The 72,089-nt window shown below is 34.3% G+C and overlaps 2 protein-coding genes and 5 pseudogenes across 7 annotated transcripts; 1 reads left to right on the forward strand and 6 right to left on the reverse strand.

The window, feature by feature from the left end:
• Positions 1-1,992: 1,992 nt before the first annotated feature.
• LOC111279193 (S-adenosylmethionine synthase 2) lies at positions 1,993-4,011 on the reverse strand. Of its 3 annotated transcripts, none has more exons than XM_022866113.2 (2): positions 3,923-4,011; positions 1,993-3,578 (listed from the first exon to the last, which is right to left on the reverse strand). In XM_022866113.2, the coding sequence occupies exon 2, from the start codon at positions 3,566-3,568 to the stop codon at positions 2,387-2,389; it is 1,182 nt and encodes a 393-aa protein (XP_022721848.1). In that variant the 5' UTR covers positions 3,569-3,578; positions 3,923-4,011; the 3' UTR covers positions 1,993-2,386. The 3 variants fall into 3 exon arrangements, with proteins under 3 accessions (XP_022721848.1, XP_089612631.1, XP_022721849.1); XM_089756505.1 differs by having other exon boundaries at positions 3,744-4,011; XM_022866114.2 differs by having other exon boundaries at positions 3,701-4,011.
• Positions 4,012-5,221: 1,210 nt separating this feature from the next.
• Positions 5,222-6,584, reverse strand: LOC111279195 (uncharacterized; annotated as a pseudogene). The gene is made up of 4 exons (XR_016334760.1): positions 6,138-6,584; positions 5,976-6,048; positions 5,826-5,892; positions 5,222-5,674 (listed from the first exon to the last, which is right to left on the reverse strand). The product of XR_016334760.1 is annotated as an uncharacterized LOC111279195 (transcript).
• Positions 6,585-17,821: 11,237 nt separating this feature from the next.
• LOC149510807 (uncharacterized) lies at positions 17,822-25,233 on the reverse strand (annotated as a pseudogene).
• A 1,180-nt stretch (positions 25,234-26,413) lies between these two features.
• Positions 26,414-28,455, reverse strand: LOC149510808 (uncharacterized; annotated as a pseudogene).
• Positions 28,456-30,526: 2,071 nt separating this feature from the next.
• Positions 30,527-37,764, reverse strand: LOC111279927 (S-adenosylmethionine synthase 2-like; annotated as a pseudogene). The gene is made up of 2 exons (XR_016334721.1): positions 37,539-37,764; positions 30,527-31,869 (listed from the first exon to the last, which is right to left on the reverse strand). The product of XR_016334721.1 is annotated as an S-adenosylmethionine synthase 2-like (transcript).
• A 23,847-nt stretch (positions 37,765-61,611) lies between these two features.
• LOC111279661 (uncharacterized) lies at positions 61,612-62,996 on the reverse strand. The gene is made up of 5 exons (XM_022866638.2): positions 62,664-62,996; positions 62,530-62,598; positions 62,365-62,440; positions 62,217-62,281; positions 61,612-62,066 (listed from the first exon to the last, which is right to left on the reverse strand). The coding sequence occupies exons 1-5, from the start codon at positions 62,820-62,822 to the stop codon at positions 61,971-61,973; spliced, it is 465 nt and encodes a 154-aa protein (XP_022722373.2). The 5' UTR covers positions 62,823-62,996; the 3' UTR covers positions 61,612-61,970.
• Positions 62,997-63,996: 1,000 nt separating this feature from the next.
• LOC111279736 (uncharacterized) lies at positions 63,997-65,535 on the forward strand (annotated as a pseudogene). Its single transcript, XR_016334759.1, has 7 exons — positions 63,997-64,066; positions 64,156-64,175; positions 64,265-64,317; positions 64,430-64,460; positions 64,654-64,732; positions 64,900-65,039; positions 65,226-65,535. The product of XR_016334759.1 is annotated as an uncharacterized LOC111279736 (transcript).
• Positions 65,536-72,089: the final 6,554 nt, after the last annotated feature.

The following is a 72,089-nucleotide window of genomic DNA, read 5'->3' on the forward strand; positions in this document are numbered from 1 at the left end:
TGGAAAAAAGATAGAAAAAAAAAAGGAGAAAAAGAAGTCCTCTACTTTGTTTTAAATAATATTTTGACAAGTCAAAAATTCAGTTTACTTAGAATAATAAATAAATGGAGCCTATTTGAAGCTTTATCAAAATTGTTTGATCTTCAACGAAAGTGGGGACACCATAAGATTAATAGGAGTATCCAACAAATGGTCCTTTTTGAACAATAAAAAAGCTTTAAGTTGTGGTAGTTGTTGAACTGAAGGGACATTCCATTAGATAATATCTTCTGCTCAAGAAACATTATCATATTATAATTTTCTGTCTATAAAAATTTATCAGCTGCTCAAGCTACATATATCTTCTGTGGATTTATTCTAGAGTTATAAGTAAAAGATATATCTGTTCTTACCCAAAAAAAAAAAACAAGATATATCTGTTACAACTTCTTTCTTCAATAGGCTCTAATTGAAGATGGAATTCAATTGGCTTGGAAACAGATTAACTAGAAGAAGATAAGATGAAGTACCCTTTATAGGCTTTTATAGTGCAAGAATTAAATGTGTTGACTTTAAAATGTGAACATATCCTTTTTCTTTTCCTTAAGTTTCCATAATATTTCTCTATGGAGAAAGAAACAGTTCGGCTTATTTTTTATTTTGTGATGTATCTGGGCCAAACCGCCCACTCAAAGTATTGTTTTTTTTATTGCTCTTACTGCTAATCAGGCCACGATATATTTAATAATTGGACCTCTTTTTGGTCCTGATTGGCCTAAGCTATTCACACTGACAGGGCGTTTTTCCAATTTGATACAATTGAACAAAATGGGGTAAGAATCGTCCAAATTATTTGTTTTGGACGGAGTCAACCAAGCAGAAAAGATAATGTAAGTCTTTTCTCTGATGATGCGACTCATGCTCCTTGCCAACCTCACTAACTAGAAGCACAAATGATATTTTGCGATGCAACACAAACGATGCAAGCAGCGTACGTAACAGGCACAATATGCAGCAACAAACACCCAATCACAATATTATTCGTAATAGATGGGCTGGATGGCGATAATGGAGAGTTTACCTTCAATAACTCCGTGTTTCTCGCTTCTTAGGAAGCACCATAACCAGAAAAAAATCTCTTAAATTTTACTGTGATTGAAATTTACCTGTTTCCACTCTTTGTGTGTAAAAGCACAACATACGGATTTGTTCTTACATAATACTAGTGAGTAAATAAAAAAAAAATTGATGTGCCTGGTAATTGGATGCTGCTGAAGTTAAATACTTGATGTTACTAATCATACAATACGATGCAAGCAACTGATTGGAAGTGAATATATATATATATATATATATGCATGTAAAGTATGTTTAATGTAAGTCTTTAGATATTTATTGGTCGTAATACCAATTATTCATATATATATATGAATAATTGGTATTACGACCAATAAATATCTAAAGACTTACATTAAACATACTTTACCAATTGACTGGCATGTCGTGTCTGTAGCATTAAGGAAAAAACTGCCTAATAAACTAGACAGATACAGGTCTAATAATTCAACTCATTATGTCTGTCGTAAGTGCCTTTCAATGCTTGCTTAGACTTGGTTCGGGTTTCATGAGGGCCGTATAAAAATCTTTGTGTAATTGCCCGTTTACTGGCCCAAAAATAGCCAGGACGTTTAAGTGCTGAAGTCCAAGTTTGAATTGCATGTCCATTTTTCTGAAATAAATAGCACTACATTGTGGGCCAAGTACAGGTAACAATGCATTCAAGCCACAGATTTAGGCTGGTTCAAAGTTGAACTTCCCAGCCCAGATCATCGACAGCACCCACTTAATTCACTAGAACAACTGGCAGCATTAATAATTGTCGCTGCTTCTACAATCCGTACAAGAGGAATATATGGGCCCATGGTCTTTTAAAATTCACTTTCAAGTGCTACCGACAATATGCTAAGCTTCACAACAAAACGCCCCGACTATTTCAAAATGCTACAACGAAGATAAGACAACAAACAATCTTGAGTTTCACTTGCAAGGCTAACAGGGTTGAACATTCCTGTAAATTGCAAATTCTGTGCTATTATGTGGAGGTTTGAACTTCCAACAAGTACAAAACGTTTTACAGCTCTGGCTATGGCTATCAATTAATTCACTTTTTATGTTATTCTCTTTGAAAAGCAATAACATACAACCGTGAGATTTCTAATTCCCATTGGTATTTCACTCATTATATCTCATATATATAAATAAATATAAATCTACTAAAATTTCAAGAGAACACATGAAAACAAACAAAAGTGAACGAAATTGTAAGCAAGAGCCCAATAAGCAGACTCGAATGGCAGAGAACACCAGCCAATAAATCAAGCGCGGAATTCATCTGAAGAAGGTCAAATTATGCCTGGACCTTGTCCCACTTGAGTGGCTTGACAACCTCCCAAGTGAAGTCTGGGTCATCCCGGCCAAAATGCCCATAGGCAGCAGTCTTCAAAAACCTGCCATTGCCCCCCCTCTTAAGATCAAGATTGATAGCAATCATTCCAGGTCTGAAATCAAAGTTCTCCTTCACAATCTTCAGAATTTCCTTGTCTGGGATCTTTCCAGTACCATATGTGTCCACAAATACAGATAAAGGCTCAGGCACACCAATGGCATATGATACCTGCACAATACACCTCCTAGCAAGTTCATTAGCAACAATGCTCTTTGCAGCCTGCCTGACAATGTAAGCACCGCTTCTATCCACCTTGGTAGGGTCCTTCCCAGAGAAAGCACCACCACCATGAGCGCCCCATCCTCCATAAGTGTCGATAATGATCTTGCGACCAGTGAGACCGGCATCGCCATGAGGACCTCCAATGACAAAACGGCCAGATGGGTTAAGGTGGAAAATGGTCTTCTCATCAAGGTACTTCTCAGGAATAACCGGCTTGATGACATGCTCCTTCAAATCAGCGGCAATCTCGTCATTAGTCACAGTCTCATCATGCTGAGTGGAGATGAGCACAGTGTGCACACGAACAGGCACCATGGCACCCTTATCGTTGTAATACTCAACCGTGACTTGAGTCTTGCCATCAGGCCTGAGCCAAGGGCAAGTTCCATTTTTGCGTACTTCAGTGAGGCGAGCACCAAGCTTGGTTGCCAAAACATGGCTCAGAGGCATCAATTCAGGAGTCTCGTCAGTGGCATAGCCAAACATATGGCCCTGATCACCAGCACCAATTTCCTCAGGGCGCTTAGTGAGATGGCCGTGAACACCTTGGGCAATATCAGGGCTTTGTTGCTCAATGTTAACTAGCACTTTGCAGTTGTCAGCATCGAGACCCACATCATCAGATGTGAAACCGATGCCACGGCAGGTGTCACGCACGATCTTCTCGTAGTCAACGTTGGCTTTGGTAGTGATCTCGCCAAAGACCATGACCATGTTGGTCTTGGTGCAGGTCTCACATGCTACCTTGCTTTCAGGGTCCTGTGCCAAGCAGGCATCGAGGACGGCGTCGGAGATCTGATCACAGAGCTTGTCAGGATGTCCCTCGTTCACAGACTCCGAGGTGAACAGGAAGGTCTCCATCACTTAATTTCTGCAAAACCAATTTGATATACTCTTTATTCAACTAAAAAAAATATATGCTAAATAATGTAACAAGAAATCTAATTTCCAAATTGAATGACTATATTCAAAACAAAAATAAAAACAGGCTACCAGATCTGTAACTCTAATGCATCAACTTCACAGCACTACTTACAGGCAGCATAGAGACACATGTGTAACAGAAAGAGTTAAAAAGCAAATCCGAAATAGCAAAGATGACTTAGTATTTCATAGGAAAAATATGAACTGGGAAGTGAATGACCCTCGTACACAATCAAATACAAATAGCATAACAAGTGAAGTGAAACAAAAGAGAAAGAAGAGAGTGGGTACCCTTGCTGCTGTAAGAGAAGGAATGGTAGGGATTTTGGTTATGCGGCCCTCGAAATTGAATGCAAGAGGAGAGAAGAAGAGTATTAGGCGAGTTCTAAACTTAGGGTAGAAAGAGAGTATATATAGGGCAATTTAAGAGAAGAGAAGGCAACTGCCCGGAAATAGATTCAATGGGGTGTGGTGGGTGAGATTTGAATCCGACGGTTATTGATAAACAAATGTGCTGAATGTGAGGCCGCGTATATCAAGCACGTGTCGGTGTGGTTTATCTATTTGGATTGTTGGAAAGGAGAAAGGAGGAGCAGCCGAGTCCGAGTCGGTTGGTGAGATTGATTATATTTTCTTTGGGAAATGCAAATCCCACCAGCTGTCTTAATTACTGCTGTATCAGAATTACCTGTCCCTGGACGTTTCTTATTACCATACCATTTCTGACCATTAACCCCACTTTCCATTCAAGGCCCTCTCACTACTCTCCTTTCTCATTTATTTTGACCTTTTTCTGTTGTATTTTGAGGTCATACGTAGTTGATTTTATGCACGAAAATATAATGTTATTTACATGAGATAATTAACTTAATAATTCTATTATATACGTGATGATAATGTTTTTTTGAATAAATTCGCAAAGTTTTATTTATCTTCTTTATTATTTCAGGCATTACCAACAAACATGCAATGCAATAGGTTTCATCCCCAAGAAACAAAGTTATAGGCAGTATTAGAAGCAAACATCTTCTGTATACTGTTGGACCAAAAATAAAATACTTGAAAGAACATGCAATTGCCTTTGGATTTTGGAGGTGGCCTGCGGATGATGGTTGGTGAGATAACGATGGGATGTTGCATCCTCAGTCCTCACCTCTTTGACGTTACCAACCTACCAACCAAAAACATAGTCAGATTCTAATACCTCCCTTCATCTTAAAGGGATTTTATAATCATCAAATCACTATCAATACCAAACTCACTAAACATGCTATGAATGGCATCTTTTATCATTGATAAGCATTATTTCTCCTTTTCCTGAGCTCATTTCCTAGCTTGGTAACAAACACTTGACTTCCAATCACACAACTTTCATCCAGGAGGTTAATTATCCGTTAGAAACATCATTAAACGTTCTAATTGGGATGAACTGATCAAATCACCATTGATGTTTCAATCTGTAAAAGCGCCTGCTGTATTTTTCCTTGGCATCTAGGCATTGCAATAAGAAAATTAATTTGAAAAATGTTGAGCATGGCATGATGATCATTGCTGAAATTTAGCTCTGACAATAAAAAATTGACATCCAAATTCGGGTCAAAACAGGGTTAAACTATCATTAAGCTCAGAAGTAAACTTAGACTCAACCACCCATACAAGCATGAGCAGAAAAGTAGCACTCCATCCCATAAAATTCGGGGAGAAAATCGAAGACAACCGTGCAATTGCAACTTTTATGTTTCTGCCATGAAGAAACAAAGCACATAACATAACAGAAAAGCTTACATCCACCGTCCGGGACTCGCAGCCAGACTCATTATATTTTGTTGGTTAAATTTCTAGATCAATAAAATGAGTTAAAAAGGATCCCGTAACAGATTCTACATTGCAGACTAGTACAATCTACTGGCTTGCTGCTACAATGCACATATGAATCACAGTTTTTAGCTATGAAGAACATAACGTTCGCCCTGCAGCTGGAGATTTCGACCTTGAGTAGCCCAGGGCAATTAGCTTCTCTACCAACTTCTTTTCAGCATTTTCCTGAAAAAACTCAGAAGAAAATGGGGAACAAAATGATGATATGAACACAAAGATCAACAATATATTATGTCAAAATGTCAATAGACTAGTGAAGTGAATTGAAAGAACATGCGTTGGCATAAAGAGAAAGAGGCAAAAAAAAAGGCAAAACCTCAAGCATGGGGCTATTTTTTGGGATATTGCAAGCCACAATTACATTGGGGCCAGTTTTAAGCACCGCAAAACAATCAATTTGCTTTGAATTCAACCCCGCTAATCATATATAGTAATAAAATGTTGGTAAAATTAAAGAAAATGATCCAATCGTCGAGCAATTCCAGAGACAGTGTTATCTGAAGCACCCCAAGTATGGAAGTCACGCTCACCGTATTACTCTGTTGATAGCCATAAATCTTGTTTTAGCTTTCAGCAACAAATCATAATGCTGATTAAAAGTAATGAATTAAAGAAAAACGAAACTTACAGGTCGTCTAGGAGCAGCAGCATACAAGTTTCCGAGTTTAGCAGAGTTACAGCCCATCCATGCGTATATCTATCAAATAAATAATTACTTGTAATCCCAAACTCATTAGTAGAAAAATAAAGAGGAATAGCATAACTGATTAGGAAGGCAAATGATCTGAAAGTGGAGGGGGTCACGTCATCCACGAGCTCTGTGAAGCTCGTCACTTGCACGTCGCCGAGGCCGATGTCGTCTTGCCCCACAGAAGCAACGCCTGCCGCTTCAGATTCCGACGCTTTACAAGAAGAAGAAGAAGAAGAAGACATCTTTCTCTTCCTTCACGTTTCCGTATACCGAATTAGCTCACTCACCGAGTCTAACTCTCAAAATTTTTTGGGTTTTCTACTTCTTGGCTGCTTTTGCTTCCTTTCTCTTCAGTCGATGATACCCAAAGACTAAAGCATTTTTCCCTTTTTGCCTCTTTCAACTCACGATTGGGCCTGGACAGCGGATTCCGAAAGCTCAAAGCCCTTTTTTACGGCTCTGCATTATTGGACTATAAAGGTTCAAAAGCTGAAGCCTAGTCATAGAAAAAAAAGGGTTCGAAGCCCGTATTAAGGGTCTTATTATTATTATTTATAATTAATGATAGGATCTCAGTCGTTTTCTCATGTCTATACTCTGTCTTCCTATGATTTTGGCCAACTTCCATATGTGGCATGTTGCCCACATGACTTATGGCTATGAGTTGGTTTAAGACATGAATGAGAGCTCTTAAGTTCTAACAGACAAAAGGAAATCAAGTGGATTAAAACAAATACACGAGTTCGAGATACATTGAACTTGATGTTGATGATAAACGTGGCCAATCCCAACAAAGCTCCAGGGTGTTCCAGACACAACCTGATCATTTCACCAACTCTGAAACTGCCAACATTTTGCAGCTCCAACTCCAAATCCAAGTACTATTTTCAACATCAAGTAGCTTAACAGACAGAGTTGCAGAAAGGATGACCTTGGGGACACCATCAACTCAAGCATACGGTAAGCCATGGTACTAGGACAACCGCTACGCCCACGAATCAGCTCCCTTTGATTGGTGCCAAAAATACCTTGCCTTAGCTCCCCTTATCCACCTTTATGTCCCCAACCGCCATCAACGCATTCTCGTTCTCGGCTGCGGCAACTCAGGTGCCAGCTCCTCAAAACCAATGCATACCCTTTACAGATCTCTCATTTTTATGTAACAAAAGTCCACATTTTGCTGTGTTTAATGAAGACATGGCGAACGATGGATACGAGGATGTTGTCAACGTCGATACATCCTCTATGGTCATCGAAGCTATGCAAACTAAGTACCCCAACCGTCAACAGCTAAAATGTATCCTTGTAGAATGGCTTTGTGTTGAAATTTTTTACAGTAAAATTAAAATACAAGGAAATGAAAAGTTTTTGACATGTTCTTCTTGTTATTTCTTAAATGAAATGAATTTGCAGATATTAAATTAGATGTACGAGACAAAGATTTAAATAACAGTCGGATAGCGGTGTAGCAGCCGCTATTTCACAGTCGCGTCATTATCCGTCATTGCTATTGGAGAAAAAACGAAAAAGAACTTGAATTTCATCTATAACGGACGAATCACAATCGCAAATTATGGTGTAATGGTGAATAGTAACAAATAGCGATCCACTATTGTTGCTATTCCTATTTTCATTAAAAAAAAATTCGCTTCAACGTTCTGGTGTAGGCAATTCGTTAATATTCACCGTTGGGAGGTGAGGTTTTTTTTTGACCTTTTGATGTGACTTCCAGTTCGAGAAATGATCGAGGCATTAAAATATGCACCTTGATCTTCTTGCTTATTGAATAGCCGGGTGAACGAACATCCACATGGCGGAGAGGAGTAGGGAAGAGCTTAGAATAAGAATAAGAAGATTACTATGAAGGCGCTGAAGATTCCATTGCTGTGGTCAATCAATGCTTAAAAGAATTTGCAACACACTGGCATCTAAGCCACAGAATGACGAGCTGCCTGTAGCATTTTCACACTAATGGGAAACAAAGTCGAGGATGCTAAATTTCTTCTGTTTAAAGACTTAAAATAAAAACAGCAAGAAAGAAAATAAACATCAATTTACAAATTCAGAAAAAAAAAATCACAAAACTTAAACTTTCAAAAGTATCAGTTCTCTCAAATTTAACTTCAATCAAAATCAAGTACATGTAATTTAAGGTAAGTAGTTAATTCAACACTTAAATTACCTTTTTTTTTTTAAATTTTCAAATTTACTGTGATTTTGTGTGTTTGAGATTAAATTGGACTATGATACATTGGTAGAAAGAGGCAAGAGTTATTGGGACTTAAAATGAGAGACAAGAGATGAGAGTGAGACTTGAGGTTGACAGAAGTAAGCAGATAGCACACACCAAATAAAAAGAGAACTGAAAGATGGGGATGAGGATGACGGTTTGGAGAAAAAAAATTATTGAATGTAAGGTGAAGAGATGAAAAGTTGTGTGGGTCTATACAATTTAGTCAAAAGGCAGAAGAAGTAGACTTGAGGCTATCATTGTTGAAAATTGCCCACAACATGGAGGCTGTCAAGTTTGATTTATTGTAAGTTCGTAAAAAATAATTCTCTTGACTCATAAATAATAATGCTCTTACTTAATTTATGAATATTTAATCACTTATTATATGATTCATGATAATATAGTTCAATAATAATTTGATGAGTACGATAATTAAATAATTAAATATATCATTCATTATGATTATTTATTTTTCACATGTTTATTTATCTCTTGTTATTTTTTAATTATCATATAAATAATTTTTTAAATATGAATATTTTACTATAAATATTTTTTTAAAATAAATAAAACACATGATATGATATAAATTACTTTAAAAATCATAAAATAAGAAGTTTTATGATTAATAATTAAAATTATTATATTTTATAGTAAGTTGAGCAAAATTTAAAAAAATTTACGATCGCGATAGCCGTAATAACTACAAAAGTCTCCGTTATATCCGCAACTGTGACAAATGTGACACAACCGAAAACATGACCGCTACCGCAATTTAAATCCTTGGTACGAGATATTAGTCCATTTCAAGCTGGTTCCTTTGATGCAGTTATTCATAAAAGTTCCATTTGGTTTTGTGATTGCAAGTTTTTTTTTTTTAAGCTAATTTCAAAGTCTATTTAGATGCCTACAATCAAATGATATAGAATATTTCAAACATAGTGAAGCGTAGATATTTCTTTTGGTACATAATATAAAAGCTATCCCCAATTATCTCGTTACTCCAATTTATTATACATGTATGTGATGTCTTCAAAAAAAAATTTGAGGGTAAATTTGGGCATAGATTTACAGCTTTTTTCTTGTAAGATTAAAGCTTCTGCATAAAGAAGCTTCTGGATTTTATGATTTCAAAAGCTTCTCCACAAACGGTAATGAAAAAAAGAGAAGGAAAAGGGAACAACGAGAAAGAGGGGAAGGCGACACAAGAGAGAAGAAATCACCAACCAACGAAAGTTGCAACCGGGGTTGAAGAACTAAATAGAGAAGCAATGAGCAACGGAGAGGTAGAGGGAGGGAGAATGATAGATGAACGGTAACACCAACGATTTTTATTGAAGAAAAGTAATGGTTGAGAAAGAAAAAAAAGAGAGAAGAAGCTAGGAAGGAGTAGTCGGTGGAAGCTTGAAAATTAGAGACTGTTAGAAGATGTCTCCTACCATTAGAATGTTGGTCTATTTGTTGGATCTGAATTTTTTTTTTTCATTTTCAAAACATTTGTAATAAGAAAAAAGGGAAAGAAGTGGAGATTGTGTCAATGATGGTGACAACAAAAGCATCAACTATTGTAGTGAGATGGTTTTAGTTTTGGTTTTGATTTGGTTTTTTCCACCTGCTTGAATTTTATTCTTTTTTTTAGTCTTGATTATATTTGGATTTGTTATTTTTTTAATTATATTTTGTCATTGATTTTCACTTTGGTTGTTGATATTATTTTAGGTGTAGCAAGGTTAAATTTGGATTTAAGTAATTTAGTAGCAGACTAACAATAATAGTTTAATAGTATTTTAATTGATTTTCTTTTATTAATAAAGCAAGCAACTTAAAAAAGTTAAGGCATTTATTAGAGTTACCAAAAGCTAAGACATGGTAGATTTTGTGGAAGGCAGATTTAGACGAAGATGGAAGCTTTGATGATCCAATTCAAGTTTGTAATGGTGTCTACCATGTTGCCACACCTATGGATTTTGAGTCTAATGATCTTGAGATATTAATATCATATAGAAAGTTATTGGTATACTAGCTTGAATTATATGAAACTATTCTAAGCTGAGTTTTTTGGCCTTTAATTTCTAATCTAAAGTTGAAGGTTAACATGAATTGTTGCTTAAAGTCAAAAATTAAAGTAGACCACAATCAACTTTTATTTTGCTTTTTTTTTTTTTACATTATGAAAAAATTTAAAAGAAAAAACAGCACCTAATTTTAATGAATTAAGCTATTAGTTTATATAAGGATATATTAATAAAACATAAAATTAATTATTTTTTTTATTTTCAAAATGAAGTTATAAAACCAATAATTCATGGAGTGATAAGTATAATGAAAGCATGCGCTAAAGCCAAAACTGTTAGAAGTTTAGTGTTCACTCATTTGCTACAAAATGTTATAGAACACCAAAAGCCTTCTTAGGATGAAAGCCATGAATTTATCCGGACTAAGAGAATGACTGGTTGGGTTAATAAATGCTACTAGCTTTCAAAATTCCTAATGAAAACACAATCAAAAGGAAAAAATTGCCATAATCTAATTAATTTTCATAAAATTTGATAAGAAAAGGGGGTAGTGGTCAATTTATAGGGGTTGCCTTCAAGACGACAATGAACTCTTTGTGAAAATCCTAAAGCCTTTTGAAGATGTATTGAAGGAGTTTATTTTAAAAATTAAGATTATTACTACTTATTTCCCCCTTAGGTTTTTGCTATGAAAATAACAATCTCCTCTTGATTTAAGATTTCTTATTAAGAAGAAGCCTTGAGGGGGTATGCTTTTCTTTTTATCTACTCTGCTTTTTGTTGAAATTTCTGCATTTGTATATCAACTTATTCACTTAGCTATGCAATTTTCTTTAATGACAAACAAGTTACTAAAGTTTAATGACAAACAATATATCTATTTCTATTTTTACGAATATATTTGTTACTCTTTCTATTAAGAACTTGAAGGTGTTTTGAATAATGAGCTATGTTTACTAACCACTTCAACAATATTGTGTAAATTACTGAATCAGTAATGAAACTTCCCAAAATTTAGAATGTAAAAGCTGGTTGGATCAACTCCATGAAAAGCTAAAAAATCAAGGAATTAGTTTACGAGAGAGGTTATTTAATGATTTCTTTTCGTGAATGCATAAATGATATTCTTTTATAGGAAGAAAATGCACCGCATCACAATTTTTCCCTTTTAAATGGTCTTACTGAAAAAAGAAATTGGTCAATCAATTTACAATCATTCATGCATTCAAATTCCAGCACCCCTATTTTGAAATGAGTTTTAAAATTCTTTCATTACTATAGTTAATAGTTCATCAGCAGGTTGCTTGCTTCTCTACTTTTATTCATTGTGACTTTAATAAATAAGTACAATATGTGGAGAATCTAATAATTGATGATGAACTTTAGTGTTTCTTCATCTTTTTCAAATTTCAGCATTCTCTGAGAGTTTCAATTGTAAATTTTTAAAGGTGGCATCCAACTTTGCTTTTTGAGGATTTATTTGAGCTTTTGGCATATACATATTCATTTTTGAATTGCTTGGTATTTTTTCTTGTAGCAAACCATGGCATAGTAGTATTTATACAGAATCAACGATGAAGATCTCTATAGATCTTATACAGCTACAAATGGTGACTTTCTAGTTTTGCTATCATCAATTAAAAAAACAATCAGATGGAGGGAGAAATATAGAATTCTTTCTTAAAAAGAGCTTGAAACATAAGCACACATGGTATTTTAATATGGATATGATGTCATGCGTTGACCTTGCCTTATAATATGGCTTGGGCTAGCATGGTCAAGCTTGCCATCTTATGATAGACCCTGTTTTGATAAGGTAGTTGGTATGTCTTTAGCCCTCGGTAATACTGTTTAGCTTTTCATTTTGCTACCATTTGTAATTTAATGAAACTTTCTCTGTTATTCATTTTAAATTTTTAGTTCCTTTGTTTAATATGAGTTGGAACTAGAGTTTCTGGCACAAGTTTCTTTTATAGAATTCTTTTCTATCCAAAATAGCCAGCTAGAGTATCCAACACAGACATCAATGAAATCTTCTGATTATCAGTGTCTTTGTCCCGTACCACTTACTCAAAATAGTTAAGTTATTTGTCCAAAACTAGATTACCACCTCCATTTAATGTCATTGTGTGTTATTCACATTTTGAAAGACATAGGTATAATTTGTTGTTAACTAAGTTTTTATGTTTGTGCTATATTCTATTTGTTTTGTGTGTGTGTGTGTTTGTGGCTTTTTAATTAGTAGTCTCTATAATGTGCAACAGAAGGATGATCGTAAAATTCTGAAACGTTGGTATTGGAGCTGTGTGCTAATGGATGAGGGCCATGCTTTAAAGGACAAGAATAGCTTTATGAGAAAAAAAATCTAATGTCAGTTGCTCGAAATACAAACCAGCGTCTTACGGTAACAGACACACCACTGCAAAATGATTTATCGATACTATTACCTTTTTCTCCATCCTAAAATAATTCTAGAATTGGAAACAATTTAAGTAAATAATGGTTGCTGAACACTGTGGTATTACGTTGCAATTTGTGAATCATATAGTTCACAGTTACTGGGGAAAATTTAAGTTTTATGTCGAAGCATGAAAAGTTATCAATTAAACACCAGTCTTAATGAACTCTATTTTGTCAGAGATAAATAGATTTTAGTAAAGGAAAAAAGAAAAGATTCTTATAAATGCAAAGTGTGCATTATGACAAATGTATTTCAACTTAATGGATCATGCATTAAATTTTTAATTTAGATAAAAAAAAAAGTCTTTTGTACCTTAATCTTTCATATATTCTTTCTGTTGTTAATTGAATCTCAATTTTTGTAAAAAAATGCATGTCTTGTTACCATAAAAGCTTTTGGTAAGTTTTTTTCTGTCACAATAAATAAAATGCTAGTGGTATCAAAAGCATTAGAAGATATTTTTGTTGAATATGCTTCTAAGTTTTCTACATGTTATATTATTGTTGTTGAGTGGATAGGATTTTGTTACAGGAGCTGTGGTCATTGCTAAAGTTGATGATACCTAAGCTTTTTGCCACTGAGGATGTAGACTTGAAGAAGCAACTAAATGCAGAAGATAGATAGTTAATTGATCGTATGAAGTCTATATTAGAATATGTTGTCAATAATTGTATATTTAGTTATGTGTAAATATGCTTGTACTCTTTTATGATATAAATATACATGCTATAACCCTAAATGGAATAGAGTACAATATTTGTTCTTTACAAATTCATTTTATGGTATCAAAGCAGTGGCTTTCCTTATTTCCTCATCTTCAATTCTAATCAAAATATTTATCTTCTTCTCGTATCTAAAAACAATTACTTTATATAATTCTACTCCAATAACTTTTTTTATAATATATTATTTCTTAAACCTTCTAATAACTTTTAACAATCAATCTTCTTTCATACTATCTTTTTCCTTCCCCAATATTTCTAGCCTTATCTCTATTAAGTTGAACTTAAAAAATTATTTACTTTCGGCATGATCAGATAGCACCTTTTTATTATGTAGTGATTTAATGGGGCTTGTTGATTGCACCAATGCACCTTCTCTTAAAATAATAATCAAAGGTAATGAAACCACATCTAATCTTGCATATATAGAGTGGGTAAAGAAAGATCAATTTGTTCTCTCCTGTCTGAAGGTAACATTGTCGCCAAGTGCACAAGCATAGATTCTGGGTTTGTCATCTTCTTACCAAGTTTGGATAACTCTAGAAATTGTTTTTCATCAATAATATCAAGCAAAGTTAGATTTGTTACGTGATGAGTTACAGAGTTTGTAATAAAAGAAATATGTCTGTTAAAAAATATCTTACCATGATCAAATCTATTTATGATAATTTAGCAACCATAAATCATCTTATCGCTAATTCAGAATTGATCACTCGTACTTTGAATGTATTATCAAATACCATTGAATATCAACCAGTTGTCTTTGCTATTGAAAATAAAGAGAATCCCATTTCTTTTAATGATTTGCAAGCACGGATATTAGTTCATGAGCAGTGCTTGAAAAGAATGTTGGTATTATCATCATAACCTATGAATGCCATTGTTAATTCTCATAAGACAACCATGGTAACTAATCCAAATAGTCGAGGTCAATTTTTCAATAATCTTTGCCGTGATTTTAGGCGTACTAGACATATTAATCAAAGGTATGACCATTGTAATTCTCAATCATTTCCTCTCAAAAATCATATGCCTCAACAAGACTTCTAATCAAATAACCAAGATAATAGGAACTTTTCACATTCTCAACATGCAAATCGTGCCATAAAGTGTCAGATTTGTCACCCATTCAATCATACTACTGTAACATATCAATACTACTACAATAAATTTGATCATAGTCTGAGAAATTTTTTTACTGGTCTTAATCTTTCTACTACTACTTCAAATGATACTCCACTTAATGCTCCAATAGACAATGACAATAATACCTACTAGCTGGCAAATTCAAGTACTACCTATCATATAACTTCTAATCCATCGTTGGTATACCATGCACTCCTTATGTTGGTAATGAAAGTACTTTTATTGGTGATGATAATTCTTTAAACATCACTCATATTGGTGATATTGGTAATTCTGCTATATGTCTTGGTTTTGCAAAATTGGCATTGAAAAATATTTTATTTGTTCCAGCATTAAAGGAAAATTTATTATCTATTGCTGAGCTAACTAGAGATAATAATTATGGTTTCTATTGTTTCCTTGGGGTTTTATTATTAAGGATCTTCGTGCAAAAAAGCTACTTCTGGATGAACCAGTTAAAGGAAACCTTTATGTGATTCCTACAAGAGATGTGGAGCGATTCATTAGTGTGAGGCAATGCGATCAACAAGCTTTATTCAATGGCAGTTCTTCTTCAGTTTTTAAAATAATTTGACATCGACGAATTCAACATCCAGCTAGTAAGATTATAACACAATTAAAATATAATAAGTATATTACTTCTAAAGATTTTTCCTTTTGTAACTTAACTTGTACAATTTATTAAGCAGGAAAAAGTAAACATTTGTCTTCTAGTTTATCTACTAGGATAACATCTAATGTTCTTGAATTAATTCATTGTGATATTATCGCCCACTGCTACTGTTATTAGTTTTTGCTATTATATTATTTTTGTGGATGATTTCAGTCGTTATACTTGATTTTATCCATTGAAGCGTCGTTTTGATAATATTACTTGTTTTGAGAATTTTAAAACTATGGTTAAAAATCAATTTGGCAATAAGATTAAATTTTTTTAGCGTGATAGAGTTAAAAAGCTTGTTAAAGGTGATTTTAAAAATCTTCTTAATCACCATGGTATTTCTCTTCAAATTTTTTGTCCACATATCCATAATAGAATGGTTTAGTAGAACAAAAACATAGACATATTGAGGAAATGGGCTTGACTCTGTTGTTTGAAGCTTCTTTACTACAATCTCTTTGGCTTGAGGTATTTTTTACATTTATTTATCTTATCGATCGGCTTCTTATATCAATTTTGGATAATTGTTCTCCTTTTGAAGTGTTATTTAACTCTTTGCCAGATGACAATCATTTAAGAGTTTTTTGATGTACTTGTTATCCTCATTTAATTCTTCATCAAAAATATAAGCTTTCTCCAAAATTCACTCATTGTGTCTTTTTGGGGTATATTCCAATCCACAATGGATATCGTTGTTTAAACCTCTCTATTGGTTAGATTTATACCTCATGGCATGTTTCTTTTTATGGAAATTGCTTTCCTTTTGTAGAACGTTCTAATTCTACAGCTTTTGAGATTCTTTCTCATCCCAATGACTCTTTTACATTTCCTGAGGTTAGTTCTGACATATCTCTACTCATTCCTCTGACTACAATTGTGTCAGAACCAGTACCAAATGCTTCAATCCCAAATATAACTATTTTTGAACTTAATATAATTGTGTTGGAACCCTCTGCTCAACCATGATTTGAGCCTTCCATTTCTTTTGGTTCTAGAACTATACATCCATGGTTACATGAAGTCGAGATGGTACTTAAAGGCCTAAAGTACCATAGTTTTTACATGCTACAAATTATCCATCTTTTGAACCAAGATCATTCAAAAAAGCATGTCAAGATGAAAAATGGGTTTTAGCTATGAATGATGAATATTTTGTTTTGATGCAAAATAATTCTTGATCTTTAGTTCCTCGTAATTTATCCATGAATGTTGTTGGTTGTCAATGGATTTATAAAATCAAAGAACGAGCTGATGGTACCATTGAATGGTATAAAACAAGATTAGTGGCTGTCATAACGTCTAGATCCGGGGATCTATCGCTAGATATTGACTTAAAGGAGTTGCCACCAATCTTTTTTATCTAGGTGCGATTGGCCACCTAAAGAATTTATCCTTTCAGGGAACACCTAAGTTTAAGGGTCCCTAAAAGAATAGGTTCAGATTTACTAACCAGAACATGGTTCGAGAGTTCGGTTATGTGTGAAGAAGGTTATAGCACCCTTACAACGCCCATCAAAAGATGGTACCAGCTTAAACTTGTGTTATCCAATGAGCCTTAAAATTTTACTAAGTAATTAATTATTGGAAATTATTCTCAATTGACTCTAATACTTTTAGCAGAAAATTGAAAAAATTCCCTCACCTCAGGAGTATGCAAGAAAACTACTGTCTCACTTGCAGAGGCTCCATCGTCGGATTATTTAACATTAAAAAAAATAAAAATGAAAAAAAGAATGATTGTTTTTGTGCAGAAAAAATTGATACTCTCAACTTTCCCCAAAATATTTTTTAAAAATTTTAATCTCGAGGAAAATTGATACTTTCAACTTTTCCCCAAAAATTCATTTTTGAAAACTTATTTTTAAGGAAAATTGATACTTTCAATTTTTCCCCCAAAAATATTTTTGTTTTTAAAAACTTTAATTTCGAGGAAAATTGATACTTTCAACTTTTCCTCAAAAATCCCTTTGAAAATTTATCTTTAAGAAAAATTGATACTTTCAACTTTTTCCCAAAAATATTTTTTTGAAAACTTTAATTTCGAGAAAAATTAATACTTTCAACTTTTTCCTAAAAATATTTTTTTGAAAACTTTAATTTCGAGGAAAATTGATACTTTCAACTTTTTCTCAAAATTTTTTTTTAAATTTATTTTTAAGGAAAATTGATACTTTCAACTTTTTTCCAAAAATATTTTTTGGAAACTTTAATTTCGAAGAAAATTGATACTTTCAATTTTTCCTCAAAAAAAAACTTTTTTTTAAAATTTATTTTTAAGAAAAATTGATACTTTCAACTTTTTTTCAAAAATATTTTTTGGAAAGCTTATTTTTAAGGAAAATTGATACTTTCAACTTTTCTTCAAAAATATTTTTTTTGAATTTTATTTAAAAGAAATAAAAAATAAAAATAAAAATAAAAATAAAATAAAATTTAAACCAGTAGCAAATGCTGGAATTGTTATCGGAGCTCCACCAGTACCAAAAATGGATGGCAAAGTTGAAAATGAAGGAGTGATAGATAAGCTAAAAAAAAATAGACCGGTTCCAAATGTAGGAGTTGCAGATGAACTAAATACCGAAGTTGTTGACGAAGTTGGACCAAAAAGGCTTGATGATGTTGATTGAAAAGGATTTGATGTAGTAGTCGAGGTTGTACAACTTGTACTATTAAAGGATGGCGATTTTAGGCTAAATGGAGTGATACTTGTGTTGCTGGAAAATGGATTTACAGACGTTTGACTAAACGTTAAAGAAGAGTCAAAAGGACTAATAGGCGCAGTTGACACAGCAAAGCCAGTCTCTCTAGAAGGTTAAGCAGCTACCTGTGGTCCACCTTTATCCTCTAATTGATAATCCTCCCATCACAGCTCCTTATGACTTTTATCTTTGTAAACAGGCATCGCTGATATTGACTCCAACTTTACAGCTAGTTGTGCACTACTCCCACTATCTGTTTCGGTTGTAGGTGTGTAAGGAGCTACTCTACTTCCCTCACGTTGGCCCTCAAATGGTGATTAGTCAAAGCTAGTACAGAAGATTAGGTTCCCGAAAGGAGAACTTGGGGCTACAAATGTGGTGGTTCCAAAAGGAGAACTACCGAATGTTGGCGTTGATTAGCTGAAAGCTAGGCTAAACCCAAAACTGAATGAAGAAGTAAAAAATGCTCCAAAATGAGGAGTGTTTGAAGCTCCAAAAGCAGGAGGGATGGAACCCTCAAATGCAGAACTAGAAGAACCGAAAACAAAAGTGCCTAAAATGCCAAAAGCAGGTGTGCTTGATGCTTCAAATGTGCCCCCTTGTTCCAAACACCTGGGCATTAAACACACCGAATGCAATTTCAGTGCTCCTAAATGCTGAACTTCCAGATGAACCAAAGGTAATGGTACCAAAAGCAGGGATGCTTGTGGAACTAAAGGCAGGAGTGCTCGTGGCACCAAAAGCAGAAGTACTGGAAGTAAATGTAGATCAACTTGAACCAAAAGGTGTGGAGGAACCAAATATACCACTACTAAATACAGGCTGTGATTGCTGTGTTGTGTTGGTTGGTTTGTATTGCTTGACGAAAGAAGTGCCTCATTTTTATTCTTTTCTTTCTGGTGCACGAAGGGAAAGGCTGAATCTTTTTCTTGGTTAAAGATCCTCAATACAACCGAGTCTTTGACTGAGATCAACCAATTGCCAGATTCAAATGGAACCAGGGTCTATCCAGACTAGATAATTAGCCTCTTCATCTAACCCTTAAAAGTAGGATTTTTTGATCGAATGAAGGAAGATAGCAATCACCCAGACTATACCGCTTCAAGCAGCATCCTAGCGAGCAGGTTACCGACTTTCATAAAGCAGCTCACGCCTTCTCGATACTACTCTAAGCAGTCCCCTTGCTAATAGAAGACTGAACCCCTTTTGACTTTACCTTTTTCCTTTCCTATTTGGATTCTTCTTCTATCTTTTCTCCTCCTTTTAACTTGTATATTCATTGTTGATATATAGACCCATGTTGATAGAGTTTCAATTCAATTCCAATTAGTCATCCAATGCTAAAGATTAGCATCTAGATAACAATCATCACAATCACCAAGCTTAATTTCAATCTTTCAGCTTTTTTTTTCCTTTTTTTTAATTAATCAGATAATCAAAAGAAAGAAAAAGAAAATAAATCATAAAATAAAAATAAATATGATAAATATGAAATAAAAAAAACCTAAAATAAAAATGAATAAAAATCCCTGCAACTAAGCTAGGATTAGTCTCAATTGACAAAGGATCTCGGATAAAATGGGGTGTCTACAGCTGCCCCTCTTTGTACATTTTTTGTGAAACAAAAATTGTGCAAAGACGTAGACACCCATTAAGACTCAATTGAATTTTTTTTTTGCCTATTTTGTTTTGCTGTTTTTTTTTTTTTTTTTAAATTCGATCAAAGCTCCTCTAAGTAGATGCTCAATAACTTTGAGAAACATAAACAAAGCTCCTCTAAACAGAGGTAATTTTTTTGTTTTTTGTTTTTTTTTTAAATTTGATCAAAGCTCCTCTAAGCAGAGGCTCAACAATTTCAAAAAGTAAATAGCTCATCCAAACAGAGGCACCACGACTTTTGAAAAATAAATTGCTCCTCTAAACAGAGTCACCACGACTTTGAAAGTAAATTGCTCATCTAAACAGAGGCACCACGACTTTTGGAAAGTAAATTGCTCCTCTAAACAGAGGCACCACGACTTTGGAAAGTAAATTGCTCCTTTAAACAGAGGCACCATGACTTTGTAAAGTAAATTGCTCTTCTAAATAGAGGCATCATGACTTTGGAAAATAAATTGCTCCTCTAAACAGAGGCACCACGACTTTTGGAAAGTAAATTGCTCCTCTAAACAGAGGCACCATGACTTTGGAAAATAAATTACTCATTGACAATCATGTCCAAAGGAGTTATAGATCGTGATCGAAGAAATTTTGTAATGCGAACTCAAAGATTCACAATTTGAGTTCAACATTCACAGGTTCAGATTCGCAAGAACCTTCCAACTTTGTAAGAATTTACTGAAATTTAATTCTCAAGATTTCAGTTTCGTTCAAATTTGCAAGATCTCAAGATTTGCATTTGTAACTTGTAAGACTCGCATCAGAGATCCTTATTTGAATTTTGGAGGTTCACATCCAAAATTTCAAGGCTTTTTAAAGGTTCGCATTTGGCAAGCTTAGGATTCACATCCAAAAATTCAAAGCTTCTCATTTGAGTTCAAAGGCTCAGCAATAAAACAAAGGTTCTCATAAAAAAAAATTAGAGATTCATATCCAAAAAATGAGATTTACATCCAAAAGTTTAAAACTTTTCATTTGTTCGAAGATTCACATTTGATGAACTTTAGGGTTTCACTCTTCAAAGATTCTCATTTTGAAACTCAAAGATTTTCATTTGAGTTCTCAAAAATTTCTATCAAAATATTCACAATTTCTTTTTCAAGTAACTCAAAATTTTGCATGAATGAACGTTATGACCAAAGATGCAAATGCTTTCTTATTGATGCAAATGTGGCAACCTATATTCTCATAGTGCCATGCATGTCCAAACAAAGTTTAATTCATCAAATTATGTGTATGTACTATTCAAGCAATGATGCCACTTTGATGCATGTAATACGAATGTCAATAATATCATGAAATCCTAAATAATTGTGGAATATGGTCCTCAAGACCCTACCATCTCACGTTCTCCCTTGTTCAGTTTCTCAATACTTTGGAATAAGCTTCATCAATCGATCATCACTTGACTATCATTCAATGAACTTTTCAGCACTAACAAATTTCAAAACATCCACCATCACTGGGTCATTACTCATAAGTGTCTCAGCATTAACCATTCCAAAAAAAACTTTGTTCACTGATTGTTTTTATCATTCAATCATAACTTGCAAGTCATATCGACCAATTCATCCTTGTACTCATCACTTGGTTATACCATTTTTCAAGATTTATCCCATCATATTCTCCATTTGGTCACATTATATATCTTTCCAAATCATCTCTTTTAGGTTTCTACCATTTCTTTATTTTGTTACCACCATCATTTTAGATTTTTTTTTAAATAAATGCAAGACTCTTTTAAGCACATATTCATTCATTCATTATCATTTCAAATCTTGACAAATACAATGCAATCAAACATTTTCTCAATTCATTCTAGGGGTGTAACAATAAGAGAACACAAGGTGAATTATGGTAAAGATAATCAATGAAGATCTATTTTGGTACAAAACAAATGGGAAAGGAAATAAATTGGATACATGTCATTGGGATGAATGGTATGTCCAAATGATGAATATTCAGATAATTTTTAATATTAATCTAGGATTCTTTTTCAAAAACTCATTCCATTTACTGTTGAAGCCATCTTGAGCTTGGTGAACTTTGTCTCAGTCTTTGAGGGATTTTCAGATGTCTTTGATCTTTCATCCATGTGAACCATTTGACCTGGACATTTTTCTACCAAAATCACCTTTTCAGGTTTCCAATTTGAATCTTTTTTTTTTCTTTTTTCTTTCTTTTTTTATCATCTTTTTTTTTTCTCATTTTTCATCCATTGTTGATATCTTTCATACATCCAACTTTAGAGTAATGTAGCATGATTCCATTGTTTCATCATGAGCATGCCTTCACTCAACATATGATCATTGAAGTTAAGCATTCATACTTGATCCAAATGGGCTTTTCAAGGTTGTAATGTAGGTCAAGGTGAGGGATCATAAAAGAAATGGATATAATAGGCTCAAAACATATATTAAAAAAGTTCAAGACTGAAGGATCATTTGATGCAACTTGACATTTTGCCCCCACATAATTTCACTATTTTTCTTTCCTCACACAAAGGATTCTCATTACTTTACCCCAAATCATGTGTAGTATTTTTTCTTTTGCTTTTTTTTTTTCTCTTTCATCTTTGAGACCTTTTGTGATTTTTTTTGTCAAAAATTACCCTCCAGTATAGAGGGTGATCCTTGGTTGGGGTTCTTTAGAAAAAGAAATCATAATAGGTTCAAAGGGGTAGCAATTAATGGTTTTTCGAGTGATAAAAGAAAGATGGCCATTTTTCATCTCAATTGTGAATACTTTTCTTGAACGTCATCTATTGAACAAAGCTCATAAACCTGTATAAAAGATTACACATCTTCAAGACATATCTATTTCACCTTTGATAACAGCTTATTTTTTGCTCAAATTATCTCCTCATATTAATATGGATGAGTTCTCAAAATTAAATCCTAAAATTATTGTTATCATTGTCTAAATATTCATCATCTGAAATTTGAGAATGGAAATGTAAAGTTATGAAAGGTAACAGAGCATGGAATAATGGTCGAGTGAAAGAAAAAATGTAATGAATAACTTGCCTTTATTAAGATGATAACAAGTGAAATCATATACTCGAAAAAAAATCCTAAAATAACAAAAGAAACCTTCAACCAGCTTTATCTCCATTCTTTAAAATTATCCCCCTATACGATCAGGTGAAAAATCTTTATTGACATCTTGCCCCTCAATTCATTGTGACTCTCTGGACCTTTTCTGTTCTTGACTTTCACTCAGAACGCTAACATTAGGTGTTGTTGCTTTTCCTTGATCAAAACTTACCATTTTATCATTGATCAATTATTGTACCTTATGCTTTAAAGCAGTGCAATTTTTAGTAGAATGGCCAGTAATTCCATAGTGGTAATCGCAGTGGGCTGTAGGATCATACCACTTTGGATAGGGTGATTTAAGCGGCTCCACATGGCTGGAGGCAATCAAATGGCTATTGTAGAGTTCTCGATATAACTCTGTATAAGTTATAGGGATTGGATCAAATACAAATTTTTCTCGAGTAGTCCGTTGTTCCCATGAACCACTTGCTGGGTTAATAGGGCGAATTTGGGTTCTTACTGGAGCTTGAATGTTAAGGCTATATGTAAAACTTGAGGGTTAAAAATTGATCGGTATGTGGATGAATAAGGTGATTGTGAAGCTAGCTGGTATGGGTAGAATGGGGCATTATTCACAGCAGGATAGTATAGAGAGTAACCCCTGAATTGTTGTCTATCAAAGCTCACAGCTTGAGCTTCAATTTTTTTTTTCTGATGCCTTCTTGGTTTCTCCTCCTTTCAACTTGTTATTTTTTATGGCACTTTCATAATTTCTCCAGAGATCATCATGTTGGTGAAATTCTTTGTTGCATTCCCTATCATCTTTTCATAATAAGGAGACTTCAAAGTGCTGACAAACAATACTGTAGTTTTTTTCTCAGTTATAGGAGGTTGTACTTGAAAAGCAACATCCCTCTACCTCTGGGCATACTGTTTAAAAGAATCGTTTGCCTTTTTCTCCAGATTTTGTAAAGACAAATGATTAGGGGCCAAATCGATAATATGTCGATATTGACTAATGAAGTCATGTGCCATATCGCTCCAAAAGTGAATGCAGGTTTTATCCAGCTGAACATACCATTTGATCGTAGAGCCAGTAAGGCTATCCTAAAAGACATGCATTAAGAGTTTTTCATCATGAGCATAAGTTGCCATCTTCCGGTAATACATGGTGATGTGAGTTTTGAGGTACTTTGTACCATCATATTTTTTAAATTTTGATACTTTGAACTTATGAAGAATGATCACATTAGGGACTAGACAGAGCCTAGCAGCATCAACTGTCTCATAAAAACCAAATCCTTCCACAGCTTGTAGCCTTTGTTCTAGCATACTAATCTTGGAGCTTTCTTGAGTTTCCACTGTTATATTTTCTTTCTCCTTCTCTTTCAAATCATTTAGATCAAGAATTGGTTCTACTGTCTTTTCAGTAAAGACAGAATTTACATAGCTATTATAATGTCTTGGGTTGGAAGCTGACGGTATTCCAAGATATATTGGATATGTGAAGTGTTACGGTGGAACCTCTTGAGCAAACTGGGCTTGAGGTGGGCCAAAACCTGGAGGATATAAAGGGTCAGCCACCTCTTGCAATGGGAAAACTTGTTGGCTTGCATTTTCTTCGACTCCCTTTTTTTTATTCAGGTTATTAAGAGCATCCAAAATCTTGCTCAACTCACTTTCAATCTTCTCATGTGCTTTTTCTATCTTTTCAAATCTGTGAGAATTCTCTTGCTTCATTTGCCTTGTTCTGGATCTTGTGTTATATCGATGGGCAGGATTCTCGCTAGATGGAGCTATCTTTGAACCTTTAGCACCATAATTATGATTAGAAATGTTATGCTATGCTTTATGTATGATGCTTTGATGCACGAATGAAATGTACATTTTCTTGAATGAAATCTAATATGAAATGGATTCAAATGATTATGTTAAAACATGATCATGAAAGTAATGCAGATGCATACAATCAAACAAACAACATAGTTAGTTCCATGGATGAAATGAAAATGATGCTGATGCATAATGTTACATATGATAATGAAAATGATGCACAAAGTTAAACAATCAAAATGATTAGATGAACACCCTTTTTATGTCTTAATTTCAGGGTATATCTATCATTGGGTAGAAAAGGCTCTATCTTAGGTTTAGGCACTCTTAAGGTTCACTATATGTGGTTTAAGGTCAAAGTCTAAAAGTTCCCAAATTGCTCCTTACATCCTTGTCCATCACAGACTAGTAAGGTACCCTAATCCTCACCCATTACAGGCTACAAATGAAAAAGGTTCAATTTAAGTGGGAGTATTTCGTTAGCCACTACGGAGGCATTAGACCTCACGAAAGCAATAGGTACTTTACTCCCTCATAGAGAGATGGAGCTTGGGTATAAAGCTCATGTTATGCATATGCACATGCACATGAATGACGTAATTAACAAAGTAAATAAATATGAATGAATAATAACACATATATACAAAAAGTTCAATTTTATTAGGCTTTTGGATAACACAAATTATTTGCTGGCCTGACTCTCAAAGTCTCCAGTGGAGTCGTCAAGCTGTCATAACGTCTAGATCCGGGGATCTATCGCTAGACATTGACTTAAGGGAGTCACCACCAATCTTTTTATCTAGGTGCGATTGGCCACCTAAAGAATCTGTCCTTTCAGGGAACACCTAAGTTTAAGGGTCCCTAAAAGAATAGGTTCAGGTCTAATAACCAGAACAGGGTTTGGGAGTTTGATTACGTGTGAGGAAGGTTATAGCACCCTCACAATGCCCATCAAAAGATGGTACCAGCTTAAACTTGTGTTATCCAATGAGCTTTAAAATTTTACCAAGTAATTAATTATTGAAAATTATTCTCAATTGACTCTAATACTTTTAGCAGAAATTTGAGAAAATTTCTTCACCTCAGGAGTATGCAAGAAAACTACTGTCTCACTTGCAGAGGCTCCATCGTCGGATTATTTAACATTAAAAAAAATAAAAATGAAGAAAAGAATGATTGTTTTTGTGCAGAAAAAATTGATACTCTCAACTTTTCCCCAAAATATTTTTAAAAAATTTTAATCTCGAGGAAAATTGATACTTTTAACTTTTTCCCAAAAATTCATTTTTGAAAACTTATTTTTAAGGAAAATTGATACTTTCAACTTTTCCCCCAAAAATATTTTTGTTTTTAAAAACTTTAATTTCGAGAAAAATTGATACTTTCAACTTTTCCTCAAAAATCCCTTTGAAAATTTATCTTTAAGGAAAATTGATACTTTCAACTTTTTCCCAAAAATATTTTTTTGAAAACTTTAATTTCGAGGAAAATTGATACTTTCAACTTTTTCTCAAAAATTTTTTTTTGAAAATTTATTTTTAAGGAAAATTGATACTTTCAACTTTTCTCCAAAAATATTTTTTGGAAACTTTAAATTCGAAGAAAATTGATACTTTCAACTTTTCCTAAAAAAAAAAACGTTTTTTAAAAATTTATTTTTAAAAAAAATTAATACTTACAACTTTTCTCTAAAAATATTTTTTGGAAAGCTTATTTTTAAGAAAAATTGATACTTTCAACTTTTCCTCAAAAATATATTTTTTGAATTTTATTTAAAAGAAATAAAAAAGAAAAAAAAATGAAATTTAAACCAGTAGCAAATGCTGGAATTGTTATCGAAGCTCCACCAGTACCAAAAATCGATGGCAAAGTTAAAAATGAAGGAGTGACAGATGAGCTAAAAAGAAATGGATTGATTAGTTACAGATGAACTAAATACTGAAGTTGTTGACGAAGTTAGGCCAAAAAGGCTTGATGATGTTGATTGAAAAGGATTTGATGTAGTAGTCGAGGTTGTACAACCTGTACTATTAAAAGATGGCAGTTTTAGGCTAAATGGAGTGATACTTGTGCTGCTGGAAAATGGATTTACAGACGTTTGACTGAATGTTGAAAAAGAGTCAAAAGGACTAGTAGGCGCAGTTGACACATCAAAGCCAGCCTTTTCAAAAGGTTGAGCAACTACCTGTGGTCCACCTTATCCTCTAATTGATAATCCTCCCATCGCAGCTCCTCATGACTTTTATCTTTGTAAACTGGCATTGCTGATATTGACCCCAGCTTTGCAGCTGGCTGTGCACTACTCCCACTATCTACTTCGGTTGTAAGTGTGTAAGGAGCCACTCTACTTCCCCCACGTTGGCCCTCAAATGGTGATTAGTCAAAGCTAGTATTTCTAGATGTTGGTACAGAAGATTGGGTTCCCAAAAAGAGAACTCGGGGCTACAAATGTGGTGGTTCCAAAAAGAGAACTATCGAATGTTGGAGTTAATTGGTCGAAAGCTAGGCTAGACCCAAAGCTGAATGAAGGAGTAGAAGATGCTCCAAAAGGAAGAGTGTTTGAAGCTTCAAAAATAGGAGGGATGGAACCCCCAAATGCAGAACTAGAAGAACCGAAAACAAGAGTGCCTAAAATGCCAAAAGCAGGTGTGCTTGATGCTCCAAATGTGCCCCCCTATTCCAAACACCTGGGCATTAAACACACCGAATGCAATTTCAGTGCTCTCAAATGCTGGACTTCCAGATGAGCCAAAGCCAAGGGTACCAAAGGCAGTGATGCTTGTGGAACTAAAGGCAGGAGTGCTCGTGGCACCAAAAGCAAAAGTATTGGAACTAAATGCAGATCAACTTGAACTAAAAGGTGTGGAGGAACTAAATATACCACTACTAAATGCAGGCTGTGATTGCTGTGTTGTGTTGGTTGGTTTGTATTGCTTGACAAAGAAAGTGCCTCATTTTTATTCTTTTCTTTGTGGTGCACGAAGGGAAAGGCTGAATCTTTTTCTTGGTTAAAGATCCTCAATACAATCGAGTCTTTGACTGAGATCAACCAATTGCCAAATTCAAATGGAACCAGGGTCCATCCAGACTAGATAATCAGCCTCTTCATCTGACCCTTGAAAGTAGGATTCTTTGATCAAATAAAGGAAGATAGCAATCACCCAAACTGTACCGCTTCAAGCAGCATCCTAGCAAGCAGGTTACCAGCTTTCATAAAGCAGCTCACGCCTTCTCGATACTACTCTAAGCAGTCCCCTTGCTAACAGAAGACTGAATCCTTTTTGACTCTACCTTTTTCCTCTCTTATTTGGATTCTTCTTCTATCTTTTCTCCTCCTTTCAACTTGTATATTCATTGTTGATATATAGACCCATGCTGATAGAGTTTCAATTCAATTCCAATTAGTCATCCAATGCTAAAGATTAGCATCTAGATAACAATCATCACAATCACCAAGCTTAATTTCAATCTTTCAGCTTTTTTTTTTCTTTTTTTTTAATTAATCAGATAATCAAAAGAAAGAAAAAAAATAAATCATAAAATAAAAATAAAAATGATAAATATGAAATAAAAAAAATCTAAAATAAAAATGAATAAAAATCCTTGCAACTGAGCTAGGATTAGTCTCAATTGACAAAAGATCCCAGACAAAATGGGGGGTCTACAGTGGTCAAAGGCTTTACATAATTAAAAGGTATTGACCTTGACTCCACCTTTTTTAGCCCTGTTGTTAAGGCCACCACTATTTGAATTATTCTTTCTATTACTGTTAGTAGAAGATGGTCCATTAGGCAATTAGATGTCAAAAATGCATTTTCATATGGCTAGTTGCATGAAAAAGTTATGGTACAACCACTAGGGTTTATGGACCTTAATCATCCCTATCATGTTTGTAAATTATATCGCTCTCTTTATGGTCTTCGCAAACTCCACGAGCTTGGTTTCAAAGATTTAGTTTTGCTCTTTATGCCTTTGGTTAGATCTTTTTATGTTCATATGGCATTCATTATTTGACATGATGCTACTTTTACTTTATGTTGATGATATCATTCTTATTGGTTCTTTAGTAAATGTTATTCATTCATTCATTTCACAGCTTTTTTTGCAATTTTCAATGAAAGATCTCGTTGATCTTCATTATTTTCTTGCAATAAAGGCATATCGTACACCTAAGCATTTGTTGCTGATACAAACAAAATATGTGTTTTCTTTACTTTCATGTTTAGGTATGGAAAACTCCAAATCTACTTCTATTCTTGTAACTACTGGTAAGAAGCTTTTTCTATATGATGGAACTTTACTTTCAGACCTATAACAATATCTCACTATTGTTGGAGCTTTACAATATCTTACCTTTATTAGATTTGACATTACCTATGCTGTGCAACAAGTCTATCAATTTATGCATGCGTCTCATGATATTCACTTTTAGGCTGTGAAATAAATCTTGAGATATCTTAAAGAAACTATCAATTGTGGTATTCAATTATTTCCTTGCACTACATCGAATCTGGTATGATATATTGATGCTGATTAGGCTGGTTGTCCAGACACTAGACATTCTACAATGGGTCATTGTATTTTCTTATATTCCAATCCTGTTTCTTGGTGTACTAGAAAGCAAGTTTTTGTTGCTCAATCTAGTACTGAAGCAAAGTATATGGCTCTTTCTATAGCTTTTTGAGATATACTTTGGATTTCTTATATATTGAATAAGGTTGGATTTCCTCTTGCACTACCTTGTTCTATACATTCTGACAATATGTGTACTACTCAACTTACTACCAACCAATCTTTCATGCTCGCACAAAACATATAGAGACCTTTTATCACTTTGTTCGAGACCTTGTTTGCAAGCATTTTCTTCAAGTCCTTTTCATATGTTCTCAATCACAACTAGCTGATACATTTACCAAGGGACTTTCTTTCTCAAATTTTCTTCTATTTTAAGAACAAGCTCTTGTGGAGTTCTCCCTATTAGAATATGTTATCAATAGTTGTACATTTAATTATATGTAAATATGCTTGTACTATCTCATAATATAAATATACATGCCGTAACCCTAAATGAGATAGGATAGAACATTTGTTCTTTACAAATTCGTTTCAGTCCATTTTGGGACCATTCATCTTGAGTCGCTTGAAAGCAGATGTGATGTAGCAACTCGTCCCAAAGATACAACGGGTATATGCTTTCTTACTCTTAGGTTTTTAATTAGATATTGAGTTTTGTTTTCTTATAGTTTGTAGATCTGTATTTGCGAAGTTATACTCATGGATTTATTTGGTTTCAATATGTTTTTTAAAAATAAAAATCAATTGTGAAATCGTCGTGAAATAGACTGCTAGGAAATCACTGTGACATCGTTGTGAGAGACTAAAAGAATTTTTAATATGAAGAGTTTTTTGTTTTTTCAATTTTCTTTGAGATTCTTCAGAGCTTGGCTTCAACGATTTATTTATTGTTCTATTTGATGATACTCTGCTGCTAAGGGAAACCTTCAGCTTTTGAAGCAGAAAAGCTCCATGTAGAATGCAAATCTTATTGAAAGTGAAACGACTTTTAGTTGATGTGTGGCGACAATTTCGTTTTGGTTGCTTAGTTTTACAAGCATTTGATTGGTTAAGCAATATGATGATAAAATGAAAGGAAATTAAAAAAAAATCAAAGCAGATCAATAAAATTTTTGTGAGCATTGTTTATTCTCGTTGCTTACTTCTAACTTGAAATATTTTTATGGAATTTGCAGTGCAGTTGTTAAGTTAGTTATTGATTCATTGTTTATAACTCACAGTGTTCAAGGTTTGGTTTGTTGTTCTAAGATACAAGATGCTTCCAACTTATTTTAGATCTGGGCTTCAAACCTTACATAAATCAATTGAAATTTCAAAAAGAACACATGAAAACAAACAAAAGTGAATGAAAATGTGAGCATAGCCCAATAATCAAACTCGAATGCTAGAAAGTACAATAAATCAAGCGCAGAAGTAATCTGAAGAAGGTCCAATTATGCCTGGATCTTCTCCCACTTGAGTGGCTTGACAACCTCCCAAGCGAAGTCTGGGTCATCCCGGCCAAAATGCCCATAGGCAGCAGTCTTCAAAAACCTGCCATTGCCCCCCCCTCTTAAGATCAAGATTGATAGCAATCATTCCAGGTCTGAAATCAAAGTTCTCCTTCACAATCTTCAGAATTTTCCTATCTGGTATCTTTCCAGTACTATATGTGTCCACAAATACAGATAAAGGCTCAGGCACACCAATGGCGTAGGAAACCTGCACAACACACCTCCTAGCAAGTCCATCAGCAACAATGCTCTTTGCAGCCTGCCTGACAATGTAAGCACCGCTTCTATCCACCTTGGTAGGGTCCTTCCCAGAGAAAGCACCACCACCATGAGCGCCCCATCCTTCATAAGTATCAACAACGATCTTGCGACCAGTGAGACCGGCATCGCCATGGGGACCTCCAATGACAAAACGGCCAGATGGGTTAAGGTGGAAAATGGTCTTCTCATCAAGGTACTTCTCAGGAATAACCGGCTTGATGACATGCTCCTTCAAATCAGCGGCAATCTTGTCATTAGTCACAGTCTCATCATGCTGAGTGGAGATGAGCACAGTGTGCACACGAACAGGCACCATGGCACCCTTATCGTTGTAATACTCAACCGTGACTTGAGTCTTGCCATCAGGCCTGAGCCAAGGGCAAGTTCCATTTTTGCGTACTTCAGTGAGGCGAGCACCAAGCTTGGTTGCCAAAACATGGCTCAGAGGCATCAATTCCGGAGTCTCGTCAGTGGCATAGCCAAACATATGGCCCTGATCACCAGCACCAATTTCCTCAGGGCGCTTAGTGAGATGGCTGTGAACACCTTGGGCAATATCAGGGCTTTGTTGCTCAATGTTAACTAGCACTTTGCAGTTGTCAGCATCGAGACCCACATCATTCAGATGTGAAACCGATGCCACGGCAGGTGTCACGCACGATCTTCTCGTAGTCAACGTTGGCTTTGGTAGTGATCTCGCCAAAGACCATGACCATGTTGGTCTTGGTGCAGCTCTCACATGCTACCTTGCTTTCAGGGTCCTGTGCCAAGCAGGCATCGAGGACGGCGTCGGAGATCTGATCACAGAGCTTGTCAGGATGTCCCTCGTTCACAGACTCCGAGGTGAATAGGAAGGTAACCATCACGTAATTTCTGCAAAACCAATTTTTTATACCCTTAATTCAACTTAAAAAATATGCTAAATAATGTAACAAGAAATCTAATTTTCAAAAGAAATGACTAAATTCACAACAAAAATAAAATAAAAGGCTACCAGATCTGCAACTCTAAAGCATCAGCTTCACAGTACTACTTACAGGCAGCATAGAGACATATATGTAACAGAAAGAGTTAAAAAGCAAACCCGAAATGGCAACGATAATTTAGTATTTCATAGGAAAAATGTTACGCCTGAAGCAATAATCACAATAATACAGAAGCAATAGACAACAATCAATAATCAAATGCGCAGGAAAAATAAAGCACATCAAGATTTACGTGGAAAACCCTCCAGTGTAGAGGAAAAAACCACGGGCCACCAGAAAAATCTTCACTATCAAATAATAGTTATACAAAGTTCTTCTTTAGCTAAAACTAGAGCTAATCAACAACTAGAGAAACAATTGGAGAAATCTCACCAAATAAGTGACTCAACAAATACACCCTGGATTTGTTCCTAGAGAGCTTCAAACCCGATCTTCACTGTTCAGAATGTATAACTCTGAATCATAAACCTCCTGACAAGGTTCCAACTCAATCGGACCACGGATCGACTTCTGTTTAACCAACTCTCCCTTCTCCTGTTTCTCTCTCTGCTTTTCCTGGCTTTTCTTCTTTCTCTGCTTGGTTGTCGACACACACATAAAACAACCCCACCTCTTTTTTATTAAGTAGCTAGGGCTCTGTGTAAAATAAAAGATCAAGGCCCATGGCCTTTACTTGGTCCAAAACCACTTACATGGGACTGGACCCCATTTTCCTAACAATCTCCCCCTCCAGTCCCATTAGAAGGAGATTCATCACCATAGCAATTTCATTTGGAACTTACCTTGGCCAGGGAACTCATTCCGGCCAAGTTACTGCAAAGCTCAAGCTTTTCCCTGGGAAGTATCTTAGTCAACATATCTGCCACATTTTTATCAGTATGGACTTTCTTCAATAGCATCTGCTGTTCTTCAATCACTGAACGTAACCAATGATATCTAACATCAATGTGCTTTGTTCTAGCATGGTACATGGTATTCTTACTCAAATCTAAAGCACTCTGGCTATCACAAAATACCACATACTCTTTCTGATTCAACCCTAATTCAAGAAGAAAACGTTTCATCCAAAGCATTTCTTTACATGCTTCAGTTGCTGCAATATACTCAGCCTCTGTAGTTGACAAAGCAACACACTTCTGCAACTTAGACTGCCAAGATACAGCTCCTCCTGCAAAAGTGAACAAATACCCTGAAGTAGATTTCCTACCATCAAGATCGCCTGCCATGTCAGCATCAGTAAACCCTTCTAGAACTGGTTGTGAAACTCCATAAGTCAAGCACATTTTTGAGGTACCCCTCAAATATCTAAAAATCCATTTCACTGCTTCCCAGTGAACCTTTCCTGGATTAGAAAGAAATCTGCTCACTACACCAACTGCATGAGCAATGTCAGGCCTTGTACAAACCATAAGATACATTAAAGAACCGACTGCAGAAGAATAAGGAATACTAGACATAGCTAGTTGCTCTTCCTTAGACACTGGACAAGATTTCTTACTTAGGTGAAAATGGTTGGCAAGTGAACTACTAACTGATTTAGCATGTTGCATGTTGAATCTACCAAGCACTCGTTCAACATACTTTTCCTGTGACAACCACAGCTTTCCAGCTCTCCTATCCCGGATAATGTCCATACCAAGAATCTGCTTTGCTGGACCTAAATCTTTCATATCAAAAGACTTAGACAATTGTTCTTTCAACCTGCAAACCATACTAGCATCTTGTCCTACAATCAACATATCATCAACATATAATAATAGGATAATGAAGTTACCATTAGGGAATTGTTTAATATACACACAAGAATCCGCTGCTGTTCTTTTATAGCTATGACTCACCATAAAGGAATCAAACTTTTTGTACCACTGTCGCGGAGCTTGTTTCAAGCCATACAAGCTTTTCTTCAATTTGCAAACTAAATACTCTTTCCCTTTCACTTCAAAACCCTCAGGCTGATTCATATAAATATCCTCCTGCAAATCACCATGCAAAAATGCAGTTTTAACATCAAGTTGCTCAAGCTCAAGATTCAAACTAGCTGCCAATCCCAGTACCACTCGAATAGAACTCATTTTTACAACTGGAGCAAAAATCTCATCAAAATCGATGCCTGGTTTCTGAGAAAAACCTTTTACTACCAATCGAGCTTTGTACCTCACTAGTTTGTCACCATCCTTTTTCAACTTGAACACCCATTTATTCTTTAATGGCCTCTTCCCTGTTGAAAGTTTAACAAGATCATAAGTACCATTCTTTCGCAATGACTCCATCTCTTCTTTCATTGCTTTTAACCAGTGCTCTCTATCCGGAGTAGCCTGCACATCTTGAAAGCTTTCTGGCTCCCCTTCACTAGTAACTAAAATAAAATTTAAACTTGGATACCTGGTAGATGGCCTGCGCTCTCTAGTAGATCTCCTAGGCTGAGACTCTACATCACTTGATGCCGAAGGTAGCTCCCCCTGCTCAACACTCTCAGGTAGAGAGGATTGCTCCCCCTGCTCAAAACTAATAGCATCTGGCTCATCACCAACTGTAGCTGGCTCATCCATATCCCCAAGTTCTGTTTCTGGCTCATTTTCACCATCTGTGGCTCTTTTCTGTGAAATCTCTGTCGGTGTTGAAACATCACACTCAACAGTAACTCGTGTAGTCTTCTCATTTTTCTCAAGGTCTGCTATGGTTTCTTTTTCATGAAAGACCACATCTCTGCTTCTGACTGTCTTTCTCTTTACTGGATCCCATACCCTGTAGCCAAATTCCTCATCACCATATCTTACAAACACACACTATGTAGCTTTACTGTCAAGCTTTGATCTCTGCTCTTTCGGCACATGCATGAATGCTTTACACCCAAAAATTTTCAAGTGAGAGTATGAAGCATCTTCTCCTGTCCACACTCTTTCTGGAATGTCAAAGCCCAAAGGAACTGATGGTGACCTGTTAAGTAAATAATAAGCTGTGTTGATTACTTCACCCCAGAATGGCTTTGGTAATTTTGCCATCCTCAACATACATCTGACTTTTTCCACAATGGTGCGATTCATTCTTTCAGCTATACCATTATGCTGCGGTGTTCCAGGTTCTGTCCTCTCATGCCTGATCCCATGCTTTGAGCAATACTCTTCAAAGCTTTTAGATGTGTATTCCCCACCATTATCAGTTCGAATACACTTCAAGGGTAACCCTATCATCCTTTCAATCATGGCATGAAATTTTTGAAAATACTACAGTACCTGACTTTTATATTTCAACATATACACCCAAGTCTTACGTGAAGCATCATCAATAAAAGTAACAAAATATCTGCTACCACCTAATGACTCAACCTCAATGGGACCACATACGTCAGAATAAATTAATTCCAATCTATTTTCTTTTCTCTGAGAACTTTTACGAAAAGAAACTCTATGATGCTTACCAAACAAACAATAATCACATGAATCGAGATACATACCTTTGGTCAAGGGAATGAGAGAGTGCCTTGCCAAAACCTGTAACCCTTTTTCACTCATGTGTGCCAGCCTCCTGTGCCACAAGTTTGCTGAAGCATCATTTTCAACGGTATTTACCTGGTTACCGTTCAATTGCATCCATGTCTTATACATTGTGCAGCATAGTTTTCCCCTTGCAACTACCATAGATCCTTTGAGAAGCCTCCACTGTCCATTCTTTTGTCGGCTTTCATATCCCTCCTTATCAAGGACATTAATAGCAAGCAAGTTCATTCTCATATCTGGAATGTGTCTGACATCCCTTAAAGTCAACATGCAGCCTGTACTAGTTTGTACACTAATATCACCAATCCCAACAATCTGCGACACACTCTTGTTTCCCATCTTGGTACAACCAAAGTCTCCTGCTTTGTAAGTTGTAAACAACTCTCTCTTAGGAACACAATGATATGTCGCTCCTGTGTCAACTATCCACTCAATGCCGGGATCACTAACATGATTACAATCACCATGTGTACAAATCAAAGTAATTGAATCACTATCTGAATTCACTGCTGCAACATTGCCATCATCTGAACTCTTGCCTTTCTCATCTTTTCGCTCTTGCTTCAAGATTCTACAATTTCATTTTATATGACCCGTCTTACCACAATGGAAACACTTCACTTTACCTCTAGATTTGGATCTATGTTTAGACTTACCACGGCCTTTTGAGTCCTGACCTCTGTCGATGTTTTTACCCCTGTTCTCTGTGACCAGAGCTTGATTCCCAGGGTCTACATCTTTTCGCCTCGCTTCTTCATTAAGCATACTGTCCTTTACCATCTCCAATGTCACCTTATAATCAGGAGCTGAATTAAGAACAGTCACAACTAGAGTATTCCAGCTGTCTGACAATGAACCCAAAAAAAATAATGCCTTCATTTCATCATCCATTTTAAGCTCCATAGTAGTCATCCGATTAAATATATCTTGAAAATCACTCAAGTGCTCTGTAACAGATCGTCCATCCCTGTACTGTAAAGTTGCAATCTTTTTAACAAGCATAACTTTATTCATACCTATTTTTTTCTCATACAATGCTGCCAATTTTTCCCAAACAATGTGAGCATCTGACTCCTGCGCTACATGATGGAACACACTGATATCAACCCATTTTTTTATTGTAGCCAGCGTCTTTCTACCTAGCTTCTTCCAGCTTTCATCTTTCATATCTGCTGGTTTAGCCGAATCACCCAATACTGGCTCATACAAATCTTTACAGTATAGATGATCCTCCATCATAGGCTTCCAAATTGAATAATTCGATGCTGTCAATTTTATCATGGAACCTGTATCACCCTCCATGATCTCAAACAGAATTTACTTCTATCCTAGGATGCTTCTGTATCGATGTTTCAAAATAACCCTCACTCTGATACCACTTGTTACTCCTGAAGCAATAATCACAACAATACAGAAGCAATAGACAACAATCAATAATCAAATGCGCAGGAAAAATAAAGCACACCAAGATTTACGTGGAAAACCCTCCAGTGTAGAAGAAAAAACCACGGGCCACCAGAAAAATCTTCACTATCAAATAATAGTTATACAAAGTTCTTCTCTAGCTAAAACTAGAGCTAATCAACAACTAGAGAAACAATTGGAGAAATCTCACCAAATAAGTGACTCAATCAATACACCCTGGATTTGTTCCTAGAGAGCTTCAAACCCGATCTTCACCGTTCAGAATGTATAACTCTGAATCATAAACCTCCTGACAAGGTTCCAACTCAATCGGACCACGGATCGACTTCTGTTTACCAACTCTCCCTTCTCTTGTTTCTCTCTCTGCTTTTCCTGGCTTTTCTTCTTTCTCTGCTTGGTTATCGACATACACATAAAACAACCCCACCTCTTTTTTATTAAGTAGCTAGGGCTCTGTGTAAAATAAAAGATCAAGGCCCATGGCCTTTACTTGGTCCAAAACCACTTACATGGGACTGGACCCCATTTTCCTAACAAAAAATACGAACTGGGAAGTGAATGACCCTCATACATAATCAAAAACCAATAACATACAAAGTGAAGTGAAATAAAAGAGAAAGGAGAGAGTGGGTACCCTTGCTGCTGTAAGAGAAGAAAAGGTATGAATTTTGTTATGCGGTCGTTGAAATTGAATGTAAGAGGAGAGAAAATGAGTATTAGACTTAGGCGAGTTCTAAATTGAGGTGGAAAGAGTATATATAGATGCACCATGACTCTGTAATTTAGAAAAAATCCATGGTAAAAGTCCCTAACTCGGTAATTTAGAAAAATAGAGGTAAAAGTTCCCAACTTTGAGGTCCCTTTCAATAATCCGTCTAGAAGTATCCATGCGGAGAAGTATCCATGCGGAGGTCCTTAATTTTCAACAATCCACAGAGAAGAGAAGACAACTTGGGGCAGAAAGAGGGTATACATTTCAACATGTTTAAATGGATGGATTGTCAAAAAGGACCTCGGGTGCTTCTCTTTGGTTATCATCAACCGTCAGATTCAAATCTCACCACTAAACCTCATTGAATCTATTTTCGGGCAGTTTCCTTCTCTTCTCTTCTCTTTGCTTACACTGCCTATATATAATCTCTTTCTACCCCTTCTCTTGTCTTACATTGCCCATGTATACTGTTGCTAATATATACTCTCTTTCTACCACAAGTTTGAACTCGTCTAAGCCTAAATTTTCGGGATAAGGTCAGTTAATAATTATTATTAGATTTATATAATTAAATATCAATCATTAATTAAATTTTAAAATAAAGAAAGGTAAAATTTGCTTATCACCTTTGAGGTCCCTTTCAACAATCCACGTAAGAGTATCTACGCCCTTTCAAGTTTAAATGGATAGATCGTAGAAAAGGACCTCGCGGGCTTCTCTTTGATTATCATCAACCGTCAGATTGAAATCTCACCCACCAAACCTCGTTGAATCTATTCCGGGCAGTTTCCTTCTCTTCTCTTCTTCTTGCTTACATTGCCTATATATAATTTCTTTACCCATTCTCTTGTCTTACATTGCATATGTATACTGTTGCCTACATATACTCTCTTTCTACCCCAAGTTTAGAAATCTTTCTACCCCATGCTTAGAACTCGCCTAAGCTTAAATTTTCGGGACTTTTATAATAAGTTTTTAAGTTTTTTAATCTTACAAAGTCAGTAAATAATTATTATTAGATTTACATAATTAAATATCAATTATTAATTAAATTTTAAAATTAAAAAAAAGGTAAAATTTGCTTATCAACTTTGAGGTCCCTTTCAACAATCCATGTAAAAGTATCCGTGTGGAGGTCCTTAATTTTCAACAATCCACACGGAAGAGAAGAGAAGGTAGCTTGGGGCAGAAAGAGGGTATATATTCGGAGGTCCTTTATACTGTTGCCTAAACATACATTTGGAGCTCCTTCGTACTGTTGCCTATACATTGCCTATATATGATTTCTTTCTACCCCTTCTCTTGTCTTACATTGCACATGTATACTGTTGCCTACACATACTCTCTTTCTACCCCAAGTTTAGAACTCGCCTAAACCTAATTTTTTGGGATTTTTATAATAAGTTTAAGTTTTTTAAGTGTAAAGCCTCCAATCCACGTTAAAAGAATTGTATAAATATGATATGATATATAAAAGGCAAAAGACCTATTAATAAATAATTCAACTTTTAATAAGGTTCGCATCTACTATTTGTTTGGCCAAAACTTGATTGAGAAAAAAGAAACTTATTTATTGTAATGCCTCTAATCCCATATTAGAAGAATGTGTGGATATAATATAATATATAAGTTGAGACTTAATCGCAAACTTGTGAGGCATTTTTTATGGGATAAAATCATAAGACTTTTAGATCAAAGCGGACAATACCTTACAGGTTAGGTGTGGATCTTTACAAATAGTATCAAAGCAGTTACCAGTCGACGACAAAAATTAAGCACTATATTGTGAGAGTTACTAAATGTTACATAGTGGAGCTATGAGAGTCACTAAGTGTTACACGGTGGGGAGCCACATCTAGGCGATGAAAACTAAATGCTATATTGTGAGAGTTACTGAATGTTACACAGTGGGCTATGGGAGTCATTAAGTGTTACACGATAATGAGCCATATCTAAAATCCCAATGTCTTGTGTGATTTTGGTCTTATGGTTGGACTCAGCTTGATTTGAACGTCAAGTTTTAAAGATGAGAAGATTCCATTTGTTAAGACCAGCACTAATCCTACGAGGTATTGTCCGCTTTAATATGAAGATCTCACAGTTTTGTCCCATAAAAGACGCCTCACAAGTTTGAGATTAAGTCTCAACTTATATATCATACCATTTCTACATATTCTTCTAATGTGTGATTAGCGACATTATAATCTTTTCACCTTTAAAGCTTGACATCTCTGAAAAGATTTCATTTATGGATATCAGCACCAAACCTGCAAGGTATTATTCGGCTTGACGTCCTGGAGAGATTCCATTTGTGGATATCAGCACCAAATCTATAAGGTATTATTCATTTTGACCTAAAGATCTCATCGTTTTATCGTACAAAAAGAGCCTCACAAGTTTGAGATTAAGTCTCAACTTATATATCATATCATATCCACACATTCTTTCAATATGGGATTAAGGCCGTTACAATCTCTTTACCTTTAAAACTTGACGTTCCTGTCAAGTCGAGTCCAACCACAAGATCAAGATCACACCAGACATTGAGATTTTAGAGGTGCCTCACTACCGTATAACATTTAATGAGTCCCATAGCCCCATTGTGTAACACTTAGTAACTCCCACGATGTAACACCTAGTTACCGCCATCTTCCCACCTTTAAAGCTTAACTTCCCTTTCAAGCCAAATCCAACTACAAGATCAAGATCACACTAAACACTGTGATTCTTGAGGTGGCTCACCACCGTGTAGCACTTAGTAACTCCTATAGCCTCATCTATAACACTTAGTAACTCTCACGATGTAGCACCTAGTTGCCACCACCAACTGATAACTTTGCTTTGATACTATTTGTGGAGACCCGCACCTAACCTATGAGATATTATCTACTTTAACCCAAAAGTCTCATGGTTTTGTCTCACAAAAAGCGCCTCATAAATTTGAGATTAAGTCTCAACTTATATATCATACTACATCCACACATTTTTCCAATGTTGGATTAGGGCATTATAATGTATAAGTTGAGATTTAATCCTAAACTTGTAAGATATTTTTTGTAAGATAAAATCGTGAGACATTCAAGCCAAAACGGATAATATCTCACAGTTTGGGTACGAGTCTCCACATTTACTCTTACAATAAGATCAGTAAATAATTATTATTAGATTTATATAATTAAATAGAAATCATTAATTAAATTTAAAATAAGGAAAGGTAAAATTTGCTTATCAAATAATGAGATTATAAAACAAAATTTATAAAATTCTATTCATAATTTAAATAATTTACACTTTATGTAATAGTTTTTTTATTTTTCACTTTATTACATGTTTATGATTTCTTAAAAATAAAAAAAATAAAAAATATTTCTTTTTAAAAATTTTAATACAAATTGGTATCTTTGAAAATAGCTAAAAAGTATTATAAAAATAATTCTAAAAAATTTTTAAAATATTAACATAAAAATTCTTTTAAAGAAAAAAAATTAAATTCAAAAAATTTATATTTTAAATGAATAAAAATTATTAAATCAAATGAGAGAAATAATAAAATTTATATTAATATGTATAAAATGTGATAAAATGTTGTAACACATTAAAAAACGAATTATAAAAATTTTAAATATAATTAAATGTAAGAAAAATCGTTCAAAAAATTATTTTAACATAAATAATTAAGGTAACAACATAAAATTTAAATTAATTATTTTTCTTATAAATATATAAGAAAATTGTTAAAAATACATTTAAGGATAAAAATTAATGTAAAAGAAATGATATTTTACAAAAAAAAAATTCATCAAAAATTTATTAACGTAAATATGTGAGAAGAATCGTAAAATTTGTGTCATTTAGTGTAAAATAAATTAAAAGTACTGTAACATCTAAGACAAAACTATGATAATTCAAAGCTTAATGAAATGTGAGAACAATCGTAAATATATATTATAGAAATGCAAATAATTAAACTAGCAACATAAAATTTTAATTAAATATTATTCCTATAAATATATAAGAAAAATATCTACTAAATAAAAAATATATAGATAACATGATAGGTGAGAGGAAATATAACATTTGCATCATTTAATAAATAAGAAGTGTTATAACACATAAAAAAAGAACTATGACAATTTTAAATGTATTGGAAGCAAAAATAAATGTAAAAATATATTATCGCAATGTAAATAATTATGATGCTAATATAAAATTTTAATTAATTATTATTTATATATATAAAGAAAATAGTTATAAATTAAAAAATAAATTGATAATGTAAATAATTGTGAAAAAACGTAAAATTAGTGTCATTTAACGTAAAATAGGTAAAAAAATATTGTAACACACTAAAAAAGAGTTATGACAATTTTAAACATAATAGAATGTAAGAAAAATCGTAAGAAGATATTGTTGTAATGTAAATAACTATGTTGGCAATATAAAATTTTAACTAATTATTATTTTTTAAATATATAAAAAAATAGCTAAACATTGAAAAACAAATAGGTACTGTAAAATGAGTATTATTTGGTGTAAAACGAAAAAAAACATCACATTAAGAAAGAGTTATTACAATTTTCAACATAATTAAATATAAGAACAATCATAAAAATAAATTACTGTAATGTAAATAATTAAGTTGCCAACATAAAATTTTAGTTAATTATTTTTTAAAAAACATATTAGAAAAATACCTAAAAATTAAAAAACATATTGGTAACATAAACAAGTGAGAAGAAATGTAAAATTGGTATCATTTAGTATAAAATGGGTATGAATTGTCATAATATACTAAAAAATGTTATAACAATTCTAAATGTATAATGGAAAGTAAGAACAACCATATTAATATATTATTATAAGGTAAATAATTATATTGACAACGTAAAGTTTAATTAATTATTATTTTGTAAATATTTAAAAAATAAATAGAAATTAAAAAAGAAATTGATAAAGTAAACAAGTAAGAAAAACATAAAATTAGTATAATTTAGTGTCGAATAAGTAAGAAGTGTCGAACACATTAAGAAAAAAAAGTTATAACAATTCTAAATGTAATAAAAAAAAAACAATACTAATAAAATATTATTATAAAGTAAATAATTATGTAGATAATGTAAAATTTTAATTAATTATTGTTGCTATAAATATATAAGAAAAATAGCTAAAAATAAAAAAAAATAAATTGATAATGTAAACATGCGATAAATTTAAAATTAGTATCATTTTAGGTAAAATGGGTAAGTGGTGACGTAAACTATTAAAAAAGAGTTATGATAATTCTAAACATAATTCAAAGTAAGAATAATTATAAAAATATATTATTATAATATAAATAATTATGATAGTAATGTAAAATTTTAATTAATTATTATTTTTGTATATATATAAGAAAAATAGTCAAAAACTAAAAAATAAATTGGTAATATAAACAAGTGAGAGGAAATGAAAAATTAGTATTATTTGGCTAAAATGGTTATGAAATATCGTAACACATTAAGAAAGAGTTATAATAATTCTAAATATAATGAAAGGTAAAAACAACCATAAGAATATATTATTGTAATATAAATAATTATGTTGGCAATTTAAAATTTAATTAATTATTATTTTTTAAATATATAAGAAAAATAGCCAAAAATTTAAAATCAAATAAGTAGTACAAAAAGGTAAAAAAAATGTAAAATTAGTATAATTTGACGTAAAATAAGTAAAAAGTGTCCCAATACACTAAGAAAAAGTAATGACAATTCTAAACGTTATTAAAGATAAGAACAATCACAAATATATATATATATATATTATAACGTAAATAATTAAGTTGCCAATGTAAAATTTTAATTATTTATTTTTTATACATATAAGAAAAGTAGCAAAAAATTAAAAAATAAATTGATAACATAAACTAGTGAGAAAAAAAACATAAAATTTATATCATTTGACGAAAAATGGGTATGAATTATTGTAATACGCTAAAAAAAGTTATGATAATTATAAACATAATAAAAATTAAGAAAAACTGTAATAATATATTATTGTAACGTAAAACTTTAATTAATTATTATTTTATAAATATCTAAGGCAAATAACTAAAATTAAAAAAATAAATTGGTAATGTAAATAAGTGAGACCAAATGTAAATTACTACCGTTTAGCGTAAAATGGATAAAAAGTATTGTAACACATTAAGAAAGAGTTATGATAATTATAAACATAATGAAAAGTAAAAATAATCGTTAAAAGATATTATTGTAAAGGTAATAACTACGTTGACAATGTAAAATTTTAAATTTTTATTATTCTTGTAAATATATAAGAAAAATAGCTAAAATTAAAAAATAAATTGATAACATAAACAAGTGAGAAATAACGTAAAATTAGTATCATTTGAAATAAAATGGTTTAGAAATGTCGTAATATATTAAGAAAAAGGTACAATAATTCTAAACATGATGAAAAGCAAAAATAATAGTAAAAATATATCATTATAACGTAAATAATTATAATGGCAATGTAAAATTTTAATTAATTATTATTTTTGTATATATATATAAGGAAAATAGCAAAATTAAAAAATTTTGATAAAATAAACAAGTGAAAAGAAACGTAAAATTAGTATAATTTGGCATAAAATGAGAAAAAAGTGTTGTAATATACTAAAAAAAGATTACGATAATTCTAAACATATTAAAAGATAAGAACAATTGTAAAAAGATATTATTGTAATGAAAATATTTAAGTAGACAATGTAAAATTTTAATTAATTATTATTTTATAAATATATAAGAAAAATAACTAATAATTAAAAAGTAAATATGTAACTAGACAAATAAGAAAAAACATAAAATTTGTATGATTTAGTGTAAAATACATAAAAAATAGTTATCACAATTCTACATATAATGGAAAGTAAGAACAATCTTAAGAAAATATAATTGTAACATAAATAATTAAGTAGATAATGTAAACTTTTAATTGATTATGGTTTTTATAAATGTATAAGAAAAATAACTAAATTAAAAAAAATAGGTAATGTAAACAAGTGAGAAAAACATAAAATTTGTATCATTTGCTGTAAAATGGGTAAAAAGTGTTATAATACACTGTAAAAAAGTTATAACAATTCTAAACGTAATGAAATTGAAAAATAAGAATAACTGTAAGAAAATATTATTATAACATAAATAATTAAGTAGATAATGTAAAATTTTAATTAATTATTGTTTTATAAATATACAAGCAAAATAGCTAAAAATTTTAAAAAAACAAATAGGTAACATAAACAAGTGAAAAGAATCGTAAAATTCATATCAATTAACATAAAATAAATAAGAAGTATCATAGCACATTAAAAAAGAGTTATAACAATTCTAAACGTAATGAAATATAAGAATAATTGTAAGAAGATATTAAATAAGTAACGTAAAATTTTAATTAATTATTATTTTTATAAATATATAAGAAAAACAAATAAAATTTAAAAAATAAATAAGTAACGTGAACAAGTGAGAAAGAGTGTAAAATTCGTATTATTTGACATAATATGGGTAAGAAATGTTATAATATATTAAAAAAAGTTATAACAATTATAAACTTATTGGAATGTGAGAACAAACATACAAAAAATTTATTGTAATGTAAATAATTAAGTTGGCAGTGTCAAATTTTAATTAATTATTTTTCACATAACTATATAAAAAATTTCAATAAATCATAATAATAACAAATTTTGTAACTTAAACATGTGAGAAAAAAACGTAAAATTCGTATTATTAGCATCAAATGTGTAAAGAGTGTTTTAACATAATAAAAAAAATTATGACAATTTTAAACGTAATGAAAGGGAAGAACTATTGTAAGAAAATATTATTATAATATAAATAATTAAGTCAATAACATTAAATTCTAATTAGTTATTATTTTTGTAAATATATAAGAAAATTGAGTAATAAATAATAAAAAAATTCATTTATGTAAATAAATAAGAGGAATAATAAAATTTCTATCATATTTGAATGCTATCATTATGCTATTTTTAATGTTAAAATTTTATTAACATAAATATTTGTGTAGTAATTTTATTTTCTACTCTGCAGTAAAAATATTTGTGTAGTAGTAAAAAATGTCATATCTTGATTGAATGATATTTCAAATAGATTGAATTTTTTTTTTAATAAAAAGACACCAAAATTTACGGTCAAAGTATCTATAAAAGTTCATTCAAATAAAATGGTACAATGATAGCTTTCATTTTTATGATATATGTTAATAAATTTTTAAAACTAGAATGAAAACTCATACAAATAAAATTATAAAATATATAACATAAATAACTAAAATAATAATTTTAAGATTAAAAAAGACAACATAAAATAATTGATATTGTAGACACCTCATTTTGTCCGAAATTTTTTGTCAATTGAGACTAATCTAAGCTCAGTTGTAGGGATTTTTATTTTTCATATTTATCATTTTTATTTTTATTTTATGATTTATTTTCTTTTTCTTTCTTTTGATTATCTGATTAATTAAAAAAAAAGAGAAAAAAAAGCTGAAAGATTGAGATTAAGCTTGGTGATTGTGATGATTGTTATCTAGATGCTAATATTTAGCATTGGATGACTAATTGAAATTGAATTGAAACTCTATCAGCATGGGTCTATATATCAATAATGAATATACAAGCTGAAGTGGGAAAAAAACAAGAAAAATTTTTTTTTCTTCCCCACTTCCCACTTCATCGAGTTTCTCTGCCCCAAGGCGCCGACACCTGCTTTTTTGCCCCAAGACGCCAACAACCGCTTCTCCTTTTGCCCAGTGACCACATCTGGCATTGGTGTTGCCGCACTTTTCTTTTCTTTTTTCTTTGCGCGTCTCTATTCCTTCTGGTGTCACTTTCTTTCACTATGAGTGGCAGCCATGTACAGAGAGGAATCAGAGGGAGAAAAACTTGACAGAAGGCAAGGGAACGTGAGGCTGCTAGCACCAAAAAAAAAAGAACCGAAAAGAAGACTGGGCAGTAGGAATAGAGAGAATACAGCTGCAGTTTTAGTTCACCTTTATGCTGGAGACCAACAACATTTAGCAGAGGCCCAGGAACTAGGAGCGACGAGTCCTTTGGTGCACTTGGCACAAAATGATACAGACAGGGGCAAGCGAAAGGCTGCTCAGTTGCTTGAGCGCATGAGTAGGTTTGTTGAGCAACAAAAGCTAGCACAGCCGTAAGCTGAGCCCAATCGTAGCTGACTCAGTCTCGGACTCAGGAACCATGGCGACAGTCCATGAAAGAAGGCTTTGCTTCGAAAGAAGAGGTGGAAGATCACCTGTAAAACCTGTTTTGAAGAACACGATGGAAAAAGCGCTCCACTTTGTTACATCGAGCAACGTGTATGGCTAAGATGGTGGAATGTGCAACTGATCCTCCTTTGGCTGCTTTTCAAAAGCTGTGTCCAAAGATCTGCAAGCTGTTGAATAATCAAAATTTTATGGCTAAGGCTTCCCTTTTGTCGGTAGTGGCAAGTTTGTCACAGGTGGGAGCAATTGCACCGCAGAGCTTGGAATCCTTACGGCAAAACATCCATGAACACCTTGGGAGCACATATTGGATGATGCGAAAGGTAGCAACTGATGTCACAGATGCAATTACAGCCTACTCAGCTGCAGCAACAATTAGGTTTGCAATAACAGCCCAATCAATTACACCAAAATATGCAACCAAGGATTCACGCATCAAGCTTAGAGTTTTCAACAACAAAGCTTCGTGTTGTTCAAGCAGTTGCTGTCCTTGGAGGTTTTCTTCAAAATTTTCTCTTCACGTGTTCGTGTGGTATAACAATTTTGTTATATGCTTTTTGCAGTTATGTGAAAGACTATGCTGTGGGTTTGCTGTTTGCTTTACTTCAGTTCTAGGTGGCATTTCTGGTGTCCTTCAGGGAGTACTTTCCACGACTAAATCATTGACTAAGGAGCTCTATCAGTTGACATCCATAGCATTTTTGCTTGCTTGTTGCTTGGTGATGAGCTGGGTTCATTTGTTGCTGGAATGATGATATCAACCTCTAATCTGAATCAGCATACACTTGAACAAGTTGAGCAAATTCGTAATTGCTTTGTTGCTCTCTTCCTGGCCAGTATTGGGGATGTTGATTCATGTGCATTTTCTTTGGAATCACGTTGACATATTGCTAGCAGCTGTAATATTAGTGATTATTATTAAAACAATGGTAGTTGCTGCAGTTGTTAAGGGATTTAGATACGGCAACAAAACTTCACTTCTTGTTGGGATGCCTTGGCCCATTTGGGGATGCAGCTTTTTTTTCTGGTTTGCGTCGCTACTGTAACATGAGGTTCCTTTGGATGTCCTCCTGTAAACTAACTCACCAAGGTTGCCAGGAGACTGTCCATGTGACGCCTCACCTAGTGGTTGAAGTGACTAGGTTTGCTGTTGAGAAGGAGATGGTTAACTTTGTTGAAACATCATACATGTATTGGTGTCTTAAAGGGCCAAGAATCAATGCACTTAATTCCATCACCATCTCGTAAGCAAAGGTGGTGCAAGAAGCTGTTCATTTGTTCTCGTGTTGGATACCAAGTAAGTTTAAACTGTTTCACAAAAAATTTTGATTTGTCGAGCATCTTTTAAATAACCTTTGAAGATAAAAAGATTAAAAAAATATATTTTTGAAAAAAAGTTGAAAGTATCAATTTTCCTCGAAAATCAAAGTTTCCAAAAAATATTTTTGGAGAAAAGTTGAAAGTATCAATTTTTCTTAAAAATAAATTTTCAAAAAAGGTTTTTTTAAGGAAAAGTTGAAAGTATCAATTTTTCTCGAAAATCAAAGTTTTCAAAAAATATTTTTAGGGAAAAGTTGAAAGTATCAATTTTCCTTAAAAATAAATTAAAAAAAAAAAGGTTTTTGAGGAAAAGTTGAAAGTATCAATTTTCCTCGAAAATCAAAGTTTCCAAAAAATATTTTTGGGAAAAAGTTGAAAGTATCAATTTTTCTCAAAAATCAAATTTTTCATAAAATATTTTTGGGAAAAAGTTTAAAGTATCAATTTTCCCTAAAAATAAATTTTTAAAAAAGGTTTTTTTGAGGAAAAGTTGAAAGTATCAATTTTTCTTGAAATTAAAGTTTCAAAAGATGTTTTGAGGAAAAGTTGAAAGTATCAATTTTTCCTGCACAAGAACAATCATTCTTTTTTTATTTTTTATTTGTTTATGTTAAATAATCCGACGATGGAGCCTCTGTAAGTGAAACAGTAGTTTTCTTGCATACTCTTGAGGTGATGGGATTTTTTCAATTTTCTGCTAAAAGTATTAGAGTTAATTGAGAATAATTTTCAATAATTAATTACTTGGTAAAATTTTAAGGCTCATTGGATAACACAAATTTAAGCTGGTACCATCTTTTGATGGGCGTTGTGAGGGTGCTATAACCTTCCTCACACGTAACCGAACTCCCGAACCCTGTTCTGGTTAGTAGATCTGAACCTATTCTTTTAGGGACCCTTAAATTTAGGTGTTCCCTGAAAGGACAGATTCCTTAGTTGACCAATCGCACCTAGATAAAAAAGATTGGTGGCGACTCCTAAAAGTCAATGTCTAGCGATAGATCCTCGGATCTAGACAATAAGACAGCCTGACGACTCCATTAGAGAAACTGAGAGTCAGGCCAGCAAATAATTTGTGTTATCCAAAAGCCTAATAAAATTGAACCTTTTTGTATATATGTGTTATTATTCATTCATGTTTATTTACTTTGTTAATTATGTCATTCGTGTGCATGTGCATAACATGAGCTCTCTACCCGAGCTCCGTCCCTCTAGGAGGGAGTAAAGTACCTATTGCTTTCGTGAGGTCTAATGCCTCCGCAGTGGCTAACGAAATACTCCCACTCAAATTGAACCTTTTTCGCTTGTAACCTGTAATAGGTGAGGATTAGGGTGCCTTACTAGTCTGTAATGGACAAAGATGTATGGGGCAATTTGGGAACCTTTAGACTTTGACCTTAAACCACATATAGTGAACCTTAAGAGTGCCTAAACCTAGGATAGAGCTCTTTCTACCCAATGATAGATATATCCTGAAATTAAGACATAAAAAGGATGTTTATCTAATCATTTTGATTGTTTAACTTTGTGCATCATTTTCATTATCATATGTAACATTATGCATCAATATCACTTTCATTTCATCCATGGAACTATGTTGTTTGTCTGATTGTATGCATCTGCATTATTTTGATCATGTTTTAACATAATCATTTGCATCCATTTCATATTAGATTTCATTCAGAAAAAGATACATTTCATTCATGCATCAACGCATCATACATAAAGCATAGCATAGTATTTTTAATCATAATTGTGGTGCTAGAGGTTCAAGGATAGCTCCACCAAGTAACTCCACTCACCAATACAACACAAGAGCTCGAGCCAGGTAAATGGAACAAGAAAATTTTAATCATTTCGAGAGATTAGAGAAAGCTCAAGAGAAGTTAGAAGAAGAGTTGAATAAGATATTAAAGGCTTTGAACAAGCTAACCAAAGGGAAGGTAATAGAGGAGAATGCCAGCCAATAGGAGGAGGATGACCCATTGTGCCCTCCTGGTTTCGAGCCACATCAAGCCTAATCTGTACAAGGTCTACCACCACAGCGATTCACCTATCCTGTACCCAGAATGCCATCAGCTTCAAATCAAAGATAATTTTTATCTTTACTGAAAAGGTAATAGAACCAATATCAGTCTCTAATTTGGATGATCTAGAAGAAAAGTTGAAGCCTAAGGAGAAGAGGGCTTTAGAAGCCTCAAAAGCTGAATAGAAGATGAACATGTTAGAGAAAACACTGCGAGCAGTAGAGGGAGTTAGTTTTTATAGCTCAGTTGATGCTGCTGGGCCCTGTTTAGTTTCTGATGTGGTTATTCTTCCAAAATTTAAGGTGCTGAAGTTCAAAAAATATGATGGTACAAAGTGTCCAAAAATTTACATTACTATGTATTGTCGAAAAATGACTGCCCATGCCAATAATGAAGAGCTCTTGATGCATGCATTCTAAGACAGCCTCATTGGCTCTACTGCTAGGTGGTATGTCCAGTTGGACAAGAATCGTATTGGTTCTTGGAGCGATATGGCTTATACTTTCATTAGTCGATACCAGCATATAATAAACTTGGCCCTTGATCATCTTTCTTTACAGAATATGAATAAGAAAGTAACTAAATCATTCAAAGAATATGCCTAACGGTGGAAGGATATTGCTTCTCAAGTGCAACCTCTTTTGACTGAAAAAGAGATCATCGTATTGTTTGTCAGTACTTTGAAATCTTTCTATTATGAAAAGATGATAGGAAATGCCACAAAAAATTTTACTGATATGGTGATCTCAGGCGAAATCATTGAGAATGGCAAGCTGAAAGGAGAAGAAACGAAGAAAGCACCCAAGAAGAAAAAGACTTAAGCTCAAGCTGTAGGCTTTGATAGATAGTTCAAGGGATATCAATCCTATTCACCCTTAGATTACTCTTCATACTATCCTACTGTGAATAATACTTCATCTTATCCATACCAATCAGCCTCACAACCACCTAATTCATTCATATACTAGCCCATTTTTATCCCTCAAGCTCTCATATATAGCCTTAACAGTCAAACTTCTGCAAGACCCTAAATTTATCCTATTAGCCTGAAAAATGGTTCACGAGAGCAATGGACTATTCGAGAAAAACTTATATCTGATCCAATCCTCATGACTTATACGGAGCTATACCGAGAGCTCTATCATAGCCACTTGATTGTCCCCAAGCTTGTGGACCCATTCAAATCACCTTATCTTAAGTGGTATGATCTTACGGCTCACTGTGACTACCACTATAGAATTACTGGCCATTGCACTAAAAATTACACTACTCTAAAGCATGATGTGCAACAGTTAATCAAGGATGGAATGGTAAGTTTTGATCAAGAAAGAGTAACATGGAAACACAAGTACAGAGATTAGGAAAAGATCATAGAAGAAAAAAAAAAGCTTCTTAGATACTAGTTTGAGGATGAGAGTGAAACAAAAAAAGGGGCAAACTGATTTAATATAGTGGTCTATCATCGACAGTAAGTGGAGAGAGCTTGTTCTCAAGAAGTGAATTTCAATCATCTATCTTACAATTGAACAGAACATCGATCATATTCCAGCAACTACAGCTGAAGATGTGAAGCTTACGGTGGTTGCTGCTCAGAGAGCTCTTTCTAGAAACAAAGGTAAAGATTGGGCTTCAACCTTTGGCATTGTTCATGCAAATATTTACGGGCCATCGTTTCCAAAATAACAGAGAGAAAATTTGAATTAACAAAGCTTGAGCAATTGATTACGGGAAACCACTTGATGAAGCAATTTGGGACATCGATGATGTTGCTGGATATTTTGAGTACTATACGTACCTTACTGAAGGTTTAGATGCGAAGTAAAAGATTATGCTGCAATACTGAAACCTTTCAAGTTAGTATCTATCACCTGTTTGGAGCTGACTGACGTGTGTAGGAAGGTTCGTTTTCCTCCAAGAACATTCTGACTGGATCAGGCCCGGAAGTTATGATTTTTTTTGGCATCTCATCTCAATGTTGACAAGATTGCCTTTACTAGAAGCATTACAACAAGGAGCATGATAATGAAAGTAGCCGTTCAAATGGTCAAGCCTGTATCTTTAGAACTCAACAGGAAAAGCCCAATCATTTTGTTTAAGGATCAAGAATATAAAGCGTCACAATGAATCAATAGGGCGAGATAAAAATCTTTCACCTGGTTGCCAAGGGGCATGATTTTAAAGAGGATATTAAAACTGGTTGAATGCTACTTGTCATTCTAAGAGTTCTTTTCGAGTAATGTTAGATTTCTTTTTGCAATATGACTTCACTTGTTATCATTTTAATAAAGGTAAGTTAATGCATTTCATTACACTCGACCATTATTCCATGCCCTGTTACCTTTCATAACTTTACATTCTCATTTTTAAATTTCAGATGATGAATATTTAGACAATGATAATAATAATTCTAAGATTTAATTTTGAGAACTCATCCGTATTAATATGAGAAGATGATTTGAGCAAAAAGTAAGTTGTTATCGGAGGTGAAATAGATATGTCTTGAAGATGTGTAATCTTTTATACAGGTTCATGAGCTTTGTTCAATAGATGATGTTTAAGAAAGGTATTCATAATTGAGATAAAAAATGGTCATCTTTCTTTTACCATTTGAAAAACCATTTATTGCTACCTCTTTAAGCCTATCATGATTTTTTTTTTAAGAACCTCAACCAAGAATCACCCTCTACACTGAAGGGCAATTTAAAAAAAAAAACCACAAAAGGTCTCAAAGATGGAAAGAGAAAGAAAAACAAAAGAAAAATAAATGCCACACATGATTTGGGATAAAGTAATGAAAATCCTTTGTGTGAAGAAAAAAAAATAGTGAAACGATGTGGGGGCAAAATGCTAAGTTGTATCAAATGATCCTTTGGTTTTGAACCTTTTTAATACATGTTTTGAGCCTATTATATCTATTTTTTTATGACCCTTCACCTTGTCCTACATTACAACCTTGAAAAGTCCATTTGGATCAAGTGAGAATACTCAACTTGAATGATCATATGTTGAGCGAAGGTATGCTCATGATGAAGCAATGGAATCATGCTACATTGCTTTAAAGTTTGATGTATAAAAAATATCAACAATGGATAAAAAATGAGAAAAAAAAAAGAAAATGATGAAACAAAAAAGAAAAAAAAATATTCAAATTGAAAACTTGAAAGGGTGATTTTGGTTGAAAAAGATCCAGGTCAAATGGCTTACATGAATGGAAGATCAAAGACATCTGAAGATCCTTCAAAGACTAGAGCAAAGTTCGTCAAGTTCAAGATGACTTCAACAGTAAATGGAATGAGTTTTTAAAAAAGAATCCTAGATTAATGTTGAGAATTATCTAAATATTCATCATTTGGACATACCATCCATCCCAATGACATGTATCTAATTTATTTCCTTTCCCATTTGTTTTGTACCAAAATAGATCTTCATTGATTATCTTTACCATAATTCACCTTGTGTTCTCTTATTGTTACACCCCTAGAATTAATTGAGAAAATGCTTGATTGCATTGTATTTGTCAAGATTTGAAATGATAATGAATGAATGAATATGTATTTAAAAGAGTCTTACATTCATTTGAAAAGAAATCTAAAATGATGGTGGTAACAAAATGAAGAAATGGTAGAAACCTAAAAGAGATGATTTAAAAGGATATATGATGTGACCAAATGGAAAATATGATGGGACAAATCTTGAAAAGTGGTATAACCAAGTGATGAGTACAAGGATGAATTGGTCGATATGACTTGCAAGTTATGATTGAATGATGAGAACAATCAATAGATAAAGTTTGTTTTGAAATGGTTAATGCTGAGACACCTATGAGTAATGACCTAGTGATGGTGGATGAAACTTGTTTTGAAATTTTTTAGTGCTGAAAAGTTCATTGAATGATGGTCAAGTGATGATCGATTGATGAAGCTTATTTCAAAGTATTGAGAAACTGAACAAGGGAGAATGTGAGATGGTAGGGCCTTGAGGACCATATTTCACAATTATTTAGGATTTCATGACATTATTGACATTCGCATTACATGCATTATGGTGACATCGTTGCTTGAATAGTACATGCACATAATTTGATAAATTAAACTTTGTTTAAACATGCATGGCACTATGAGAATATAGGTTGTCGCATTTGCATCATTAAGAAGGCATGTGTATATTTGGTCATGACATTCATTCATGCAAATTTTTGAGTCACTTAAAAAACAAATTGTGAATATTTTAATGAAAATTTTTGAGAAGTCAAATGAGAATCTTTAAGGAGTAAAACCCTCCAGTTCGTCGAATGTGAATCTTCGAACAAATGAAAAGTTTTGAACTTTTAGATGTGAATCTCCAAAATACAAAGCTTCAACCTTTTGGATATGAATTTCTAATGTTTTAAATGAGAACCTTTGAATTTAGATGTGAAACTCTAAGTTTATTGCATGTGAGCCTTTGAACTCAAATGAAAAGCTTTAAATTTTTGGATGTGAATTTCCAAAATTCAAATGAAAAGCTTTAGATTTTTGGATATGAATTCCAAGTTTGCCAAATGAGAACCTTTGAAAAGCTTTGAACTTTTGGATGTAAGCCTCCAAAATTCCAATGAGAATCTTTGATGCGAGTCTTGCAAGTTACAAATGCAAATCTTGAGATCTTGCAAATTTGAACGAATTAAAATTTTGAGAATCAAATTTCAATAAATTCTTATAAAGTTGGAAGGTTCTTGCAAATCTGAACCTCTAAATGCTGAACTCAAATTGTGAATTCTTGAGTTCCTATTACAAAATTCCTTCAGTCACGATCTATAACTCCTTTGAACATGACTGTTTAGAGGAGCAATTTACTTTTCAAAGTCATGGTGCCTCTGTTTAGAGGAGCAATTTACTTTTCAAAAGTCGTGGTGCCTCTATTTAGAAGAGCAATTTACTTTCTTAAAGTCGTGGTGCCTCTGTTTAGAGGAGCAATTTACTTACCAAAAGTCGTAGGGCCTCTGTTTAGAGGAGCAATTTACTTTTCAAAGTCATGGTGCCTCTATTTAGAGGAGCAATTTACTTTTCAAAAGTCGTGGTGTCTCTGTTTAGAGGAGCAATTTACTTTTCAAAGTCGTTGAGCCTCTGTTTAGAGGAGCTTTAAAAAAAAAAACAAAACAAAAAACAAAAAAAAAACAAGAAACAAGAAATAAGAAAAAAAAAACAAAAAAAATAAATAATAAATAAATAATAAATAAAAAAAATAAAAAAGTAAGAAAACAAAAAAAAAGTTGAGCTTCTGTTTAGAGGAGCTTTGTTTATGTTTTTCAAAGTCGTTGATTCTCTGCTTAGAGGAGCTTTGATCAATTTTTTTTAAAAAAAAAAGCAAGAAAACAAAAAAAAAAAAAACTGAGTCTCTGTTTAGAGGAGCTTTGTTTATGTTTCTCAAAGTCGTTAAGCCTCTGCTTAGAGGAGCTTTGATCAAAATTTAAAAAAAAAAAAAAAGCAAAACAAAATAGGCAAAAAAAAAATTCAGTTGAGTCTTGAATGGGTGTCTACATCTTTGCATAATTTTTACTTTACAAAAAATGTGCAAAGAGGGGCAGCTGTAGATACCCTGTTTTGTCCAGGATTCTTTGTCAATTGAGACTAATCCAAGCTCAGTTGTAGGGATTTTTATTTTTCATATTTATCATTTTTATTTTTATTTTATGATTTATTTTCTTTTTCTTTCTTTTGATTATCTGATTAATTAAAAAAAAAAGAGGGAAAAAAGCTGAAAGATTGAGATTAAGCTTGGTGATTGTGATGATTGTTATCTAGATGCTAATCTTTAGCATTGGATGACTAATTGGAATTGAATTGAAACTCTATCAGCATGGGTCTATATATCAATAATGAATATACAAGCTAAAGGGGGAAAAAAAAGAAAAAAAGAAAATTTTCTTCTCCATTTCCCATTTCATCGAGCTTCTTTGCCCCAAGGCGCCGACAGCCGTTTCTCTGCCTCAAGACATCGACAACCGCTTCTCTTTTTGCCCAGTGACCACATCTGGCATTGGTGCTGTCGCACTTCTCTTTTTTTTTGTGGGTCTCTATTCCTTCTAGTGTCACTTTCTTTCACTATGAGTGACAGCCATGTACAGAGAGGAATCAGAAGGAGAAAAACTTGACAGTAGGTAAGGGGACGTGAGGCTGCTGGCATAAAAAAAAACTGAAAAGAAGACTGGGCAGCAGGAATAGAGAGAATACAGCTGCAGTTTTGGTTCACCTTTGTGCTGGAGACCAACAACATTTAGCAGAGGCCTAGGAACTAGGAGCGATGAGTCCTTTGGTGGACTTGGCACAAAATGATACAGACAGGGGTAAGCGAAAGGTTGTTCAGTTGCTTGAGCGCATGAGCAGGTCTGTTGAGCAACAAAAGCTGGCATAGGCGTAAACTGAGCCCAATCATAGTTGTCTCTGTCTCAGACTTAGGAGCCATGGCGACAGTCCATGAAAGAAGGCTTTGCTTCAAAAGAAGAGGTGAAAGATCACCTGTAGAACTTATTTTGAAGAACACGATGGAAAAGGCACTCCACTTTGTTACGTCGAGCAACGTGTATGGCTAAGATGGTGGAATGTGCAACTGATCCTCTTTTGGCTGCTTTTCAGAAGTTGTGTCCAAGGATCTGCAAGCTGTTGAATAATCAAAATTTTATGGCTAAGGCTTCCCTTTTGTCGGTAGTGGCGAGTTTGTCACAGGTGGGAGCAATTGCACCTCAGAGCTTGGAATCCTTGCGGTAAAGCATCCATGAACGCCTTGAAAGCACAGATTGGATGATGCAAAAGGCAGCAACTAATGTCACAGATGCAATTATAGCCTACTCAGTTGTAGCAACAACTGGGTTTGCAACAGCAGCCCAATCAATTACACCAAAATATGTAGCCAAGGATTCACGCATCAAGCTTGGAGTTTTCAACAACAAAGCTTCGTGTTGTTCGAGCAGTTGCTGTCCTTGGAGGTTTTCTTCAAAATTTTCTCTTCACGTGTTCGTGTGGTATAACAATTTCACTATATGCTTTTTACAGTTATGTAGAGGATTGTGCTGTGGGTTTACTGTTTGCTTTACTTCAGTTCTAAGTGGCAGTTCTGGTGTCCTTCAAGAAGTACTATCCACGACTAAATCATTGACTAAGGAGCTCTATCAGTTAACATCCATAGCATTTTTGCTTGCTTGTTGCTTGGTGATGAGCTGGGTTCATTTGTTACTGGAATAATGATATCAACCTCTGATCTGAATCAGCATACACTTGAACAAGTTGAGCAAATTCGCAATTGCTTTGTTGCTCTTTTCCTGGCCAGTATTGGGGATGTTGATTCATGTGTAATATTAGTGATTGTTATTAGAACAATGGTAGTTGTTGCAGTTGTTAAGGGATTTAGATACAGCAACAAAACTTCACTTCTTGTTAGGATGCCTTGGCCCATTTGGGGATGCAACTTTGTTTTCTGGTTTGCATCGCTACTATAACATGAGGTTTCTTTGGATGTCCTCCTGTAAACTAACTCACCAAGGTTGCCAGGAGACTGTCCATGTGACGCCTCGCCTAGTGGTTGAAGTGACTAGGTTTGCTATTGAGAAGGAGATGGTTGACTTTGTTGAAACATCATACATATATCGGTGTCTTAAAGGGCCAAGAATCGATGCACTTAATTCCATCACCATCTCGTAAGCAAAGGTGGTGTAAGAAGCTGTTCATTTGTTCTCGTGTTGGATACCAAGTAAGTTTAAACTGTTTCACAGGAAATTTTGATTTGTCGAGTATCTTTTAAATAACCCTTGACGATAAAAAGATTTTAAAAAAAAAATATTTTTGAGAAAAAGATGAAAGTATCAACTTTTTTAAAAAATAAATTTTTAAAAAAGTTTTTCTGAGGAAAAGTTGAAAGTATCAATTTTTCTTAAAAATAAATTTTCAAAAAAAAAAATTTTTGAAGAAAAGTTGAAAGTATCAATTTTTCTCGAAAATCAAAGTTTTCAAAAAATATTTTTGGGAAAAAGTTGAAAGTATCAATTTTCCTTAAAAATAAATTAAAAAAAAAAAGTTTTTGAGAAAAAGTTAAAAGTATCAATTTTTCCTAAAAATAAATTTTCAAAAAAGGTTTTTTTGAGGAAAAGTTGAAAGTATCAATTTTTCCTGAAATTAAAGTTTCAAAAGATATTTTGTGAAAAACTTGAAAGTATCAATTTTACTCGAGATTAAAATTTCAAAAAAAAATATTTTGGGGAAAAGTTGAAAGTATCAATTTTTCCTGCACAAGAACAATCATTCTTTTCTTCTTTTTTTTTATTTTTTATTTGTTTATGTTAAATAATCCGACAATGGAGCCTCTGTAAGTGAAATAGTAGTTTTCTTACATACTCTTGAGGTGAGGGGATTTTCTTAATTTTCTGCTAAAAGTATTAAAGTCAATTGAGAATAATTTTCAATAATTAATTACTTGGTAAAATTTTAAGGCTCATTAGATAACACAAATTTAAGCTGATACCATCTTTTGATGGGCGTTGTGAGGGTGTTATAACCTTCCTCACACGTAACCGAACTCCCGAACCCTGTTCTAGTTAATATACTTGAACCTATTCTTTTAGGGACCCTTAAACTAAGGTGTTCCCTGAAAGAACAGATTCTTTAGGTGGCCAATCGCACCTAGATAAAAAAGATTGGTGGCGACTCCTAAAAGTCAATTTCTAGCGATAGATCCCAGGATCTAGACGTTAAGACAGATATTTTAAAACTAAAAAAAAATTATTAAGATGAATAATAAAATTTGTATTAATTATTGTTGTAATATTGTTATTTGTTAATAATAAAGAAATAACAAAATATTATTTATTAAAATTATATATGACATATATGTAGTTGAATATTTATTTTAATGTTATTATTTATAAAAATAGATGAAAACAAGTATAAAATATATAATTTGTAATATTTTTATTTGTTATATAAATAAAATTATTTTTATATTTTTTAGTAGATCTGTTAATCTGCTATTTTTCATTTTTTTATAATTTTTATAATTTTTCAATATAATATCTCATGAGGTCGATAAATTATGACCTTATTATAGACAAATCCAAAGGAGCAACCTCATCCTCCTTGGATGAGATTTTATTTTGGGTTAAAGATAAAAATGGCTTATGAACTTTATATTTTTTGTTAGTTTGATGCCTAAATAAATAAAACCATCATATTCATATGTAAACTTTCATTCCATTATTATGTTGATATTTTATACTAATGCCATTAATCAACTTTGTTGATGTGATATGAATATCAAATAAAATACTGACATGTGTAAAAAAATTCAATCAACGCTACATCATCAATACCATATCATCATTAAAAAAATTTTAAATAATTTTAAACAATTTTTAAAAACTTTTAAAATTTATAAAAAAATTATAAAAAAAATTCTTTAAAAAATCTAAAAAATTTATGTAAAATTTTCACATTTCTTCATGCTTTTGATTCCATTTGGGTACAAGACCAGTTTCCTGTGAGCACAGAAAATATATAATAGGCTAAGTTAAGTTAGTGAAGTTCCCATATAAAAAACAACAGGTGATAATGATAACATTACCTGATAAAAAAATAGTAGTATATATAAAGAAATTAATAATACCATTTGTATCTACCAGATTCATATTTTTTGTATGCCATTCTTTGTAAGTAACGAAAATGACTGTATCTTTGGTATGCAATGGCTGGGTTAGTATGTTGCTTTGCAACTTCCGCAATGAATAGTCTCATTACCATTTGTAACGAGCTACAAAAATAAGGTTATAAGGGCATAAATAGGATGCAGCAGAAATTAACAAAACACTGAACCAGGCATTGCTTGCATAAAATCATAAATAGGTTACTGGAGCCTGGATTAGCCATGGAGACAAGTCTTTGGGTACAAATTCCAAACGTAAAAAATCTTTTGAGGATTGAGCTCTTATCCTTTGCTTAGAGAGGATTTGTTGTGATAAATCAACAAAAATCCATTCTACCTGCTGAATGAACATCAAGTAATTAAGGTTTTCAAATTGAAAGAAGCATTTTTCAAGCAATAGGCTTTTAAGAATCTACCATGGAGATACCTTTCCCTCGCACGCTGTACAATCCATTGAAATGATTATGGAGATATGTATATGAGGTATTATTTGTTTTAATTCAAAATTATCACAGTTTTATTTCACAAAAAACATATTACAAATTAAGGTTTAAGTTTTCACTTATATATTAAGCCTCAATTTGTGTATTATAACAAATTTTTAAAACATTCTGATATGAGATTAGAGTGTCACAAACTTCTTATGTTAAATCTTGATATTTTCATCAAGTTCAACACAAAAATACATATAAGCACATAACCATACACATAGAATCACAAAATTAAGATCACATCAGACTTAAGAATTTTAAAGGTGATTTCAATTATGTAACACTTAACTCTATCGAGATTTTAGAAGTGGCTCTCATAGTGTAGTACTTAACTTCCGTTCCACTAATAATCACTTTTATAATACTTTTAGAGATTCGCACCTAACCTATAAGATATTATTCATTTTAATATAAAAATCTTATAATTTTGTTCCATTAAAGACATCACAAATTTAGATTTAAACCTTAATTTATATGTCATAATAAATTTTTAAAATATCTAGATGTTAAATTGAGGTTTTGCAACGAAAATAAAACAGAACGCTTGTTGAAAATTCTTCCATGGCTAATGATCACATTTTTACAATTGTAACAGTGGATCTCATTTTATTACTTTTATTTATCTTTCTAGGAGGGTCATTACAAACAAGGGTCAGCCCTGTTGGCCTCTACCAATCACCCACCAGACTAGGGTGGGGGTCGTAACCGTTGGACTGTTGCCATGGTCTAAAAGTGCTGATATTGTTGAGTACTGATACATCCCTAGGAGGGTCTTCCATGGCTAGTGGCTATATGAACTGTTGAAGTACTAGAATAGATCATCGCACCCGTCTAAAGTAGAATCTCCCAGAGCCTTGTCCATGGTCTAAACTTTAAGGCTACCACAAAGTAGGAAAAGAATAATTGAGATTCTTGAGCTCCATGAGCTCTCCAACGTGCGCCCACTTGGGTAACTGGAGTTATTAACATGGCTATCCTTTCAGTACAAAGAAGTGACAGAATCAATTAACGTTGAGAACTGTGGCTCAATTAACGTTGAGAACTGGTGTTCAACCATTTAAGTCTAAGTTTCCATTTTGCAGGAAACTTTTGCATCCATGGGGGTAAATGACATACATACTATAATTTGAACGTTGAGCATAGCATGATGTTCATTGCTCAAATTCAGTTCTAACAATAAAAAACTTGACATCCAAATTCGGATCAAAACAGGGTTAAACCATCATTAAGCTCAGTAGTAAACATAGAATCAACCACCCATACAAACATAAGCAGAAAAGTAGCACTCAAACCCATAAAATTCAGGGAGACAATCGAAAACAACTACGCAATTGCAACTTTTCTGTTTCTGACATGAAGAAACAAAGCACATAACATAACAGAAAAGCTTACATCCTCACTGTCCGGGACTCGCAGCCAGGCTCAGTATGTTTTCTTGGTTAAATTTCTGGATCAATAAAATGAGTTAAAAAGGATCCCATAACTGATTCTACATTGCAGACTAGTACAGTCTACTGGTTTGCTGCTACAATGCACAAATGAATCACAGTTTTTAGCTATGAAGAAGACAACACTGGCCCCGCGGCTGGAGATTTTGACCTTGAGTGGCCCAGGGCAATTAGCTTCTCTACCAACTTCTTTTCAGCATTTGCCTGAAAAAAATCCAGAAGAAAATGGGGAACAAAATGATGATATGAACACAAAGATCAATATATTATGTTAAATTTGTCAATAGACTAGTGAAATGAATTGAAAGGATATGCATTGGCAACAAGAGAAAGAGGGAATAAAAAAAGTAAAACCTCAAGCATGGGGCTATTCTTTGGGATATTGCAAGCCACAATTACATTAAGACCAGTCTTAAGCACTGCAAAACAATCAATTTACTTTGAATTAAACCCCACAAAATATATATAGTAATAACATGTTGGTAAAATTAAAGAAAATGACCCAATCGTCGAGCAATTCCAGAGCCAGTGTTATCTGAAGCACCCCCAAGTATGGAAGTCACGCTCACCGTATTACTCTGTTGATAGCCAAAAATCTTGTTTTAGTTTTCGGCAACAAATCATAATGATAATTAAAAGTAATGAATTGAAGAAAAATAAAACTTACAGGTCGTGTGTGAGCAGCGGCATACAAGTTTCCGAGTTTTGCAGAGTTACAGCCAATCCATGCGTATATCTATCAAATAAATAATTACTTGTAATCCCAAACTCATTAGTAGAAAAATAAAGAGGATAACATACCTGTTTAGGGAGGCGAATGATCTGAAAGTGGAGGGTCACGTCATCCACGAGCTCTGTGAAGCTCGTCACTTGCACGCCGCCGCCGCCGATGTCGTCTTGCCCCACCGAATCAAAGCCTGCCGCTTCAAATTCCGATGCTTTACAAGAAGAAGAAGACATCTTTCTTCCTTCACGTTTCCGTATACAGATTTATCTCTCACTCACCCAGTCCAACTCTCAAAATTTTTTGGTTTTTCTACGTCTTGGCTGTTTTGCTTCGTTCCTTCTTCAGTCGATGATACCCAAAGACTCCAGCTTTTTTCATTTTTGCCCCTTTCAACTGACGATTGGGCCTGGCAAGCGGATACCCAAAGCTCAAAGCCCTTTTTTACTACTCTGCATTATTGGACTATAAAGGTTCAAAAGCTGAAGCCTAGTTATTAGTCAAAAAAAAAAAAAAAGGTGGGGTTTCAAGCCGAATTAAGGGGCCTTATTATTATTATTTATAGTTAGTTACAAGATCTCGGTCGTTTTCTCACGTTTTATTCTGTCTTCCTATGATTTTGGCCGACGTCCATATGTAGCATGTTCCTAACATGACTTATGACTGTGAGTTGGTTTAAGACTATTCAATGAATGAGCTCTAAGTTCTAATCGACAAAAAGAAAATCAGGTGGATTAAAAACAAATACACGTGTTCGAAATACATTGAACTTGATGTTGATGATAAACATGCCAAATCCCAACAAAGCTCCAGGGTGTTCAGCCATAAATCAAACTGCCAACACTTCAAATCCAAATCCAAGTACGATTTTCAACATCAACTTGCTTAACAGACAGAGTTGCAGAAAGGATGACCTTGGGGACACCATCAACTCAAGCATACGGTGAGCTATGATACTGGGACAACCGCTACGCCCCAGAATCAGCTCCCTTTGATTGGTACCAAAAATACCCTGCCTTAGCTCCCCTTATCCACCTTTGTCCCCAACCGCCATCAACGCATTCTCGTTGTCGGCTGCGGCAACTCAGGTACCAGCTCCTCAAAATTAATGCATACCCTTTTCAGATCTCTCATTTTTATGTAACAAAAGTCAACATTTTGCAGTGTTTAGTGAAGACATGGTGAACGATGGATACGAGGATGTTGTCAACGTTGATATATCCACTGTGGTCGTCGAAGCTATGCAAGCTAAGTACTCCCTAAAATGTTTCCTTATAGAAGTCAACGGCTAAAATGTAGCCTTATAGAATGACTTTGTGTTGAAATTTTTTACAGTAAAAAAAAAATACAAGGAAATGAAAAGTTTTTGACATGTTCTTCTTTTTATTTCTTAAATGAAATGATTTTGCAGATATTAAATTAGTTGTACGAGATATGAGTCCATTGCAAGCTGGTTCCTTTGATGCAGTTATTGATAAAGGTTCCATTTGGCTTCGTTAATTTGTTAATTTAATTTAATGATTGTTGGCTTTAAAATTTTACTGTTTTTTATTTGAAATGGTGTTTCAGGGACTCTTGATTCTATCTTTGTAAGTGCTATGACTTATGAATTGTAGCTCTTCTGTCTTCGATGAGACCTGATTCGGTAATAAGCTGATGGGAAATTTTTTGTCTGCAGTGTGGAAATAATTCAAGACAGAATGGTACTCAAATGCTTGAGGAAATCTGGAGGTATAGTAATAAACCTTAAAAGTTAACTAGAATTGTCTACATTACAATTTTCCTTTTATGGGTTTTCTTGATCCATTCACCATATATTGAAGCAGTTGATAACAAACTTTAGGGTCCTGAAGGATGAAGGAGTCTATTTTCTGGTAACTATACTCTCCTTTTATTCCCTTGCGTAAAAATTTGTGTTCTTTTCATGTGGCATTTCTTCCTTTCTGCAGTTCAATTCAAAACCTTTTCTTAAGCTTGGATTTGAGTTATTCTCATTTCCTGCTTTCGGATTGCAATGTGTGTTTGCAGTTAATTTTCTGCTTCCTAACTGTTTTGTAAGTGCTGCAGATAACGTATGGAGCTCCAGTTTATCGTCTTGGCTTGCTGAAAGAGTGATGCATGTGGAGCATAAAACTGCATGCGATAGGTTGATTGAATTCCCATCCTGGTTATTATGTTGTTGATTCCTTACATTTCTCGCCTTGTGTAGTGTAATATACTAGTTTCATCCTCCATATGTAGCAGAGTCTGGCATGGATAATGCGCTTTTAATACACATAAAGTAGTAATATACTAGTTGTCTACCATTTGCAGCGAAATTTGGATAAGAAGGAAGTTCTGACCAGCCAATGAGAGAATTGACAAACCCTGTTCCATCGGAGGATAGTGGAAGCTCAGTGGAAGATGTACTTGGAAGGAACCCTGACGTCCATTACATTTATGTTTGTACCAAGGTTGGGTAAAGAAAATCTTCATCTCAACACTTTTCTTTTGTTATACTCCACTGGCTAAAAGTCAGAACTGGTTTGGATAAAAGCCCTGAAAAAAAAATCGCAATTTGAGTGCGTGTAGGTGTTGTTGACTTTGTCCATGATTTGATTCTTAAGCATTTGCTTTTATTTATTTTCCTTTTTCTAAAGGAAGTCGAGGCCAAGGAATGAAGTGGGCAGCTGATTGAAGAAGAGTTTACTGTACCTGATTGTAGCTCGAGTTCCGTGGTGTTTGTATCATGGTACCGGGAGCTATTCAAATTTAATCTGGCCATAACATTCTGAGAACTTGTAATAACTGAACCAATTACAGACGTTACCTATAATAGTACCTTCTATTCCGTCTCTGGCATGAACCAAGATAAACATGGCAACTTGCAAAGTTGAATGGGATGGAGATTGCAATGTTCATGTGATGCATCTTCTTTATCAAGTAAGGACCTTATTTATTGGGACAAAAGGGTGAGATTAGTTTTTCAGCCTATGTGTCATGGTCAGGTCTTGGTGTGCCTTGGTTCTACCATGACTAACTTTATGTGGAGCAGCTGTCGAGGTCGGGTTTGCAGGACCGTGGTTCTTAAGCATGTATGTAGGCATTTTAAGCACAAAAATATATTGTTGATATAATGTGCGAGCAATGTGAGTTTTGGTTCGCAAGATATACAGGCAAGTTCGAGCTAGTGTATGGGCATTCTCAAGCAGGGTAGTTAGTCGGGTGCCATCGGTCGAAGTTGTGTGTGGGTATTTTGAGCAAGGAAATATGTTGCTGATATTATGTGTAGGTAGTGTGAGTTCTAGGCCCCAACATACGCAAGCAATGGCGAGGCAGTGGGCAAGTATTCTGGAGTTGGTTAGCCAGTCAGGTGCTATCAATCAAAGTCATGTGCGAGCATCTTCAAGTGGGTTAATAGAGCAACGAGCAAAATCAAATAATTATGGTGACTAGGAAGAAGGTCACAGGGCCTTGAGTTAACTGGATAAAAGCCTTGAGATGGCTAGGGAGAAAAATGTTTCCATTTCAAATAGTTTTATAGTTCTTGGTAGAAGACCTGAAAAATCTTTTACACTTTTTATAGGGTGATGACTGGTGTCAGCTTTTCATTACCTATTTGGCTAGTGGGCAGGCGAGGGCCTGGTTGTCTGAAATGAGCTACTCCTAAACACATTTGATATTTAGGTGAACAGGCATCGTAAGATCACGAGTGTGATACGGTGTCTTCTCGAGTCATGATAAACTCAGAGACGGTTGGAGCCAACGGGCCTCGTATTACACCTTCGCGTTGAGTTATGGGGTTAGGCAATAACGTTCGTTATACTTTTCGATTTTCTTTTCTTGAGCCAAAAGGATCATAAGTTGGTGTTTGTGTGGGAAGGGCACCATCAAGCTTGAAAAATGAGCGGGTTAGCAGGCAAGTGTCACGAGTTTCAACCTAAGACTTAGAATTTGTGCGACCTTAGGCTTAGAATCACCTCTTTTTAGCTTATGTCAAATTAGAACACAAGCATGTGGGCACTAAAATAATTGGAAGGACTGAATGTGTAAGTTTGAAAAAAAAACAAGAGAATAAGAGAACTATTAGATTATGCACTATATATTACTAAAGTAAAGTGTCTGATGATATACGAAATAGGGTAAGACGACCTTCTATTTATAGTTAAAGCTCTCAGCTTTACTTATGGCTAGTCCTTAAAATCATGAGATTGCAATATCTTTTAAAAATCAAGTATTACACAGATTACACATTAATACAGAAGATTTTTTCCTGATTTTTAGGGTTAATTAGATCCTGCTGAAGGCTCTTATTGATCTTAGTTGCTTCTGAAAGATCTTGGAGTGCACTTACTCTTTTAAACCTTCTTAAGTGTGGTGTGGGCCTCTTGCAAACCTAGACTTGGTTGTACGGGTAGGCCTGCATGCTGTGCGAGCAGTCTGGACTCCTTTTAAGTCTTAGTGCACAAACCCTTACCAATGCCTCTGGTGCTTGAGCCTTGATCTTTGGTGCTAGGGCTTATGCGTTTGGTGCGCCCTCATAAGACGTAACATTTTCTCCCACCTGATTGCATGACACCCTTGTCGCGTCCTCTACATGAAACTGTCTGATTTGGTCTTGAAATTACTATAAGTCTTTCACTAGCTCCCAATTTATCTCACTGTCTGAAAGTCTTTTCGAGTACATCAAGTACTCTTATCTTGGTTGGTAGTTCTTCTGCCTCACTTTCTGGTCAGCAATGATGTTGTGGACCTTCCTCTCAGATGAGGCCCTCACTCTTAAAGGTACATATTTTAACTTTGCTCGTACTAGATCTCTCTTATTTTCATGGAATAGTTTGAGCATGCTAACATGGAACATTGAGTGTACCTTCAACTTGAGTGGCATATCCAGCTTGTGGGCAACCTGGCCTACCTTCTTGACTACTTTGAAAAGTCCCTTATACCTTCAGACTAGGCCTTTGTACAGCCCTTTATGGTGCACAATGAGATGCAGCTTCACCAACACCAAGTTTTTTAGTTGGAACTGCACATCCCTCTTATTTTGGTTTGCCTATTTTTTTGACCTCTTCGTGATTTTGTGGAGATATATTTTGGCCAAATTGGTTTGTTCCTACCAAGCCTTGACAAACTTGTATGCTGTTGTATTCGGCCTTGTATAACCTACAGTAATCAAATCAGGGGTTAGCGATTGTTGACCTGTCATAATCTCAAATTGACTATAGTTCGTTGCTTCATTCCTCTGCAAGTTGTAGGAAAACTAGGTTATATCTAACAACTTTGGTCAGTCTTTTTACGTGGCACTCACATAATACCTGAGGTAGACCTCTAATAGTCTATTCACACGTTCAATCTGCCCATCGATTTGATGAATACATACTGGTAGAAAAGTTTAAGTTTGACCCCAATAGCTTGAACAACTTAGTCTAAAATATGCTCGTAAAATGTCTGTCCCGACTACTAAAATGATTCTTAGCATTCCTTAGTACTTTATCACGTTTTTCAAGAACAAGCAGGTTGCCTCATCGGCTGGGCACTTTTTGATTGTTAGAATGAAAATCTCATACTTGAAAAACCTATCCACCACTATCATGATGTTTCTAAACATTTTTATCTTGGGAACACTGATTATAAAGTCCAGAGTGGCGCTCTAACATGGTCGCTCTGGCACTGGCAATGGCTCCAATAGACCATCTAGTTTTTTAAGCTCCATTTTGTCCTATTGGCACACAAGATAAGTTTTCACATAGGCTTTCACATCTTATTTCATATGCAGTCAGTAGTATCAATCCTCTAGTAAAGCCAAAGTGCGACTCACCTTAAGGTGTCCAGCCCATCTCGAATCATAGCACTCGTGCATAACTTTCCTGCGGAGTTTTCCATGCTACGGCATAAACAACCTACTATATTTGGTAAACAACAAATCATCATGCACCTAAAATTGTTTAGTCTTACCTTGCTTCGTATGCTCGATGAAAGCTGTGGCTGTAAGATTATGCATTAGCCCCTTCTTGATGCTTGGCACCAAGGAAACCTCTAGTTGGCTAATGGCAACTAGGCTCACCTTCATGCTCAACATGTCAGCCACTAGGTTTGCCTGCCCAGGCTTGTATTCCAACTTGTAATCAAATTTTACAAGAAAATCCTGACATATTGCCTGCTTAGGGGATAGCTTTTTTTGTAACTGAAAGTCGTTGGTTGCCACATTATCCGTCTTGACTACAAATTTCAACCCCAACAAGTAATGGCGTCAAGTGCACAAGTAGTGCACCACTGCTATCATCTTCTTCTTTTGGATCGTGTACCTACATTCGATCTCATTGAGCTTTCGACTCTCAAATGTAACCAGATGACCCTCCAGTATCAACGCACCCTCTATTATGTAGTCTGATGCGTTCGTATACATCTCATACGACTTAACATGGTCTGGCAAAGCCAAGATTGGCTCTTCAATTATTGTCTGCTTCAACCAATCAAAGGTTTTTTGACACCTTACGCTCTACTTTCTTGCTCTCTTTTTTTTTAACAAGTCAGTCAATGGTATGGCTATGGTTTAGTGACCTTTGATGAAATGCCTATAGTAGTTGTCCAGCCCAAGGAATGAGCTCAACTCAGTGACCTTGGTTGGTAGTTCCCACTCTAAGATAGTGTGCACCTTGCCTTCATCCATGAAAATCTTATCACCTCTCACTATGTGGCCTAATAATGGGATTTCTTGCTAGGAAAATAAGCACTTCTTCTTCTTGACATACAGCTTGTACGCCCGTAACACCTCAAACACTTGTCTCAAGTGGTCTACATGCTCTTTCAATGTCTAGCTATAGATCACAATATCATCAAGATAAACCATAACAAAGCGATCAAAGAACAACTGTAGTACCTTATTTATAATTGTACAAAATGTTGCTAGGGTATTGGTGAGTTCGAATGGTATGACCAAGAACTCATACGAGCCATATCGGGTGACACATGCTGTCTCGGGCTCATCTTCCATTACGATCTTAACCTGGTAGTAGCCTAACCTTAAATCCAGTTTGGTGAACCATCTTGCACTCTCAAGTTGGTCGAACAAGTTCGCAATAAGTGGGATAGGATACTTATTCTTGATGGTCAGCTTGTTCAAAGCCGATAGTTTATACATAACTGCAGCGATCCATCATGTTTACGTTGAAACTGAATCGAGGCACCATATAGCACCTTAGATGGCTTGATGAAGACAGCATCAATCAATTTCTTGAGCTATTTTTTCAACTCCTCCAACTCTGATAGGGACATTAGGTAAGGGGCTTTAGCTAGTGGCTTGGCCTCAGGCACCAATTTGATCTTATGGTCCACCTCCCTTTTGGGTGGCAGCTTGCTAGGTAGCTGTGTGGGCATCACATCACTAAAGGTATCCAGCACCTTTAGCCCCTTCAAGGGGGTGTTGGTCTCTTTCTCCCTCAGTTTCTTTTACTTCAAGGTTGCCAAGAAAGTGTCTTTATCCCTATTCACCGTCTTGGCAAATTGAATGGGCGACACCATCTTAAATTCAATCCCAAACCCACATTTCAATGGTACAAAACATTGGCACCATGCATCCAGAATGCATATACAATTGTCAAAAGACACAAAGAGGGTGTTAATCCAAATAAAAAAATCTAACCCAATCACAAACTTATAGTTATCCAAGGGTATTACCTTAATGGTTTCCTTGCCCTTTCAGTCTCCAAGTTGCAACTTTACTCCCCACGCTACTCCAATGGTAAGAACTTTTTTAGAGTTCACCATCTTGATGGTACCAATCTTTTTCTACACTTTCAGTTCAAGTTTCTAGGCTTTATCACTTGAAATAAACAAATGTGAGGCACTTGTATCCATTAGTGCGCTCACTTTCTTGCTCATAACTATCAGATCTACAAACATCAAGCCCTTTGGCTTACGACTCCCCTTACTCTAGATAACATTGAGCACCAACAACCCAAGCTTTGCTGCCTCTACTTCTGGCTCTTCATTCGACTCTTTGTCTATAATAGTCAGCTTACCCTTTTTTGGGTAATTGCATGCTATATGGTCTCTTTTACATATGTAGTATAAGATCGACTCACGGTCTCTCTTTGCTTTCCACTTCCTTGTTGGTGGCTTTCTCTCGTCATCTTTGTTCGAACAGTCTCAATCTCCATCTTTGGACTGCTGGTCACGATCTTTTCCCTTGGATTGTCTCTTTCGGTCTTTTTTATCCTTACCCTTTTTCCTTGAGCTTAGAAGATTTGAACTTGTTTTATGGTTTGAACTCCACCAAGGACTCGCCAGTAGTCATGGTTTTAGCCAAGTCACGAACTTTCCTTCATTGTAGCTCGTGCTTCACCCACAACTTCAGCCCATCCATGAAAGCAAATAAACCCTCCGTCTCACTCAGATCCGAGATCTGTAACATCGGTTTAGAGAATTTTTAGACACACTCCTTTATGTCCCCTTGTTGGCTAAGCTTACGCAACTTTACTCGTGCCTCTTCATTGGCATATTCCAAGTTAAACTGCTCCTTAAACTCTTTTTGAAACTTTGCTCAGGTTCCAATCACGACGCATTTATGTCTCACATCATTACACTTATGCCTCCACCATAATAAAACAACATCAGTAAGATACATCGAAGCGGTGCTTATCTTGGTAGCATTGTCTTGTATGCCTGTGGGCCAGAAGTATTGTTTCATCTCCTATAGGTAGTTGTCTACTTCCTTGGCAGCTCTTGTCCCCTTGAACTCTTTGGGCTTAAGAATCTTCACACGTGTCTTAGACACTCCAACAAACATGCCATTCCTAATGGCCATCTTGCAAGCAGCGAGCTCGCCCTTGAGCTCTTTCATTTCTTTTCATATGACCTCCATCCCATTACGCATGGTCTTCACCTAGGCTTCAAAGATTTCGTTCCTTTGGGTGATCATATCGAGGCCTTCATTGAGAGCAACTTGCAATTCACCCTTGAGCTCCTCCCCTATGAAGTTTAGCGCTTCAATGTGAGTCTCTACATCATCAAGCTTCTCCTTCACATCGTCCATGTTCACCTTTATTTTGGACAGCCTCCCGTCCATGGTAGTCTAGATGTCTCTCAAACTGGTCTTGTTGCCCCTTCCACAGCCTTGCTCTTGGGCTTCTGGTAGTTGGCTAGCAACATCACTCTGAGATACCATCTCCTTAACTGCGATCTAACCTACACACAAACACAAGCAAAACTTGAATCAAACTTGCTTTGATATCAATTGTCACGGGCTCCGACTAAAGACTCAAAATTCGTGCAACTTTAGGCTTGAAATCACCTCATTTTAGCCTAAGTCAACCTAAAACACAAACGTGCGGACACTAGAACAACTAAAAAGATAGAATACGCAAGTTTGAGAAAACAAGAGAATAAGGGAATTGCTCTTTCCTGATTTTTAGGGTTAACTAGATTCTGCTGAAGGTTCTTGCTGATCCTGATTGCTTCTAGAATATCTTGGAGCACATTTACTTTATTGGGCCCTCTTGAATGTGGTGCGGGCATCTTGCGGG

Source organism: Durio zibethinus, chromosome 27 (assembly GCF_047325235.1).
Source record: "Durio zibethinus cultivar Kanyao isolate XHJ-2024 chromosome 27, ASM4732523v1, whole genome shotgun sequence".
In the NCBI taxonomy this organism is placed as follows: Eukaryota; Viridiplantae; Streptophyta; class Magnoliopsida; order Malvales; family Malvaceae; genus Durio; species Durio zibethinus.

Coding starts and splice junctions, on each gene's coding strand:
- LOC111279661 (XM_022866638.2), bottom strand. CDS start 62,822: ATGTCTTCTTCTTCTTGTAAAGCATCGGAATTTGAAGCGGCAGGCTTT. Junction 62,282..62,364: donor TGGAATTGCTCGACGATTGG/GTCATTTTCTTT, acceptor ATTGTTTTGCAG/TGCTTAAGACTGGTCTTAAT. Junction 62,067..62,216: donor AGAATAGCCCCATGCTTGAG/GTTTTACTTTTT, acceptor GATTTTTTTCAG/GCAAATGCTGAAAAGAAGTT.
- LOC111279193 (XM_022866113.2), bottom strand. CDS start 3,568: ATGGAGACCTTCCTGTTCACCTCGGAGTCTGTGAACGAGGGACATCCT.